The sequence below is a fragment of the Barbus barbus genome (assembly GCF_936440315.1).
Source record: "Barbus barbus genome assembly, chromosome: 1".
In the NCBI taxonomy this organism is placed as follows: Eukaryota; Metazoa; Chordata; class Actinopteri; order Cypriniformes; family Cyprinidae; genus Barbus; species Barbus barbus.
Window position 1 is genome coordinate 37,963,665 of NC_136729.1, and position 52,901 is coordinate 38,016,565.

General features: G+C 35.5%; 1 protein-coding gene and 1 pseudogene across 4 annotated transcripts; one reads left to right on the forward strand and one right to left on the reverse strand.

Moving 5' to 3' along the window:
• The first annotated feature begins 6,011 nt into the window (after nt 1-6,011).
• LOC306875534 (aspartyl/asparaginyl beta-hydroxylase-like) lies at nt 6,012-38,812 on the forward strand. 3 transcript variants are annotated; one of them, XM_079426179.1, is made up of 18 exons: nt 6,024-6,143; nt 11,397-11,546; nt 13,319-13,390; nt 13,905-13,997; nt 28,343-28,399; nt 32,947-32,982; nt 33,083-33,295; nt 34,166-34,251; nt 34,392-34,478; nt 34,604-34,754; nt 34,884-35,020; nt 35,106-35,204; nt 35,307-35,396; nt 35,492-35,629; nt 36,293-36,428; nt 36,754-36,845; nt 36,987-37,120; nt 37,395-38,812. In XM_079426179.1, the coding sequence occupies exons 1-18, from the start codon at nt 6,104-6,106 to the stop codon at nt 37,543-37,545; spliced, it is 1,962 nt and encodes a 653-aa protein (XP_079282305.1). In that variant the 5' UTR covers nt 6,024-6,103; the 3' UTR covers nt 37,546-38,812. The 3 variants fall into 3 exon arrangements, with proteins under 3 accessions (XP_079282306.1, XP_079282304.1, XP_079282305.1); XM_079426180.1 differs by lacking the exon at nt 13,905-13,997 and having other exon boundaries at nt 6,012-6,143; XM_079426178.1 differs by lacking the exons at nt 28,343-28,399; nt 32,947-32,982; nt 33,083-33,295; ... (9 more) ...; nt 36,987-37,120; nt 37,395-38,812 and adding exons at nt 9,048-9,115; nt 19,501-19,539; nt 22,146-25,493 and having other exon boundaries at nt 6,015-6,143.
• LOC306870299 (gamma-glutamyl hydrolase-like) lies at nt 38,561-41,696 on the reverse strand (annotated as a pseudogene). The gene is made up of 8 exons: nt 41,686-41,696; nt 41,196-41,246; nt 41,035-41,119; nt 40,566-40,704; nt 40,192-40,298; nt 39,080-39,168; nt 38,843-38,958; nt 38,561-38,687 (listed from the first exon to the last, which is right to left on the reverse strand). The product of its transcript is annotated as a gamma-glutamyl hydrolase-like (transcript).
• Between the last annotated feature and the right edge of the window lie 11,205 nt (nt 41,697-52,901).

Below are 52,901 nucleotides of genomic sequence, written 5' to 3' on the forward strand. Positions count from 1 at the left end.
TATTTATGTAAATATATTTTATACCAATATATTTTGCCCATACAATATATTTTTAAGAGCATTTAAAAATATATATTTTGACCTCTGTATATTTCAGTCCAAGAAAATGCATTTTCTTGCCCCAGAAATACATTTAGAAATACATTTTGGTATATGGTGGTTGAAACTAAATACAGTCAGGTCCATAAATATTGGGACATCGACACAATTCTAACATTTTTGGCTCTATACACCACCACAATTGATTTCAAATGAAACGGACAAGATGTGCTTTAACTGCAGACTGTCAGCTTTAATTTGAGGGTATTTACATCCAAATCAGGTGAACGGTGTAGGAATTACAACAGTTTGCATATGTCCCTCCGACTTGTTAAGGGACCAAAAGTAATGGGACAGAATAATAATCATAAATCAAACTTTCACTTTTTAATACTTGGTTGCAAATCCTTTGCAGTCAATTACAGCCTGAAGTCTGGAACGCATAGACATCACCAGACGCTGGGTTTCATCCCTGGTGATGCTCTGCCAGGCCTCTACTGCTACCGTCTTCAGTTCCTGCTTGTTCTTGGGGCATTTTCCCTTCAGTTTTGTCTTCAGCAAGTGAAATGCATGCTCAATCGGATTCAGGTCAGGTGATTAACTTGGCCATTGCATAACAGTCCACATCTTTCCCTTCAAAAACTCTTTGGTTGCTTTTGCAGTATGCTTTGGGTCATTGTCCATCTGCACTGTGAGGTGCCGTCCAGTGAGTTCTGAAGCATTTGGCTGAATATGAGCAGATAATATTGCCCGAAACACTTCAGAATTCATCCTGCTGCTTTTGTCAGCAGTCACATCATCAATAAATACAAGAGAACCAGTTCCACTGGCAGCCATACATGCCCACGCCATGACATTACCACCACCATGCTTCACTGATGAGGTGGTATGCTTAGGATCATGAGCAGTTCCTTTCCTTCTCCATACTCTTCTCTTCCCATCACTCTGGTACAAGTTGATCTTGGTCTCATCTGTCCATAGGATGTTGTTCCAGAACTAAGAAAAGGCTTTTTTAGATGTTGTTTGGCAAACTCTAATCTGGCCTTCCTGTTTTTGTGGCTCACCAATGGTTTACATCTTGTGGTGAACCCTCTGTATTCACTCTGGTGAAGTCTTCTCTTGATTGTTGACTTTGACACACATACACCTACCTCCTGGAGAGTGTTCTTGATCTGGCCAATTGTTGTGAAGGCTGTTTTCTTCACCAGGGAAATAATTCTTCGGTCATCCACCACAGTTGTTTTCCGTGGTCTTCCGGGTCTTTTGGTGTTGCTGAGCTCACCGGTGCGTTCCTTCTTTTTAAGAATGTTCCAAACAGTTGTTTTGGCCACGCCTAATGTTTTTGCTATCTCTCTGATGGGTTTGTTTTGTTTTTTCAGCCTAATGATGGCTTGCTTCACTGATAGTGACAGCTCTTTGGATCTCATCTTGACAGTTGACAGCAACAGATTCCAAATGCAAATAGCACAATTGAAATGAACTCTGGACCTTTTATCTGCTCAATGTAATTGGGATAATGAGGGAATAACACACACCTGGCCATGGAACAGCTGAGAAGCCAATCGTCCCATTACTTTTGGTCCCTTAACAAGTGGGAGGCACATATGCAAACTGTTATAATTCCTACACCGTTCACCTGATTTGGATGTAAATACCCTCAAATTAAAGCTGACAGTCTGCAGTTAAAGTACATCGTGTTCGTTTCATTTGAAACCCATTGTGGTGGTGTATAGAGCCAAAAATGTTAGAATTGTGTCGATGTCCCAATATTTATGGACCTGACTGTATATTTACTATTTCAAAAATATGTTTCATTGAGCTTCACTGTTTGCAACACATATTTAGCATATTTTTCCTATATATATATATATATATATATATATATATATATATATATATATATATATATATATATATATAATGTATTTTTTTGGCATATAGGCTTCCTCCTCTTCTTCCTCTTTCTCCTTCTCCTCTCCGTACTCCTCCTCCACCTCCTACTCCTCCTCCTTTTTGGTGTCCTCGACCTCTTCCTTCACGTCTCTCTGCATCCATTGTTTGAAATCTGAATGAGCTGACTTTGGAACTTTTATCTATCCATCGAAGCTTCTGATTGGTGTGGGATAAATTTGGACTCCTAGTGTTTCCACTTGGGTAATTGTGTACTAATTGAGCTCAAACTGTGCTGACTTGAGTGAACAATATTGAATGCTAGTGCTTCCTAAATGATCAGTGCAAGCACTGAGAAATGTAGGGATTTGTGTGTAGAGTTTTGCAGTAACAGTTCACCAAATCTGACTCGTGTCAAAGCAGGGGAATAGTGTTTATAGTTTAGGGAAATTGGTTATAGTTTTAACAAATGCTTTATGTTATGTTTTTAGTTCAAAAACCTGGTTATAGTGTTTTAGCAATCGAGAAAAACTGTAAGTTTTGAAGGCATAATATCACATGTAGCTACATGACAAATGAACATAAGCATAAGACACTGAAAATACAGCACTGACACCTATTGGGTGAAAGGCGTTTCCAGAACTGGCATTCATTAGGGGTCTTCAACCTTGCTCATGAAGAACAACCTTCTTGCAAACCTCAGACAAAAAAAAAAAAAAGGTTTTGGAGAATATATAATTGTTTTCTTTTGTTGTTGTTGTAAGTTAATAATACTGCTAAACTGTGCATAAATGTAAACCTCTGAGAAACCAAAGACGGTTGTCTGTACTGTTCGGTTGTAAGGCCAATTAATATAAAGATTTTTAGCCTATTCTTCGAATTATAATTTTAATGGTATTTTTGTTTCATATCCATCCACACTTACTAGACTGTCTCATTCAAGAGTTAATGCTGAGCAAGACTCTAGCCTTGAAGCCTCAGAAGGACTGGACTAGGAAAGATGCGTCCTCATAAGATGCAGCCTTCCGTTTGAGAAGCGCCCATAAAGTATTTTCATGATGATAAGAACACAATGTATCCGCCAATAAACGGAAGAAGAAGAAGAACACAATGTATAGTAGCTGGCGGTGTGTGCTTACGACACCAATCTGCTATTAGACCCCGAAGAAGAGGAAGAAAGCTATCTGCACAAGTCACAATTAGAAATGCAGAATAAGTAATGTAAGCGTAATAACATTTGTGAGGGTTCCTGCTCATGTGGGAGGGGAGGCCAATGAAGAGGTTGATAAGCTAGCTAAGCAAGCTCTTAAACACACAAAAATAGATATTCAAGTGACTCTTAGTAGAGATTAAAGGGGAAATGAAAGAATTCATAAACAATGAATGGCAAGAAGTCTAGAACTGTGATAGCAAGGGTAGTCATATGTATAATATTCAGCAGCAAGTAGGAAATTGAAAAGTGTTTTTAGGAATAGGAAAGAAGATACAATTATTTCTCGCATCCGAATAGGGCATTCAATTTAAATCAATCTCTTTTTAATATAGGAAAACACGAAACAGGTCAATGTATTTATTGTAATCAGGCTGAAACTATAGAGCATGTTTTAATAAATTGTAAAATAAAATAAGAAAAAGAAAGGTTTAAACTCAATAAGGAAGTAAGAAATATAGGTGTTGAATCATTTAATTTGACAAGCCTTTTGAAAAAGCATGCAGAACAAGGTTAAATCTATGGTGCTATTATAAAATATATTAAAGAAATAGGACTAATCAGGAGAATTTAGAATTATGATTTACTTTTTTTTTTTTTATTGTTAGTACTTATTAGTGCTTCACACTCCAGTTCAGTTGGTGGCGGTAAATGCACCAAAAGTTGGTTTGCCCTCCGCCATAAAACATCATTACAAGGAGAAGAAGAAGAAGAGAACGCACTTTTCAGGTGAAAATTGGGGAAGAATTATCAGCTCCTTATAACATTCTAAATGGAACTCCACAGGGTAGTGCAATTAGCCCATTATTGTTTAATTTAATGATCAATGATGTTTTTGATAAAGTTAATAAACCAGGAATAGGATTGGCTCTTTATGCAGATGATGGAGCATTATGGAAGAGAGGCCGTAATATTAAAAATGTGGTTAAAGGCATTCAGGAGTCAATTAAAGAAGTGGAAGAATGGTCATTGGATTGGGGTCTAAAGTTTTCAGTCTCAAAAACACAATATATGTTATTCACAAAGAACAAGAGGAATGAACATTTAGATCTGAAGTTGTATGATCAAACATTGGAAAGAGTACCTGTTTTAAAATATCTTGGATTATGGTTTGATGGAAAATTAACATGGAAATGTCATATCAGTAAAATTGAGTCAAAGTGTAAAAAGATCTTAAATTGCATGCGTACGGTTGCTAGTCACAATTGGGGAGCTAGCCGTAGTGCATTGTTGTGCATGTATCAAGCATTGATTCGTTCTTGCTTTGATTATGGATGTATTGTATATGGTTCGGCAACCAAGTCTTTACTGAAAAAATTAGATATAATTCAATCCAAAGCACTAAGAATATGTTGTGGAGCAGTTAAAACATCCCCTGTAGATGCAATTGGAGTAGAAATGGGAGAGATGCCTCTAGATATTAGAAGGGAAAAACTGGCAATTACGTACTGGGTAAATCTTCAACAATCAGCAAATAATCACCTTACTCGCAAAGTATTGGAGGAGTGCTGGGAATACTCATATGATGGAGGACACAGTTTTGGATGGAAGAGCAGAGTATGGGCTAAGGAATGTTGCATGGATAATAAGATCTTCTGTCCCAATATACCACTTACTGATACTCCACCATGGAAAGTCCCTGAACCGCTTGTAGATTTGAGCTTACTAGACAAGTCCAAAGAGGAGTACATTGGAAATGAAGTTAATGCTTTTTTAAAAAACACATTTTATTCAGTACTACAAATATTTACAGATGGTTCTAAGGAACCTATCAGTCAAAAGGTTGGATTAGGTGTATATATTCCACATTTTAAAAAACAGATTAGTTTGAGGTTGACTGATGAGATGTCCGTGTACACTGCAGAGTTAACAGCTATAATAATAGGACTACAGTGGGTCGAACAAGTCAGACCAAATAAAGTAGTAATATGTTCAGATTCTTCTTCAGCTTTAATTAGTATAGTACATGCAAGATCAGACAGAGAAGATTTGTTAATGGAAGTATATTTATCATTATACAGACTGAAAGAGGCTAGAATAGTGGTGTATTTCTGTTGGGTACCAGCACATGTTGGGGTATCTAGTAATGAAGTTGCTGATAAACTAGCAAAAAAAGCAAGAGGGAGGTGGATGTTAAAGTACCTATGGGGAAAAAGGAGGCAAAATCGATTTTAAAGAGAAAGTTAATGAATAAGTGGCAAAATAGATGGGACAGTAGTAGCACAGGGAGATGGTGTTATAGTATCACACAGACAGTAGAGAGGATAAATTGCCAGGGAAGAAATAGGAAAGAAGAAGTATTGCTGTCTAGGTTAAGACTGGGACATACAGGGTTAAACTCAACACTGGCAATTATGGGGTTACATGAAAATGGATTATGTGATGTATGTGGTGTATCTGAAAGTGTATGTCATGTATTATTTATTTGTAGTAAGTATAATAGATTTCGGGATGTATTAGTCAGTTATTTGAAGAATGGAGAGGATAGAATGAGGAATGAGGATATTTTAGGAAAAGGTTTAATGGACAGACAGATATATAGAGCACTAATTGCGTTTATATATGATTCAGGTTTGGGATTTAGAATATAGTATGCTTGAAACGTTGAACCCGCCATGGGGGATGAGTGTGGACGGAGGAGCTGAACACGCAGCGCCGGATGAAGCTCAATGAAACCTCTATTGCAGGTATGTTGAATAATGATGATGTATGTGGGATGATAGAGTAAGGTTCAATAAGGAAATATAGATAGATAGTCAATGGTCCATTTGTGAGAAGGAAAAGGAAACAGTTTTAAACTTCAGACTTATCACCCAAGGTTAAGTTGCCATCCAGCACAGTAGGTGGCGATAATGCTCCTTAGGAGTTAATCGCCATTAAACAAGAAGAAGAAGAAGAAATGCAGAAATTTTAGATTGCGAGATTAACATAACAAGCCTCTTCAAACTTTCTCCCTCTGTTATCATGAAGCGGAAGAAAACGGTTCGCAACCAGGCGAGAAAAGGTGGCGTTAATTAAGTTTTTTCATACAAGTAAATTGTTCTTTATGTGGGGCTCAATACATAGATTCAGATGCTTTTTATAACGCAATAATATTTAAATGTCGCAATTCAGGTGTTAGATTTGATCAAGCAATTTCAGTGTGTTATCCACGCAGTAATGAAAGAATGATTTTCATACAGAATGGGGTGGTGTCAGTACTTTTTCATTAACTATGTTTACATGCAACCAAAAAGTATTTTAGTGTCACATTGTTGACTCATTTGGACTGAAAATCCTTATTTTCATTGAGCTTGATTTGAATGAAATGTTGAGCAGATTGGAAGGAATGACGTAGGCATGAAATAATAATGATCAAGAGGGGAAAAAAGTAAGCAAAAATAAAAAAAGGGGGTGTTTAACAGTTCAAATATTTAGAAAAATAATGAACTTGTGCAGTTAATGAACCCCTAAACTGCCGGCATTTAAACAACATGCAGTTTGAGCCATCTAGCATTGTTTGAAGCATCTTAAATAGCTTCTGTGTGATGCCCCACCACTCTGCAAATTGTATATCTCCCTTATCTAACACACCTAATTCAGATCAACATCAGTATCATTAGGAGAGAGCTGAACATACCGAGCGTGTTAGGCAAAATAGACCTAAATGTAATAATACAAATAATGACAATAAAGTTGTTAGAAATTAAATATATAAACTACTATGGCATTAAGTTTTTAAGCTGTTTTCATTGATTTTCTCTAACCACACCTCCATAGTGAATCACTTGGAGGTTTCTGTCTTCCTTCTTCACAAGTCTCTCCCACTCAGAGGTCACTGAGCTGCAGTGATACAGATGTGCAGCAGTTAGTCCCAATGGACAAAATCAAGTTCCACTCTCCATTTTTTTTTCCTCATTCAAGAATAAATTTCACGTAATTGTACAGGGGTTGGGCAAATTAAAGTGAACACCTGATAAATAGGCAGTATGTCATTATTAAGGTGTTTTAGCATCGTTTGCATTTAATACAGCTTCTAACCTCTTTGAATAGATTCATACAACTTTTGAATAGTCTCCAGTTGAATGTCTATAAAACATCTGCCAGTGGCTTCAGGGAGAAACAAAACACAGTAACTCTGATAGCATCATAATACAAGAAATAAGGACACATCTAACAATAGCAACAAAAATGACAACATACTATAGTGCAATAGACAAATATATGCAGCATTATCTCATAGATTTAACCAGAGTAATAAGGCTGAGTAATGAAAGACTCATTAAAGGAAGGAAACTCTTATTTTCAAAAGCTTCCCCCAGTTGTTTGATACTATTTAAGTCAGGTAACCTAGCCAGGGCAGATGTTCATCTTGGTGCTCCAAATATCCAAGTTTATGATCATGATGACACCATCTTTTTCACATTTTGGCATTAGTGTTTGTGATTAAAGTTTTATCAGTTGCAGCTCTTTCATGGATGTTGGCTTTTTGAAGTTCTCTGTGGTCAGTTTTTGCAGAAACGGTCTTCAGTGTGAAAATTTGATGTCACTTTGCTGCAGTAGTTCTGTGTTATTTGGACACAGTTCTTAGTATTTGACTGTCTCTATCATTTAGCCTACTCTTCTTCTTTGCTGAAGAAGTCTTTTTACAACACCAAATGATTGAACTGTTAATGTTACAGACTGCTAAACGGGCTTCCATGATTTGCCATTTTCAGAAGTTTAAGTCACCCAGTTCACCCATGGCTTGTACTAAACACTTCTGAACACAACTTACACTACACTAATATACATCCTAGAGAATATAAACGGCAAAAAAAAAAAAATATAAATACTGGGTATTCACATTATTTTGTCTCAGTATTTAACTTTCATTTTGGGGTGAATTATCTCTTTAGGAATATACAGTATATCCCACATTTGCTGTATGAGGATATGCTTCAAATTGGTGTGTTGGTGCATACGTAAATAAACGTCAAGTTAAATCAAATTTATTTGATGCACAACATTGTTTCAAATCAGCTTTACAGAAAACCATAACCAACATGCTTATAATCTTTTAATATCTTCATGCCATATAGTCACAGTTAGATATACAACTTCTATATAGAGCTATGCAATAATATAGTTTACAATTTGTGATGTAAACAATCACACAGGTTATATTAGCTATATATTATATATAGCTTTGTTTATTAATTTGTTTTACTTTATAATTGAAAGTCATAACATAATATTTATACAAATTATGTAATAGTGTGTTGTTAGTCCCCTTGTGTGCAAGCTGAAGGCTACTGTGGCAAGCTACAAAAAACTCCTTGGGAGAAACCAGATAACACCGATTTGTCTTAAAATGACAGTTTTATATGGATAATGTTTTAATGTTTTTAAACTTAAACAAGTGAACCTTGAGTAACGTATTAAAATTATTTAAAAAATAATGTCATGATAGCTTTAAAAGTCAGGTTTAACAAATCTTATCTAAATTTTACAATATACAAGTAAATACACATTATTTTAAAGGTCTTCTCCCATCTTACCCTATATTATATTTACATGAACAGAATGTACTAGATTTAGTCTGGATGTATTTTGGTGCTGTCATGATCTTTTTTAAGCGTTTTATTACAAAGTGCAGTTTAGGTGTTAATTATTTTAACACTTTAAAAAAAATCTCATGAAAGTTGCAGCTTAGTCTGGTCTTTTTTCTTAGAAGAAACAGTAATGTAGGGTGGCGGGCTCAGTGAGGGTCAATTGTGTTAGTATGTGTGTGTTAGCTATAACTGTTGTCTCCATATGAGGTTCAAAAGAGGGTGTGTGTACAGCAGCTCTAAAAATACCCAGGAGACGCTGTGCATATATCGTGTTGCAGCTAAACCAGTGACATGTACTTCATGTGAGCAGAAAAAGCTTTGCTTTTCTTTTGCAGTTTAGTTTGCAAAAACTAGAAACCTCCAAGCATGGCTGAAACCAGTGTAGATGGAGCCAAAATGACAGGTATAGTCTGACATGTTTAGACGTGGGCTGTTTTTGCTGGTGCTTTTACTGGTGTGGTGTGAGCAAAATCTATATCCGTCAGATATAGTGTAACGTTTCACATGAGGTTGTTGACCTCAGTGCTGGTTTGAGCATGAAAGTCTAAAGTTAATCTTTTTGTGTGTTTGTGTATTGCATTTTTCATAAAGTGTGAGCTTGTTAAATTATGTCATGCCATTTGTAGTTCATTAATAACACGCCACTGTAGTTTTGGTTGTAACAACTTTTTGTAATAATATTTTCATTTAACAAATGTATGTTTGATAGATTGATATTTGGTTGTGTTTTGGACTGACTAATCACTGTGATACTAATTGTGGTCACACACACATGTAGGGTAAATGTATTAAGCTCACCAAAATCTACATTGAGACATTTTTAGTCCACAAGATATTGGTTTCAGTACAAAAAGTTATGTTAAAATAAAATATTAATCTCACACACACAAATATTGAATTTTATTTTAAATGACAAAAGCATTTTAATTAAGATATACATCATTAAATTCAAAAAGTCTGGCTGTGCTTAATGGGTATATATTTGTACCCTTTTAGCACACCACTGTTCCCATTAAGCTCACATGTTTTATTAAAAATTCTTGTTTATTTTAAGGAAAAATTGTAAAGAATCATTGTAAATATATATATTTTTGAAGGTACAAAGTCAATCACAAAAAAAGCAGCTAAAACACTATAATCAAGCAACAAGGGACTCAAGTCGATCAGTTATATATTCATAATGAAGTGTCTTTAAAGCATATATCAACATCTATACTAGTCCATGTTCAGCTAAGTAACATTCAAAAATCAAATAAAACAAACCAATAAAACATTTAATTGATGGGGATGAACAAAGAAACTAGCCTCATTGTGAAGGCTCTTATTACATGGATGTCAACTTATCTATAGTCTCTCATGACTGGAATACACTACATGATTTCTGCCCTGATTTCCCACAGATTTACAGTCTGGAGAAGTTAATGCTCATTGCCAAAGATCAGAGCCAGTCTGCAGATTTGAGTTGACAGAATCCATAGAAAACTGATTAACTTAACTTTAAGTGACAACCATCAGTTAATATTTAAAGTCTGTTTATGAAGTATTTACATAGACGTTCAATGTGGAAGAGCTTAAAGAGAGCACACTGAGCTTAATGGGAGCAGCAACAATTTGTAATACATTTCATGTAATATTTATTAAAATGACAGGATTTTTAATAAATAGTTTAGGTCATGTATTAAGTTCATACATATTTTAATATGTACAACTATTATTAACAATATCTGTAAAATTATACTTTTTCTTATTGATGATACTCTGAAGTTGTGTGATTTTCATAGTAGTGTACCCTTTAAGATCACCTTAAAATAATATGAAATCTTTCAAAATTACAGCACTGTAAAACCACAGACCAGCAATAAACAGTCAATTTATAATAATATGGATGTAAAAGTACAAGCCAGTAATGTCTGTGAAGTAATATGTTAGCGTAGCACACAATCTTATACAGCTAGTCAGATAACTAGACATGTATGATCACACGTCTGTATGTGCATGTAACATACAGACGACCTTGCCAGTCAAGTGTAATACAATCTGTTATATGATCGTGTTTTTTTAACCCTTTGTTATTTGCCTCTGTGAGTGAACCATTCCCTGTGGCTTTTTACATTCAACATTTGACCTCATTTCAGGACGTTGCAGGTACTTTTATAGAATAAGTGCACAATGCCAGAAGAGCTAGTATTACCGAACTGAAAACTCCATAATGCCAGTAGGGGTGACAAATGTAACAGGATGATATTAAATTGTTAGTTTTGTTATAGTTCACTTAAAAAATGAACAATGTCATGTACTTACCCTCATGTTGTTCCAAACCTATAAAACGAAAGGTGGTCCGATATAGGTTTTTTTGCAATGGCCGATGCAGATATGTTACAGAGATGGATGGATATATCTGCCCAGCTCTGTAACATATCAGCATCGCCTATTTTATTTTTCAAAAATAAAATGATTAAAAACATGAATAAAAAGCAAGTAAACACTGTAACAAACAGTGCACTTAATAAAATTCCCTTTGCATACTGAGAATCATATTTTCTCCAATAAAGACCTAATCTGTTTCTAATTCTACTTCTGTATTCAGTTTTTCGACATTTGGTTTGCATTTAACTTAGAATGATAGCTTCTGACAGAGACAGTAGTTTTGAGTATCTCATATCTGATTTTGTGTATCTTCTCAGACTCTCCAGGTGGAAATACAGCCATTAAGAGTGAAAAAAAGACACAGGACAACTCTTTCTTTAGCTGGCTGTTGGTACTGGCTTTGCTGGGAGCTTGGCTGTCTGTGGGTGTCTTGTGGTTTGACCTAGTTGACTACAACCGTGTGGTTGGTAAGTTAGATTTTTTTTTTAAATAGTCTTGCAGGAATGCAGACTGCTCAAATTTTGTGGTAAATTTTATTTAAATTTTTTGACTAAACAAATTATCTCCTAAATGATTCTTGCAGATATTTGGAGTGTTTGCGTCAACATTTTTTATAGTAATGTAAAAGTGTGTGGGTATGAGAGATCACCTGAAAACACACCTTCTGAAAAAATACTTTTAGAAAAATAATTTATTAATACTGTATTTTTTCTTCACTTTTTTTCTTGTATTATTTATATAATGAATAGTAAATTATATTGTTTAAATAAAGGGTTGCAGAACCGCCCTTGATTGAATACAATAACTGTGTAATGTTCTAGGACTTGGCATGTACTTCATAACTTTAAGTATCCTGTTCTTCCCTTCTTGGCATTGAGTGCACAAGTTCATAGCAAATTGTCACATCTCTCCTGTTTAAGTCCAGGAGGACAACCTCCTTAAATGCCCGCCTTTAGTGGTGCTCAACTTGTCTCTACAAAATCCCCCACCGGTGCTTAAGAGTGTTAGACCGCATGTCCCCCAAAGTGTTTTTTTTCCCCAAGGCTACTGTATTTCTTTTTTTTTCAGTTGTTTTCAATAAGAGTGGCACATTTTTTTTTTAAATGCCAGGAACGTGACAAGTAGGGGTGATGCGATATATATCGTCTGCGATAATATCGTAATTGTTGTTTTAACGGTGTGCAATTTGACAATATCGAGTATTCTGCAAAAACCAAACAAAACACCAACGGAGTGCACGCTTGCATTAGCCTACGTGGTGATGAAGCCGGTTAAACAGTGCACGTGCGCATTTAGAGTGTATTCTTTCAGTGCATGATTCGGTCTATTAAAATGCATTAAGAATGATCGCAAAAGTCAAGATATTGGGGCAGAAAATGTATATATTTACGCTTCATACAGTTAAAATCACACGAAGAGTGCTGTTTTTTTCTTCAAAAATAAACATGATTACAAATGTGATATTGATTTTATACAACAGTTCCATAAACAATAAGTTAATATTAAGAGACTTACGTTTTAGACACCATATTGCCTGTTTTTGCTCCATTTCGCCGACAAAAAATGATTTCTAACAGCTAGTTTTGCATTTCTGAGCAACATGCTTCGTTCCTGAATGAATCAACCGTTTAAATGATTCGGTTCAGTCGCAATGTTTTATATATAAGACCTTATTTTAACTGTAGCATGAACTGCAAAGTTTAACAAACTTTTCCATGTTTTGTCAGAATTAGACACTTCTGTTGATCACAGAGTGTGTAAATATTGATTATCTTGTTGCAGAGCTTGGTTGATAAAAACTTCTAATTAAATGGTAGGACCAGTAATCATAGACACACCAGGTTGGATAGGGAGGGTCATAAACCATAAATGAATCTAGTTATTCTAGCTGTCTTTCATAATATTGATCACAGCATGAGATAAATGTACAGTAAATGTAAATGTTTGCTGATTGATTTGTGAGGGACAAACAGAATAGACAGTTCACACCCATCAGGAATTAAGTTTTTATTGCCCAAACCAGAGATGTATACTGTTAAGTCATGATCCGTGTGAATGGGCCTTAACAACGTCATGGTTCAGATGTACAAGACCAACAAAAGCATAAACGGGTTCTGGGGCAAGAAATTATGTTTGAAAACGCATTTGGTTTACCGTGTTATTGTGTTGGACCCTCTTTACTCTACATCTTCACTTGCTCGTTTCACAAGTATTTTCTTTTATCCTTGCTCAATGAAAGGTGCTCTTGGAGGAGTATATGATGCTGATGGCGATGGAGACTTTGATGTAGAAGATGCCAAAGTTTTGTTGGGTGAGTGAGATCTACTTGTTTACTTGCTTTTTTCCGGCATGACTGACTGAGGTGACAACCCATTCAAAAGTGTCAACTCTTTCTATCTCTCTTTTTTTATCTCCCTTATTTATGTTCAGGCTTAAGATAAGTGGTCTAAAGTTTTTTTTGTCACTAAATTTAAATGTGAGGATGCCATGAACATGTTATACTGCTCCACTGTGTCTCAAATGCAGAAGTGTCTGCATTTGAGGTTTTCTGTCATGTGATGGTGTTAGCAAATACTTAGCATGAAACTATTTTGTTTTGTGTAAGTGAGGCTGGCATCTCATAGCTCATATTTTCCTTTATAAACTTTTGTTTTTGTATAGTTCAGAATTAGATTCAGGTAAGTGTAAAGAGTTTGGTGTATATACAGTGGTTATTAATAACTGCTGTAGTGTTGTCTGCTGATAGCGTTGATTTATCTTTCTATGTGTGTGCACATATGCCATTCTATTGATCAGTATCATTCATACAAATTTCTTTGCTTCAGAAAATGCTACTGTGGCTTCTAAGGGAAAAACCTTAAGAAAAAATATCACAACAGAGGGAGACAGTATCCAAGCAGGCCATTCCAAGCTTACATGTAAAGAATGTTTTGTGGCTATCATGGCCATCTGTGCCTATGCTTTGTGTTTGTCGATTGTGCTTGCTTGCACTGAGAAAGCTGCAAAAAGATGTAGCTTTTCTGTTACACTGGCATGTTGGAAGGCATCCATTGGTGTGTTGTTTGAGGTCTTTGAAGAAGCATTTTATTCTGACTTGGCTTTTGGCACCCTAACTTGACTGAAGTGGATTCATGAGAGTTTATGGTTAAAAATAAACTTTTCAAATTGACATTATTTGAAACTATTATACAAATAAATTAAATTTTAAAATATTGTGTAAATGTATTTTTTGAATAAATATAATTGTTTTTTGATTTATTAAAATGCATTTTTGTAAAAAGCAATTCAAATTATGTATCAATGTATTATTATTATTGTTACATTTAGCTACATTTTTTAAAACAAATTCATGAATTTGTTTTTAAATCTATTTGTCAATTTGAAAAGGTTTTTTTTATTATTTTTGAATTAATATAATGAAAATTTCTGTTATTGATAATTGACACTTTCATTTGAATTTATGTTTAAGTGGCACTGCATGTCCTCCATGTAATGGTTGTCTGATGCATCACTTTGTAGATCCCTGCATGGTGTCTGTGTTGCAAAATTTATACAGAGAAGGTCAGCTGTGTGTAATGCAATGTGCTTCAACAATATTAGCTGTCAAAACAGTAATGAAAATGTTTTAATTTGCACATACAGTACTTATCTTATACTTGTACACATAAAAAATCTTAATCTTTGCAGCCTACATACAACATTAAGTGTTTCCTTATAAGGACACACAAAGTTTTTCTCCAAACTGATTTTTAAATTAGTTTAAAACCTCTATGACAGACCATATCATGAGTTGCATTTTTGAGCCTTAATATATCCTTCTAAAGGCCACAAGCCAGCATAGTTCAACTTCCTAATTTCCCAAATTCTGTTCACAGTATTGTGTATTTTTCTTAACCCTCTGGCCCTCTTCGTTTAGGAGTCACACTTGCCTCCTTCGCGGTCCAAAGTGACCGAAGAGGGCCAGAGGGTTAAAAATGTTCTGATGGAAAATGGAATTAGAACCAGTGACCGTAACAAAAAAGGTCAAAAGTATGGATCAAATTTGTGGAATCCAAGCGTATTAGCGTTTTGTTATTGAGAATCATGAAAATCTGTATCGAAATTCAATACTGAAATAGTATTGGTATTAACTTTTTTTTTTTTTTTTTTTTTTTTTTTAAACCAAGTTATAAAAATTGTAGGGGGGATTTATATAAGTATGTCGGATGCTAATAATACGTAGAAATAGTAGGTTTAAACAAGTAAATGTGTTGTTAAATCGCATGTGGAAGTTGCTGCACTGAATTGACAATATCAACCGATAGTGGATTTTACCAATAACCGATTAATCAACCAATAGTTTTTAAAATAAAAGAATGAAAACAAACAATGCTCCAAGCAAAAACATTTATTGACAAAAAAAAAGAGGAAAAATATTGGACCATGAAAATATACTGTACTTTTTAAATTAAATAAATAATAATATATTAATTATACAGTGATCATTCATTTTAGTGCATTAATTAGTGATAACAAATAACAGCTTTAATATTTACCAACTTTAAAATGTAAACAACTTTTAACATTTTTTTAATGTATTGGTAAATGTTGAATTTAACAACTTAACGAGATTCTATACAGCATTTACTAACCTTAGTTTACGTTCCAAAATGACTCCTATTGTAAAGTGTGATATTTAAAGATGGCCATCTTTAACCATGATTGTTGGGATTTATATGAAATGGCAACAAAGGGCCATAGCATTGAAATTACATACAAACATATATTGTATGTATATTGTATATTCTTACACTTTTTTTGCTTCTATTTTAGAAGTCTTAATAATTAATCTAATCAAAATAAAAAAAATTATGTATCAGTGACGATAAAAAAAACTGAAATCAGATTAGTTTTATGTTTCTGTCGCTGAATGAACATATCAGTTTGCTTTCTCATGTCACTAGCTTTAAATATGCATAAAAGCAACCAGCTGGATATAAACTATTGCAAATAGAAGGTAACAATTGTGACGTTAAACATTATTTTTGTTACATTCTTTCAACCACTTGAGGTTCTGCTAATGTTAACGTCGTTTTAGCTTTGACTGTAAACATACTGTTGTTCTCCACTAGTGCAGCATCTGGTCAACTAATTAGATCAAAATCAAGATATTTCAAATTAGTGGGATGCACTGCATACCTGTTTTATGATTATGGCACACATTAGTTATGACAACCATAAGGAATGTTGCGACATTTAGTTCTGTCCAGAGCTGGGTAACTTTTTTGGTTGAAATCTTGCATTGATGACAGAAGAGTCAAATCACTCCATAAAGTCTTCCCCAGAACATCCCGAAGTATTTGTGTGCCGTCGGAGCTGGGTAGTATCTGATCACATGCAATCTGGATTACATAATCAGATTCCAAAAATTAAGTACTTGTAATTAGATGAATTTACATTTTAAAATCTCAGAATCAGACTACAGTTACTTTTTTAATAATTACATGATTAAATATTATTCAATATCAATAAATTATTCATAATTTATTGATTGTCCCTAATTCTTTTTCGTCTTTTAAATTTTCCCTTCTAAAATAGCCCACCGCTTGTATGCAGTCTGAAAGTCTTCTAGTTTTGCTGACATTCACGCAAAGACCAGTAACTAGTGAGATGGATATAAATATGCAGAAATTTGAGAGGCCACACAGCATTTGACCCCTGGATTTTTACAAAAAATCATTTCAGTTTTAAGAAGCGTTTTCATAGCATTTCAACATTACATCAACTACTGATGAACATGCAGAGGGTTATTTAATCATGCATTACTTTGCCTTTGGAAGGCTTTTGTCTTTCAAACACATTAAAATGCATTACATGTAAATAAGAAATAATGCAGGGATTCCCGAACTGTTTTCGTCACCCTAACCTCTTTCACCTAATATATTTACTTAAAGGGGTCAGCGGATGCAAAATTCACTTTTCAATTAGTTTGAACATAAATGTGTGTTGGAAGTGTGTACACAATCCCCCCGCTGTTCTGAGAGCCCTGTCAGAATGACGTCGTTCTGTACAAACCGCTCCCACGATAGTTGATTGACACTAGCGTCTTACCATAGACCCGCCCTGAGTGAGCTGAGAGCTGTCTGCCTCCAGTGCAGGGGAAGACAAGATGTCTCCGATTAAGCGATTGAGGTGTTTTGTTGTTGGATATAATAATGAATATAGCAGTTGTTGTTTTCTCCCGACATCTGAGCCACTGAAGGCAGAGGATTAACATTACTTTCGCTTTGAAGTGAATGCGCCGGTCCCAATCTACATAAATGCATCTATGTTCGCGCGAATCATTTGTGATCCAGCTTCATCTACAGAAGAAGTGAGTATAAGGGTTTTTATGAATCTTTGCAAATCGCCTTTCCTAATAATGTGTTAGTAAGCCAGTTCCATGGCTGAAGTTTAGTATGCTCCATAGATATATATACCTAGATGCCTCCTTATTGACTGTTTCTATGGGCCGTGATATGTAAGCCATCCGCCATTTTTGGAACGTTCTGTGAATCTTTGAGTGCTATGTGCGTCTATAACAGCAAGTTATACGCTTGTATATCTTTTGAATATTCATTGATTATTTTGGTGAATGTGAGATGGCTGACGTGTCAACGTATCTGGAGCGGTCGAATAAGGGAATCTACACATCTATGGTCTGCTCGTCACTCCACGGAAGAGAGGGGCGGAGTCAGCAGAGCTCACTAGGATTTAAAGAAACATGGACTAGATCAGTGTGCTGAAAACAGAGCTGATTTTGACAGGTTTAAAAAGGTGTTTTTTACACTACCATTGAGAAATTTGAACCAAAGTATGTTAGACTTTTCATTAAGACCCTAAAGAATCATATCAACTTGTGTAAAATGGGCATCCGATGACCCCTTTAAAGTACCCCTGAGATTTTAAAATATTTGAATAATTATCATATTTGCATGTTCACGGTTCCCTGACATTGGTTAAGGGTCACATGACATGCAGGTAAACAATATTTACATTTTTTATTTTGATTGTTACTTTATTATTTGCTTTTCATTAAACTCACAAACCCCCTGCAGTTTTTACGAATGTCAGTTTGAGGAAACCTTGGCATAATGTAATGTTTAATGTTCTTCATGTTGTCAGTAACAACAAATGGAACATTTTCTTTTTTTTGTATTTTTATATAGATATGGTACAAGATTATTATTTAAATCAATGTGATAAATGTGTTAGGTCAAAAGTAATCAAACAGTAGATTGATTATGTTACCTAAAATGTGTAATGTAATGGATTACATTACTAACTTCAATTTTTGTCATGTAATTTGGAATCAGTAATGGATTACAATTTGTAACTAATCTAACCAGCTCTGCGTGCGGTTAAGGTCAGGAATCTGTGGTGCCCAGTTCATGTGTAGAAATGATTCATTGTGCTCCCTGAACCACTCTTAAACAATTTGAGCTTGGCATTGTCGTCCTGTAATATGTGAGTGTTGTCATTGGATGGTCATTTAGTACTCAGCTGACTTAATTTTACTGCCAAATAACACTGCAGAGACTAGACCTGACCAATGCTTCATAATCAATTATTTAGACTCCCTAGAAAAATTAAGTCAAGCATTTTGGTGATCATGGTCATTCAGGGTTTTTTTTTTTTTTTTTGTCTGACTACAGTTCTTACATGACGTTTATAGTACACCAAAAGGTGACCCACCCTCTAGGTTTTAATAATGCATTGGGCAGTTTTTTTTACCAAATTTCAGTGATCTCACTAGTTGATACAGGCCAATATTTTGCCCTTTCTGAAAACCAATAACATCATAACACAGGAATACGTCTTCTGACAATATTAATTTTCTAAAAAAGTTCTAAAGGTTTCCTTTTTGTGTGTGTGTTTAATTGCTGCTGTGGACCACATTGTCTGGTGATGGTTAGTGTTTGTGTGTGGATTTGTGGGGTCTATTTATCATTCTTATCGTGTTCTTCCCTCCAGAAAATGCTATTTGGATACTAAGGTGGAAAAACATACTTAAGGAAAATTCTTAAGGAAATTTTTTTTTTTTCTCATCGTAGAATTCTTTTTTTAATATTTTCATTTGCGTTCTGAAGATAAATGGAATGTTATAAAGGTTGAATAAATGGTGACAATTTTCATTTTTGTGAACTCACCCTTTAAAAGGTTTTTTTTTTTTTTTTTTTTTTATTGAAAGAACTAATAATGGCATCTGATATGATTACTTGCTATATCTTACCGAATGCATTCTTTTTTTTTACGTTATGTTTTAGTATTCAGCTAAAGGTGATTGTGTTGAATGTTGGATTTTAGTAGAGCATGTGTTCTGTAACTTGGCAGTTGCAACAATTACACATCTTTCCAGGTCATTCATTCTTCTAAGTTCTGTTTGCCCCTCTTTCAATGCAGATGAGAGACCTAAAGAAGTTGGGCTTAAAAAAGACAGAGGTACTTAGCATGAGTTATGATACGAGTTAGTAGCATAATAAATTAGTTTCAGTAATGTTCAAAAAATAATTCTGTCATATACTCGCCCTCGTGTTGTTCCAAAACCTGCATGACATATTTTCTGCAGAACACATGATGCGTATGTTTCTGTGCATATATACATACAAATTATGTGTGTGTGTTTATAAGGGACATACACTATATTGCCAAAAGTATTGGGTCATCCCCTTCTAATGAACAGGTTTGACTACTTTAGTAATTTCCATGAATACAATGTTTAATGTTTAAGCATATAATGATATTCTAGGAAATTGCGTGCTACTAATTTTATAGCAACAGTTTGGACAGGACCCTTTTCTATTCTAACCAAGTCCTAATCCCATCTGAACTCCTCTAGTGTGACTTTAAATGCAGACCTTGAGCCAAAAACTCGTCACCAAATACCAATGACTTGTACATGCACTATATGGGCAAAAGTATTGTGACATCCCCTTCTTTAGAACAGAAAAAGGCGCTTCCAAAACTGTGGCAACCAAGATGAAAACATAGTTCATGTATTTAATAATTGTATTTCAATCTCTGTTGATACATTTTTGAAAGTGTCTAAAATGACTGTACCCATATGTACAAGTCATTGGCGTTTGGTGATGAGTTTTTGGCTCAAGGTAGGGGTGGGCGATATGGGAAAAATATCATATCACGATGTTTTTTAGAAATATCACGATTCACGATTTTATCACGATTCTTTGTCATGTTAGTTTTACTATTTTGGTTTTATAAGTTGTCTAAGCAATACAGCCAAACTAGAAAGACAAAGATGCATGGCAGATATTTAGGCCAAAGTGGGCGAAGATAAAACAAATCTTTGTCATTATTTTATCTTTCTTATTAAAAAATAAGAACAAAGATACACATTACAAATACACATAATATACAAATAAAACAAACAGTGCTTTATTTTCAGGTACAATAGGTGTATTTAGCAGGAGCATTCAATGAAATTGAATGAACTAATATAAAAATAAAACACTACATAGACTGATTCCTAAAGCAACTGTATTAAAGTGTTTCAGTCAAGAATAGTGATTGATTTTTCTCTTTGCGTTTTGTTGTTTTGTTAACGTTAAATGAATAGTTCCCCCAAAAATAAATATTCTGTCATCTGTCTGTCAATTCTGTCATAATGCTTTATTTTTTATACCATCATTTACTCAAAAGTTGTTTTAAACCTGAATGAGTTTCTTTCTTCTGCTGAACATAAATGCTATTTTGAAGAAGGTGGAAAACCAAACAGTTGCTGGTCCTCAGTGACTTCCATAGGATTTTTTCCTGATATCAAACATGTGGACCAGCAACTGTTTGGTTACCCTCATTCTTCAAAATATCTTCTTTTGTGTTCAGCACAAGAAATTAATAGAGGTTTGGGACAACATGTGAGTGAGTGAATAATGACAGGAATTAAATATTAGGGTGAACTATCCCTTTAATGACAGTCGACAGCATGTTTAGTGTCCTGTCTCTTTAAGACCTGCACGCATCTAATATACAGGAACGCATCCGTTTCTCTCTTAACTATTTACTTTCATTTTAGAGATAACCAACCGAGTCTGTATGTAAACCTTGTGTGTTTTGACAGTATTTGCGCAAAAGATAAGTTAGTTAAGTAATCAGGCGCTGTTAGACAGGCTTTTTAGTGCGCGTGCTTCAGGTGTATGCACTCAGAAAAAGCGCAAGTCAGACCAGCGCGCGAATGAAACATTTAACCAGCAAGGCTTGTGTGCAAATAATGTACTTTTGCGATCGCAAATAAGTGCAGTGTCCTGTCAGAGTAACTCTGCTGCTGTATGTAGTGTTGTACAGTATATAGAGACGGAGACCAGAACTGTATTTGACATAATGTGTGCTGTAGCACGATACTACGATATTTCTTCAAAAGCAGATCGTGGAGACATTTTTATCGTCCACGATCAAAAATCGTCATATCGCACACCCCTAGCTCAAGGTCTGCATTTAAAGTCACACCAGAGGAGTTCAGCTGGGATTAGGACTTGGCTTTATGCAGACCAGTCAAGTTGTTCCACACCGACTCAATCAATAATTTCTTTTTGAACCTTGCCTTATACACAGAGGCATTGTCAAGTTATAATAGAAAAGGGTCCTGTCCAAACTGTTGCTCTAAAATTAGAAGCACGCAATTCCCTAGAATATCACTATATGCTTAAACATTAAACATTGTACTCATGGAAATTACTAAAGTAGTCAAACCTGTTCAATAGAAGGGGGTGACCCAATGCTTTTTGCAATATAGTGTAAGTTGCAAAAAAATTTATTTTGAGTCTTTGTATTTCAAGCTATCACTTAATCAGTAAAACACTAAAGCTGTAAAATTGACAAAAACTGAACATCATCAAAAAGAAATCCTAATTATAAATGAAAGAACTGAATGTGGATTTTCCTTTCTCGTGAATTATAAACAGTAAAACATTCACATACAAGACAGTTATTCACACACTTAAGAGAGCTCAATCACATAATATGTGTGTTTGCATGGGACATGGGAATGAAGAGCCTTCTGAGATGTGAATCTTTGTCCCACTCATTCTCAGAACATCCCACCAGGGATATTGGGCGAAAGCTGAAAGCAGCTCTGAAGGAGCAGCTACAAATTATTCATGAGAAGATTGAAACCAAAAAGATTGCCAAACTAGCCCTTGCTGAGGTCCGTAGTGTTTTGGCTGAAGAGGAAGAGGAGAGACAAGCTGCTCTTGCTGCCAAAAAAGTCAAAGAAGAGGCAGAAGCTAAGCTTCAAGAGGAACGAATACAAAGAGAACAAGAGGAGAAACTAGCCAAGGAGAAAGCAGAGAGAAAAAGAGTGGAACAAGAAAAACTAGCCGCAGAAAAAGAAAAGATGGAGAACGAGAAAGCAGAAATTGAAAGACTGGCTAAAGAAAAAGCAGAAAAAGAAAGACTCACTAAAGAAAAACTGGAGAAAGAAAGACTGGCCAAAGAAAAGTCAGAAAAAGAAAAATTGGAGAAAGAGAAAGCAGAAAAAGAAAGACTGGAGAAAGAGAAAGCAGAGAAAGAAAGACTGGCTAAAGAAAAAGCAGAGAAAGAAAGACTGGGGAAAGAGAAAGCAGGAAAAGAAAGACTCTCTAAAGAAAAAGCAGAAAAAGAAAGACTGTCTAAAGAAAAAACTGAAAAAGAGAGACTTCCTAAAGAAAAGGCGGAAAAAGAAAGACTGGCTAAAGAAAAAGCAGAGAAAGAAAGACTGGCTAAAGAAAAAGCAGAGAAAGAAAGACTGGAGAAAGAGAAAGCAGAGAAAGAAAGACTGGCCAAAGAAAAAGCAGAGAAAGAAAGACTGGCTAAAGAAAAAGCAGAGAAAGAAAGACTGGCTAAAGAAAAAGCAGAGAAAGAGAAAGCAGAGAAAGAAAGACTGGCTAAAGAAAAAGCAGAGAAAGAAAGACTGGAGAAAGAGAGAGCAGAAAAGCAAAGACTTGAGAAAGAAAAAGCAGAGAAAGAAAGACTGGCTAAAGAAAAAGCAGAGAAAGAAAGACTGGCTAAAGAAAAAGCAGAGAAAGAAAGACTGGCTAAAGAAAAAGCAGAGAAAGAAAGACTGGCTAAAGAGAAAGCAGAGAAAGAAAGACTGGCTAAAGAAAAAGTAGAGAAAGAGAAAGCAGAGAAAGAAAGACTGGCTAAAGAAAAAGCAGAGAAAGAGAAAGCAGAGAAAGAAAGACTGGCTAAAGAAAAAGCAGAGAAAGAAAGACTGGAGAAAGAGAGAGCAGAAAAGCAAAGACTTGAGAAAGAAAAAGCAGAGAAAGAAAGACTGGCTAAAGAAAAAGCAGAGAAAGAAAGACTGGCCAAAGAAAAAGCAGAGAAAGAAAGACTGGCTAAAGAAAAAGCAGAGAAAGAAAGACTGGCCAAAGAAAAAGCAGAGAAAGAAAGACTGGCTAAAGAAAAAGCAGAGAAAGAAAGACTGGCTAAAGAAAAAGTAGAGAAAGAGAAAGCAGAGAAAGAAAGACTGGCTAAAGAAAAAGCGGAAAAAGCAAGACTGGAGAAAGAGAAAGCAGAAAAGCAAAGACTTGAGAAAGAGAAAGCAGAGAAAGAAAGACTGGCCAATGAAAAGGCAGAAAAAGAGAGACTCGCTAAAGAAAAAGAAAGACTGGAAAAAGAGAAATCAGAAAAAGAAAGACTGGCCAAAGAAAAGGCAGAGAAAGAGAGACTCGCTAAAGAAAAAATAGAAAAAGAAAGGCTTGAGAAAGAAAAGGCAAAAGAGGAAAGACTGGCTAAAGAAAAGGCAGAAAAACAAAGACTGGAGAAAGAGAAATCCGAGACAGAAGGGCTTAAAGCAAAAGAGAGTGCACCAAAGAGGCAAACAGAGAAAGATGTAAAGGAGGAAAAAGAAAATGTCAACAATTACAAACTAGAAAAAGAGGCTAAATTAAATAAAAAAGCTCATGGACAAAAAGTTGATAAATCAGGAAATGAAAAAGAATTTGCAGATGAAAAAAATACCAGAAACGAGAAAATATCTACTCGTGGTTTACTTAAATCTTCGAAAAAAAATACCAAGAAATAATAGTAAACTGCCATAACTGTGAGATATGATTGGAAATAAAAACTCCTAAAGGCGTTTACTAGGAACAGTGCTAGTAAACAACTAAAAGTAGCGTTAACTAACTTTGTTTTAGTGACAGTGACAGCTGTTCAAAATGCTAGCAAGCTACTTTTTTAACTAGTGGTGTAGTAAAACAAAACTCTACATTGCTGTTGGTCCCATGCAGCTGAGTGAAGGAGGTAATAACCCAACGGTCAACTCGATGTGTTGGGAGGTTTGACTCAGTCAGACTCAATGTTTCATGTAAATAAACACGGTTTCTTAGATCCAACAAGCCAGTGGTTTTCAACCCTGTTCCTGGAGCCCTCTCCAACCATTCACATTTTACATTTCTCCTTAATCAAACCCCCCTGATTCACGTCATCACCTCATTAGTAGACACCAAGATCTGAAATGGGACACATTCAAAATGTGCAGTCTTGGGGGACTCAAGGAAACCAAGTCGAACACCTCAGCAATAAGTGATTTAGCCTGCACAGGAGTCCAGACTAAATAAAAAAAATAGTGAGTTATATAAATTAGTGTGTTTTAATCATTTTACTCTGTGAATATTTATTAATATGCATTATACTCTGTTTTAATGCCAGATAAAAACTCTGCACTAGTTGCGGAATTAAATATCAATTGAAAGTTTTATATTTATAAAGTTTATACTCTTAGCGTCAATGTAGTTAGCAGCTTTTTGTTTGTAGCTTGCACTGTTGCTAACTACTTTTTTTAAGGATATCTTGACTGTACACTATTCAGGGCTACTTTACACATGGCATTAATCTGTTTTTGAGGATCAAATCACAATTCAAATCCAGGTGAAGTTAATGCACCCAAGATCTCTCAAACCACAAAAGTTTGGTAGTGGTCTGGTTTAGGGTAGACTTTTGACCCCTTTTAATGAACGTGTAAATGCATATTCATTTTCCTTGTATGTTTTCCTAACCAGTATAAAAAGCAGTGAGTCCCAGATGCCCACTCATTCTCATAAAGTACAATGATCTTGCAGACATCTTCAGTAAAGGAAAAAAACAACCCAATCATGATCTTCAAAAAATAAATTAAAATACTATACAGTTCAATTCAGCTGAAATGAACGGTAATGGCAGTAAAACACCAAGAACATTTTTTTTCATTTCTTTTTACACACATGATTACAGGGGAATTTTCAAGTGGTTCTTTACACAATTCGATAAGGATTCTTTGATGGCCAATGCCAGTATCTTAGAGAACAAGGTGGCTGGTGGCGAACTATACTATAATAACGTAAATAACTTTAATATAATTACTAGATAAGAGCTGTTAAGACGGTAAACTCATTAAGACCTGCTTCCAAAACTTATCAGCCAAACAAGCTAAAAAAACTAACAAAAACAAAAATGCCAAGAGAGTTACATATTGGCCTCTAATTTGACCACTACTTACGACCACAAAAACGCTTGGTTTTGATATGTAAACAAATCAATTGTCATGTTTGCATCACATAATCAGCTCAATATGCATGGTTTTGCTGATGTAGTAAACTTGCTCAGTAGCTCACCATTGCTCTTGCAGTGTGGAGCATGAGTCCCATGAAACGTGAGTCAAGACATCCAATAGAAAAGCTCAAAGACTTGCAAAGACTAGATGCAAGCTAAAAAGCCATGGTTGCTTCAACATTTACATTTAGTCATTTAGCAGACGCTTTTATCCAAATCGACTTACAAATGAGGACAATGGAAGCAATCAAAATCAACAAAAGAGCAATGATATGCAAGTGCCATAAGTCTCACTTAGCTTAACGCAGTACACAGCAAGTTTTTTTTTATGTATATAATAAAAAAAAACAGAATGGAAAAAGAATAGAGCAAGCTAGTGTTAGAGGCCTTTTTTGCTTTTGTTAATTGTATAATAAATAAAAAGAAAACGGAAAGATACAACAAGATTAGAAAAGCAAGGGTTAGGTTTTTTATTTTATTTTATTTTTTTATAAAAGAAAACAAGCAGTAAATGAATAGAGTGCAAGTCTAAAAAGGACAAGTGTTTTATCTCACATATACTTTTGTTAACACTGTCTGTTAGGTTTAAGGTAGAGTGTAATGTACCCCCCTGTAGTGTAGTGGTACGTTATTATATGTAACAGAGCATTACGCTGTCTGAACTGTCGCAATACGTACAACCAAGGTGTTAAAAAGAAAAAAAAAGTTGCCACGTTCATCTGGTTCAGAGATAATCAAACACTATCAAATACTGTCTGATTCTTAATAACATCCTATATTGTAGAAACATTTGAAAGAAGGGAAACCAGATTCTTGTTGTTTTTTTTAGCTGTTAAAATGTCAACACATTTTGAATTATCCATCTTTTTATGTGTTTCAGTTAATACAACCTCTCTTGTAGTACTTTACAATTTCGTGGTCTTTATTTATGTTTATCTTATCACACTGGTGACTGGAATGAAGGCATAAATGCAGTCAAGATAAATAATGTCCAGATACAAAATGAATATAAAACACATTAATGCCAGGTGTAAACTTGACTTGGGAGCCTCTGACATGATCGCATTTAAAAAAAAAAAAAGGGTTTTGTTAAGGTGCTGCTAACTCGAATACATTTAGTGACTTGAAATACAGTAATAATTTGAGGTTTTGAAATTGCAGTTGAATCTGAAATATAATTTTTCATAGTTTGTTTTTCATTTGCGACATGGCGTATGTCACGACACATGTGTAAAGATGTGTCTGATTTTGTTCATATAGTGAACTCTGACAGTGATTGTAGCTGTATACATGTGTGTGTGTGTGTATATATATATATATATATATATATATATATATATATATATATATATATATATATATATATATATATATATATATATATAATTTTAATTTAATTTTTTCTCAAATGAGCATATGACTGAGTGGTTTTAAACATTGTGTTCATGAATGTGTAAAACACTTTAGTTTCATTTGTGTTAAGTTGAGCACCACTGTGAGATGTTTGTTTGTTTGTTTTTATCATCTCTATTCACACTGACAACTGTTCTCACTTCTTGAAGAAAGTCTCTTGCTAGCACTTAATTACTATGACATTCAGTTTAGATACACTGAACAAATTGATCCAATTTAATTTGATTACTTGCAAAATGGCAGTGCAGACAGTTGGTCCTAAATGGTCATATTTGAAAAACAAATTATACTTGAATGCCGTGTGAACAAAGTCTGAAATGCTAAAAATATCAGATTATGACTGAGCAAGCATCAGTTCTGCTTTTTCTGAGCCAGTGAAAGAGCTAATGAGGGAAGATACACTACTTAAGTTCAGAAGTGAGGCTATGCAGCTAAAATGAGGATCAAGTTTTTAACATTTGCTTATATACTTCTTCAGCAGTTGTCTTTTGTTTTTTACTGATAGTTTTTATTAATGTGTTCACATTTGGGTTTATTTTGTTCAGTATAGTAAGACCTTGAACTTATCAGTTCTTTGATGGATAACCATTTATTTTTGTGTGAAACATTTTAAGGTTTAATTGTTAATCATGTAACAATAATGATATCGTAGAATGTTGTTAGTGTGTTGAAGTTGAAGTGTGTTATTTCTTTACCACTTGTGCTACCAAACAGACAAAAAGAATGTTTCTAGATAGATTTCTGAACATAAATAAACCTGCTAAGCAATTTTCCCATCTGGCATTACTCAATCTAGTCAGGTTACGTGTCTGTTTCAACAAACAGCTATGCTTTGATAATGTTGCAGAATGAATGGATTCAGGGAAAAAGACAAAAGACGTGTGTATTTAAAAGACAAAGTACTGAGTGAAGTCATTTTTGTTTGCTAATATATTCATTGACATGGTTTATCGAGTATGTTCATTGAAACTGAAGTGTGTGGTTAAATGTTCTAAAAAAATGTATCCGGGTAACTGCCTCAAATATATACCCTTTTTCTCCCTTATTTAAATTATACTTTGTCTGATTAATACATGGTTAGGTTTACTCATTTGTGTGCTTTGATAAGATGAGTTTATTTGTATTCTTAACAACCCAAGATGAATAGACTTTTTATATGAAGTAATGCTGTATGATAGCAATACTTGAACATTTTTTATGGTACATTTAGTAGAATTCCATTGCAGAAATAACTTTTGTCCTTGATAGAAGTTTTTTTTTTTTTTTCTCTTGCTGGGAATGTGTCTGATTTTACTCGACATTCATACAGGTCTGACTGAGAAGCCTGTTATGGTGGCATCACTCAAGAACCCCTTAGGAGAAAAAGGTAAGTAAATGATAGAAGCAATTCTTCATGCCATGACAGACTAGGGTTCCATGGTGCTGCCCAAGCCTCAAAATACCGGCAATGCCAGTATTTTCCAAACAATAGAACACCAGTTGAGGATCAGAACTCGTTCACACAGGACACAAGCAAACAATTAAAAATAGCACATTGTTTTACTGTTAGTAATCTAGAATTTCTAATTTATCTGAAATTCAAGAAACCATGCATGTTTCCTCAGAATTAATGTCAGATCTGCTAAACCAGTGGTTCTCAAACTTTTTACACCAAGTACCACCATTATGACCAACATTAAAATACAGTATAGCACTATGCACAGTTAAAAATAAAATAAAATCAGTTTTATTCCTAATAAGAATATTTATTATTGTCAGCCAATTAAAACATTTTAAATACACAGTTTGAACATTAACACTGCACCGTGCTTACTTCCAGGTAAATAAAAAACTTAATTATTAAATTAAAATATATTGTACCTAAAAGTTAAATAAAAACTGTACTTCATTGTTAAAAAACTGTACTTAAAGATTAAATGAAAATGTATCGTACTTACCTTTTAAGTACGGTAACTTTAGTTTTTATTTAACTTAAGTAGCTACAATTCATTTTCATTTTATCTTTAAATACAGTAGTTTTTATTTAACTTAATTTTATAATTTTATTTAATAATTAAAACACAGGCTGTATGTGTAGCTGCAAGTAACTACAGTCATGCCATGTGTCCACCAAAGCCAGCTGAAAATGCCCAGGTGTGAGTGCTTAAAAGGGGCAGCGTATTTTTGTTTTTGTTCTTCAGTTGAGATGCTGTAGTTGCTATGATATGGAATATCCGCTGAAGTAATATGGCAGATGCATCGCGAATGAAATGTTTCTCCAAGCATTATTTTTCATAACAATATTATGGTACTCTAATATCACGATGTTGAGCCGACATCGTGATCCCCCCCCCCCCCCCCCCCCCCCCCCCCCCCCACCAGCTCTTCTGCAATCCGCTGCATCCATGTTTGGAAAGGAAATTAAGTGTACTACAGAACCCCTAAAGGGAAATAGGCTACGAATTGGGAGGATAAAAAATATATATATTTCAATACTTTCTCTTGCAATTAAATCGTTGGGTAATTATATATAAATTGCGGGCATTAGGGAGCTGCTACTAATGCGCTACTAATTCGAATGCACACTCTCATTTCACTTTCACTTTCGAGATTCGCGATCACACGGACTCTATACTACGGATCCGCAGTACTTACCACACATTTTACAAGATTAGATATTTGTCAGTGGTGTTCAGTATCTGCAAATCATTCGCCATTGTCCCATCAGTCATCTCTCCTTACTCTGAGTAAGTGTTGTAAGTAACTTTCATGTGCTGTAATGTAAGGGGAAACCGCTAGCTAGCAGCTAATGTCCCTTTAGTGGCTCCGCAGAACACGTTATTTATTTTCCGTGTCTTTCTGCATATGGATTCACACTTCGGGCACACCCCTGCTGTAGACATCGTCCCCCTGATGTCACCGTCCATCACGATGTTTCACTGTAGACATCGTCCGATGGGGGGGAACGCTTTGGTGGACCTTTGGCGGCCTAATTTATATTTAATTCAGAGATTCCTCTGCATACCACTAGAGGAAGCTCACGGAACACACTTTGAGAACCACTGTAAACGATTAGAAAAAGTAGGTTTTGAAAATTTAAATGGCGGATTAATTGCATAGATAAACAAAAACTAGATATGTCCTTGTCATTTTTACACAGTGTACAATTGTCAATTTTTGTAAGAGTAGACCATACAGAGTTGACCACACTAGCCACTGAATTTTGATTGGCTGCTGCAGTCATATTAGAGGATATGTTAGGATGTCCTCAAAAGAAGATGAATGCCAATTTTCATATTCACAGTATGGTGGAACTTAAGTTGTAGCGCCTGTAACATCCTTAGAATACTTGGTAAGCTCTGCTTCTCTCCGTTCATGCCAGAGTAATGGTGCATTATGCCTTATTATAGTGCCATCTGTTTATTTGACATATGGTGTCTGTGCGCCTCAGTTGAAGTGCATATTTGGAACCATCCAAGTTTTGGGTCTGTAAGACATCTCTGATGTCCATTCACTTTTATGACAGAAAATGAAAAAAAACCAAGACAAAACTGCAAAAACAGGGTTCAGGCACACTAATGGAAGAAATGTCAACTGAAAATAATTTTGGTAAAGAAATTGATGCGACGTTGTTAGGGGAAGATTTTACTCTCTCAAATATTAAATTTCATGTCAGTCTGCCAAAGTACTTTCCAGAGATACAGCCTCAGATCATTTTTGACATCTTGTGATGAAAATAACATTATTTTGCACTAAGTGTAAATGGCAATTATATACTAGGGAAAATAGCATTATTTCTTAGCAAGAGATGCTATTTACACAAAGTGCAAATAGTGATGGATTGCTATGTTAAAATAGCAAGATTTTCTGCTATTTATACTAGTTACTGGAAATAGTGGCAATAATCTGCACCTCAGTATTGTACTTACATTATAAAACAGTATGCAATAATAACATTGAAAATATCATTTTAATTCAAATTATTAAATGAATGCCACAGTATTGGGACAATAAAGCCCTCCCTACACTTACACTAAACCTACCTGATACTTTATTTTCAACTTTTTTTATTATTATTTCCTTTATTTTTAATGGAAATAAATGCCTTTCTGATGTGATGAGATTTGAAAAGGGAGGAAAAAAAGTTCGGCAAAAGGCAAATTTGAACCCTGGTCAATCGCGTCAAAAGACTACAGTACACGCTTTACCATCTATGCCATTAGAGCTTACGTATGACACCCATCTTTTGTAGTATTGACTAGCCCAATTACACATTGGTGGGTGGAGTTAGTGTAAACGGCCTCTGCCAAACTTTTTTTTTTTTATACATTTTTCTGTCACATAAAATCTACAGTTTGATATTTGGCCCATAACCTAGGAGAAATAATTCTAAAAGGCAGACAGGCTGTGTTGGCGCCAATAGCCTCATGAGCAGCGTGCCGTTGTGCTTTGTGTCCCACGTTCGAGTCCCAGAAACTACATTTAGTCATGTCTAGAAACTAGACAAATACATTTTTAGGACAGAGGTTCTCACAATTGGGCCTTGAGGTCCCTGATCCTTCAGAGTTTAGCTTCAACCTTAACCAAATAAACCTGTAACCTTACTAGAAAGTCACAGGCAGGTCAGGTTGATCAAGTATGTATCAAAAATCTGCAGGAAAGTGGACCTTCGGGCCAGAGTTGAGAACCCTTAGGTTATCTAAAAATTTAAGTACTATTTAATGACCTAAAGCCTTTATGATCACAGATTATATTTGTAAATATGTTGCAGTTAACAATAAATTAATGATTTATATGTATTTTTTAACTAAAGCCAATCTATTGAACCATTTGCACCAATTTTAATCTGAGACCTTAAAGGATTTCTAATTTTCTGACGATATTAGTATTGTCTATTTTGTATATTGTGTTTGTGCTATTTTGCATATTGTCCATTTTGCATTTTTGTACATTATTTTTTTATTATCTCTGTCCTGTGCTGTCATTCTGTCGCACTGTGGAGCTACTGTCACTAAAACAAATTCCTCGTATGTGCAAACATACCTGGCAATAAAGTTAATTCTGATTCTGATTATGGCCTTCAACTCTGGGGCCTCATTTATAAAGTGTGCATACGCACAGATTTGATCTTAGAGTGTGTACGCTTAAATCCATTTGTAGAAAACTGCCTTTGACATGGAAAAGTGCATAGCGTCACGTCAGGGTCTGAGTAGACATGCACACTTTTTTTTTTTTGTCGGAGTACTGCAGCTAGCTGTTCTAAATTAAGGAATTTGGATGATGACTGGTGATCTTTTATATGTTAATGACTTTAATTAGGAGTCGTTTACAAGGCAGAAAGCTGAATCCATTGTTGTGCAGAAGTTCAAGATCATTTGCAATTCATAGATTTCACATCTGAAAGAGAGGCGTATGTGCGTTTTCTGTGCGTACGTTCATTCTATGAATCACATGTACACATTCGAGAAATGATCGTAAGATCACATTTAGGATGGGTTCTGCACAACATTTTATAAATGAGAGGCCCCTGCTGTTTCCTTTGGTAGAAATGGTTGATTTTTAAAAAAAAATATACAGTATATGTTGCTGTTAGACCCCTGGGCGGCCCATATCTTCACAAATAATAATTCTTCTGATAACCTTTTTTGTAAGTACCTCACTATTCCTAAATTTGTGTGACTGAAACAAACAGCCTAGGTTGAGTTTGAAAAAGTAGGTTAATGTAAATAAGACTATTTAATTCCTATTTATCTTTGACAAATCAAATAGGATGGAAAATACTGAAATAAAACTTAAAATGAAGACAGAAATTAGTTTTCATTTTGTTTCAGTCCCTTAAGGTTCCTGAGTATATAAATGTACATGAATATAATGCAGTATTTTACAAAATAATTTTTCTTTCTTTTAATTTTGTTGTCAATTGTGCCATTTCAGAATTACATGCAGAATATCTACCTGGTGAAAACAAAGGTAAGATAAATATTTTACTAAAATACTTATGTATGGTTTATGTAATGTGCACTTTTTGTATTATATTTATGTTAAAGTACACTATATGTGTCCTGTAAAGAATCCACATCACACTCTTCACGTGGGTCTACATCCGATGCTGAACCTTCATTAGAGTTCACAACAGAGGAATCAAGACCTGCAAACGAAATTTCACCAGAGTTGCCACCTGCAGCTCAACCTGTGCCTACATCAGTCTCCACACCTGAATCAATTACTGAGACAACAGAATTCACAGATGAACCCTCAGTAGAATCCAAAGAAGAAAAAGAAGGTATGTTGAGCTTGCTTGTAATGTTGTTCTGTTTAAACAAACAGAACAATGTTCTGATAGTACCACACAACCACAGTCAGCACACTTTTCGGGGGAAATCAACCTATTTTTGTCTCTGTTTAATTTTTTTATTTATTTAATTTTTTTTATTATTTAAATTGGTCTGCTTAACGGTACACGTATTCGTACCAAACCGTTTAGGTACGGCTCTTTCGGTTCGGTACGCATGTGTACCGAACGAATGCAGAATTCATTTTTATTTTTTTCAGGAATTTCAAATAATAAATGCCGTTTTGACAGTCTTTGATGTGGCATGACAGATCACTGTATAAACACAAACACTGACTCGAACAAATATTTTAACAAATATAAATATTATTTATGTTAATTTAAAAACTGCATTATGTGCAATTATTATTTTTGCATACAATTTTTTTTTAAAGTTGAGTGTTGATCATCAGTTTAAAAATAAATATTAATTAAATTTAAGTTTGGGTTAACTTGTTAGGCCTAATGTAACCTTATAATGTAAAAGGGCTCCCTATAGTTTTAAGCATAAGCTGAGGTAGATTTTTTTTATCACTAAATACATTGTTATAGTTAAACTTTTCTTAAAGAAAGAACAACTTCAGTAAACCACTGTTTATTTAAAAAAGTTTTTCCCCCTGCTGTACTGAAATCATACCGAATTGCGACGTTAAAACCGAGGTACGTACCAAACCATCATATTTGTGTACCGTTACACCCCTAAAATACATAAAAGATACTTGTTGTGAAAAACACTCTACTAATAGATATTATGCACTTCTTTAATTCATTAAGTTCTTCTAAGTTACTGTAAGACTAATGCTGTGGTGAATTCTTTTACAGCCAAAGAGAAGAAACCAAAACTTCTTAATAAATTTGACAAAACAATCAAATCTGAGATCAACGCTGCAGAGAAATTACGCAAGAAGGTAAGATTCTATACTGTAAAGAATAGTTTTTATGTTACTGGAAGAATAAAATGATTTATGTAAAATTTGGCAAATAGTATTTTTCAAAATTATAAACAAAAAAAGAAGAGGAAGTCGTCTTTTTTTTTTTTTTTTATCAGGGGAAAATTGAGGAATCTCTCCATGCCTTTGAAGCTCTTGTCCAGAAATTCCCACAAAGTCCGAGATGCCGATATGGCAAAGCCCAGGTAACACATAATCATTAAAGTTAACATTACTGTTTACATCACATAATGGTCACTCTCATTATTTTGCATCTGTAGACAATCCTTAACAAATGAGTTTTTTTCTGAGAAGTGTGATATGTGTCCAGGCAGAAGATGATTTGGCAGAGAAAATGCGCAGTAATGAGATGCTGCTGAAGGCAGTGAACTCATACAGAGAAGTAGCCGAGCTCCCAGATGTACCACCTGACCTCATCAAAGCCACATTAAAGAGACGTGCAGACAGACAACAGTTCTTAGGTATACAAGTAATGTAGCTATAGAATTATGGTGACTTCTCATTGACTGTTGTAAAATAACAATTGTTTGTTGTCCAAAACAATATGAGAACATTGTCAAAATATGATCCTTTGTCATGTTCCCGTTCAGGTCGTACAAAGGGATCTTTGGCTACTTTGGAGAAGCTAGTTCAGATTTTCCCTGAAGACATCAGGTTAAAAAATGACTTGGGAGTGGCACATCTGCTTCTGGGTGACAACAAGGGTGCAAAACAAATATATGAGGAGGTAAAACATCGCTATTATGTTGTTTTTATGTTTAGCAATGTGACGTGGATTACTAATTGTCCCCCTTTTTGAAATTCCTCTTCAGGTTTTAGCTCGTGCCCCACATGATGGATTTGCTAAAGTGCATTATGGGTTCATACTTAAATCCGAAAACAAGATTGCAGAGAGCATACCGTACCTCAGGGTAATTCTGATTTTATGAACAGAAATGTACAGCATATACTTCCACTCACACACACACACACACAAGTAATTAAATATTTTCTCCATGTCTGTGTGCGCTTAGGAGGGTTTGGAGTCTGGAGAGCCAGGAACTGATGACGGAAGGTTTTACTTTCATCTCGGGGATGCTTTACAGAGAACAGGAGACAAGAGAGTAAGATGAAAGTAAGAGTAAGATTATTAAAAGGAAGTTTACAGAGACAAAAAGTGAATTTGGTGTTTTTTTTTTTGGTTTTTTTGCATGTTTAGGCCTATGACTGGTATGAGGCTGGACATCGGCGAGGTCACTTTGCCTCTGTATGGCAGAGATCTCTGTATAATGTCCCAGGGCTTCGTGCTCAACCCTGGTGGATGGCTGAAGAGACTGGATATATAGCTTTAGTCAAGGTAAATTATCTTCTGCTCACCAAAGAAGCCTGAAAAAATCTATTCAGCTGTTTGCAATAATAATAATAAATGTTTTTTGTGCAGCAGATCAGAATATTAGAATGATTTCTGAAGGATCATGTGACTAAAGTAATGATTTTGCTTTGAAATCACAGGAATAAATTACATTTTAAAATATATTAAAAAAGAAAACAGTTATTTTAAATAGTAAAAAAAAAAATCTAATTTATTGTTAATGTACTGCTTTTTGCTGTACTTTGTATCAATTAAAAGCAGGCTTGGTGAGCAGAAGAGACTTCTTTAAAAAAAGCTTTTGACTAGTAGTGTATAATCACTATTTCGTATTAAATTAAGCCAAAAACATATTCATATTGATAAACACTGATTAAATTCACATAAACAGCATCTTCTCCTGAAATCCCCAATGGAGATCCATTACACAGTGTTTGGCATGCTTCTTGAGCGTGAAAGAGAGCGCTGTCCCCACCTACATTTCCTGCCGGTATTGAAAATCGAACCTGCAACCTTCGGGTTACTAGTCTGACTCCCTAACCATTAGGCACAACTGCCCCTATAATTATTAATCACTTTAACAGTGAAGGAAGTGCTCTTTGTATGCTTGTCTCTCTGCTTTGCTTTCATTGTGTTCATATGTCTTTACAGATGTTGGAACGTAACTGGTTGACCATTAGAAATGAAGCACTGTCAGTGTTAGACAGCAACAGTGGGCAGTTCTTGCCCGAAGATGAAAATCTGAGAGAGACCGGAAAGTGGGGCCAGTTTACACTGTGGCAGCAGGGTAAAATATATAATTAATGTATAATATAATTACATTTACCAACAAATTCCTTATATAATTGCACTTGATATAAATCCATCCACCCGTTTCCCAACAGCTTGTCCTATGTAGGGACAATAATAGGGAAAATAATTGTACATGTAATCCACATGGTTTTTCAGCTACAAGTTAAAACAGAGTTACTTCATTTAGCAACCTAGTGTGGATTTCTTTGAATTTGCTAGATTCTTGGGTGATGTTACTGTTTTTTTTGTTTTTTTATATATATAATACTGGGCACTTTTGGGGAAAACACAATGTGTATGCAAGTTTTACTCTTTCTCAGGTCAAAAGGTTGATTCTTCGTGTCGCTATGTCCCTAAAACCTGTGGTTTGCTGGAACGTTACCCAGAGACCACTGGCTGCAAAAGAGGCCAGGTCAGTCACCAGAAATCAATTACAGTTATACGCGACGCTTACCTAGCTGTACTTTTAATTTGACTTCATCATGTCTACTTTTTACAATGCGTATTTCTGTTTGTTAACTGTTGCCTATTCATTTAAATCTTCCTCTTTTAGATAAAATTTTCAGTAATGCAAGCTGGTACTCATGTATGGCCTCACACTGGTCCCACCAACTGTCGTTTACGAATGCATCTAGGCCTCGTCATCCCTTCTAAGGGATGCAGGATTCGTTGTACAAACCAAACCAGGTCAGTTAAATCATTAGAAACACAAGTTTACACACATTGATTTAAAACTGCAGTAACTACAAAGCTTTTCAAATGTTTCACTATTGACCGCTCCATTTCCACTCCAACTAGTTGGTTACAGGGTTTTAAATGAACACTTGACAAGCATCAAATGTAACCTTGGCTAGTTGGTTTATTTTTATTTATTTATTTATTTATTTATTTTTTGGAAATAATGTGTGGTATGGCTATTATTATTTAAAAATGTATTCAGTGAATGTTGATTGTCTTTCAGGGAGTGGGAAGAAGGAAAAGTGTTAATATTTGACGACTCGTTTGAGCATGAAGTCTGGCAGGAAGCAGAAAGCTACAGACTCATCTTCATTGTGGATGTCTGGCATCCAGAACTCACACAATTACAGAGGCAGACTCTGTCACCAATATAGACTTATATCACAATATAGAGTTTTGAAAAGGAGGTCAACCGCCAATCGGAGTGACAGATTTACTGTCCTTAGCCAATCACAGATTTCATAAATCACAAATATCTATTGTGCTGTCCTGTGAGTACTGATTACAAGGCAATGTGAATGTATAAGTCTTATGGAAAACAATCATACTGATAGTTGTAAATAATATAAGTGTGATTTTTGTAAAACATAAAGGATGGATTTAGAAGGTCAAGGGTTTTAAAAAGACAGTTCACTAATATTCTATATCTTAATTCTGGTACGAATACGATTTGTAATGTTTCAGAAGCATGTTTTTAGGGCTCAACAGTAAACAGTAAAATTAAAGATACAATAAGGATTAAAACATACATTTTGAGATTTATATCTTAGGTTAGATTGAAGGGTTACCTTTAGTAAAATAACAGTACAATGAGATGCATATTATGGGACCAATGAAGAGATCAGAATATGAGAATGAGTTGCATTTGCTCTTTCTTTCTGAAAAAAAGGAGACCTCAGTCACTTTTTATACAAATATGATTGAACATTGCACTGGGTGCTAGCTATAAGAGATGAGTGCACAGCCATGAAAAATCACGTTGTGCCTTTTCCAACCTTGGAAACTATTCTATTAAGGTCATGTGTACTTGGGAGACCTGTAAAGGACAAGTCCAGGTCATCAAACAAAAGAAATATGACTTTTGTTTTTTTGTGAAATGTGATATGTTTTCTTCAGATTCACTGCAAGCACACATTTTATTAACACTACAAATTCTACATGTTTGTTTACACAATTTCATCATGCGGAAATGTTTGTTCTTTGTATTGTTTGTGAAGTATTCAATTTTGATATGTCTGAAAAGAACAATAATAATAATAATTTATCTCAATTATAATTCAGTTTATTTCCTTTTAATGTCATGTGTACGTGAAGTCCCAAACTGGAAATTAAATAATAATAATTAAAAAGAAAAAAACACTAATAAAGACTTCAGTACATTTAAAGAATTCATCTAATCCAAAAAAAAAAAAAATGTTCAAATGCACTTTGAGGTCCAGTGTATTCAGGTTTGTAGTTATAGATCAAAGCTTTTTCCTCTTCCTCTGTACTAGGAAAGCTGTGAAAACTTTCCTCGCTGTAAAATCAACAAAATAAAGAGGAGAAAGGTTACTCTGTGAATGTCTAACTTCTTAATTTGTAAATTCATTGCATTAAAGGAATCAAATTTGATTAAGAGCTAATAAAAACACATTGTATGTTGCTCAGTAGTAGTAGTATTATTAACCATACCTTCATTCACAAAAAAGTAAGCCATGTAGAATGTGGTCTTAATGGCTGAAGGCGTGTGGGGAATATAGGGCTGGGTCCACTCAAAAGCATTTTTCTCTAGATAGCGAAATCATATGCTGTGGGTATGCATAAAAACAATATTGCTCAATAGAAAAGAGGCAAAAAGCACAGTCTATATTCTTATATATTCTACAGTCTGTCTGTACTCTATCAAGCCATCTGATTATCATCACTCACCTTCCATTGTGAACACAAACTCATTTTGTCCATCTGTGTTGGTACTCAAAACTTTGTAGAACTTTTTCAGTCTCACTTTTGGTAAAGTTCTAGATTTAAATGTTTGAAAATGCCTCATTTTACATGATGATGTGCGTTGGCGTGTATACTGCATTCTAAATAATGTCTGGTGATACTGTAAAGTGATGAACTATTACTAAATTCAGTGAATACATTCCAAACAATCAAATGTATTAGACACTGTTTTCTAAGATATGAAGGTGTATTCTTTTCCTGTTGTGTACAACTGGTTACCAGTAAAGCACACAATATTAAATTAAAAGTTTAATAAAAACGTAACTTGTTAATCATTTTAATTTTAAAAACATTAATTTAATCACTAGTTTATACATTTTATTATAAAGCAGAAATCAAGAGATTTATTTTTACGGAGTGTCTATTTACACTAAATGCAAATAGCCCGCCTTGTTGGCAGAGGCTATTTACACTAACTCCGCCCACCAACTCTATTGGGACAGTCAATACTGAAAAAAGACACTTGTTATATATCAGTTTCAGTGGCGTAGATGGTAAGGTGTGGGGTTTTTGACGTGGTCGACCCGAGTCCGAACCCACATTTTACCCAACTTTTTTTTTTCTTTTCAAATCTCATATCGCGTCGGAAAGGCATTTATTTTCAATAAAAATTAAGGAAATAAAAAGTTGAAAATAAAGTATCGGGCAGGGTTAGTGTAGGTGTAGTGAGGGCTTTATTGACCCAATAAAGTGGCATCCATTTAATAATTTGAATTAAAATTATCATTTACACTCAATACGTTATTAGTGCGTACATGTATTATAATGTCCTACAATACTGAGGTGCAGATAATTGCCACTATTTGCAGTAAGTAGTATAAATAGCAGAAAATCTTGCTATTTTAACAGTGTAAATAGCCGATGGCAATTTTTTAAAAAGGCAGCGGCTATTTGCACTGTGTAAATAGCGATAGCTGCTATCGCTATTTTACACTGTTACTACTAAGCATCTAGTAGTAACACAGTAGTAATGAAACCAACAATTGGTTTCAAGAAATAGTCTACCTGAATGGTGATAGTAATATTTGCTACTCTACCTCTGTAGTAAGACTCCACTGATGAGAGTTCTCTGTGAGTGGTTCTGTTTCCAGTGATTTCATAAGGTCTTCAGGGAAGTCTTTGAACAGTCTACTGTCTCTAACATCTAAACAGCATTGGATAAATTAAAAATATTTATACATCTATGATGACTATGACACTTGTTCTTAAAATATTTTCACCTATTTGAGAAACTTATACAAACTGCACTGCAGTGGCACCATGATAATTACATGTTATATCACAGAGTACCAAGCTAAGAGTCCATTTTTGTGAAATTCATGACTGGAAGTAGGCAGACAATGGTACTTGCATTAACCATTATGTAAATATGTTAAATTGTACAGTTAAATTGTATAAAACGTGGCTTTACCATCTGTGAAGTTCAGTGGCAAGGCAATACCACTAGTGTTGGTGTGGGACAACAGCAATTTCCCACTTGTTAGCAATGAGAGAAGTTCAAATCCTAAACAGGTTCCCCATACAGGGAAATAATCACCATTTGAATTGGCCTGTTAATACACAAACATATCTTTAAATTGGCAGGAAAATTAAATTACACCAACATATTGTATTGTATATCTTCATGAGTTTTTTTAAGTTTTGCAATCCCTCTTTTATAGCTCATAAACACAAATCACAAATTTGACTATAAACCCAAAGTCTGACCTCTGCAGCTCCAGTTAAAATTGTACTTTATTTCACAATTTCTACAATTTTAACTTGGTCCTATTTTACCTTACTATCAATGCTGCTCAAGTGCTGCTTAATGTTTAAAAAATGTACTTTGGATACATTGTTCTGCTGAATATTTGTACCAAATGGACCATTTGTACACAATCCTCAAGAGCAAGTCTGTAGAAAATGCCAGCTGCTTTGGAATAGCCAGGTGATTCTAAACTGACTCCACCTCCAGGAAAAAGGACTCTAAAGAGGGAGAAAAGGTGTCACAAATCCCTTATTGTAATCACTTCTATAATTATCTAAAAAAAACTTTGCTTACCCATTTATGGATTTGAAGACCCTTCTGTACTCATCATCAGACTTGTTTATCCTAAAGACATTTTTTTTTTTAAAACAAGTTGCAATTTTATGCACATTCACAGAAAAAGGCTTACTTCCGTGTTAAAATAAGGTGGATAGAGAGCAGAGGGCTCTGTATGCTGCTTTATTCATTCATTATTTGATCAAATCAGAGCTATGTAACCTTGTTTATAAACTTTTAAGACAAGTTGTAGTACATTTTCTTATATGAATGATATTTCCCAACTACAATAAACTGTTGTATCATAACAATACTATTGCAATAAATGTTACGTACAAAAAAAGTACTATTTATGAATGACAGTTATGTTTCACATTCCATGTTGCTTCGAGTTCCACTTTCACAAAATTGTAGGCGGTATGCAGTAAATACTGCGCAGTATATGCAGTCCGCTAGTAAGCCACTGCGAACTCAATGTTTGGTGCAACTGGACAAGGAGAAACAACACCAAGATGTCATCGTAGCAAGACAGGTTTGCTGGAGCTCTTAAAAACTTTGCTCAGATCCCGGTTTTTTTTTTTAAAAAACAGTTCATGTTCAGAACTAACTGGAAAGATACAGTTTATATTATGAGTTAAGTAGCCTCCTTTAATTATCTTTTTTTTCCTTTGCATTTTTTTTTACTATTTGCGTTTTACTGAAGACGCTTTTGCCTAGTCGCTAACAACATTAATCCACGTGCTGCTATAAGCTGATTTGCGAATATGGAGGATAAAGAAGAAACTCTCCTTGCTATGCACAGCTATGCAAGGAGAACTATAAACGCTGAATTGGATGCAGTTGTTGGACAGGCTGAGTTCACGCTTTTACCCGATACACCTGAACTGAACCCTGCGAAAAAAAAAAGTAAAACCGAGTTCCGTCAGTGATGCCATGCTAATGAGATTCATGCAGAGAATGGAGGCCATTCACAAATGAACTTTGCGCCAAATGGTACTTGAAAAAACGGTACTTGAAAACTCAAACTCTATTAAACACAATCAGCTCCCTCGAATTCCACGGTCATGAACAGGTGAAGCATTTGAATGATAAAACTGAGGAACTGGAAAAGAAAATCATAAGATTGGAGAAAGAAAATTGTAAGATTGGAGAAAGACAACGTCGAACTTCGTGATAAGTATAATGATCTGGATTCTGGATGCGTACAAGAGAAGATGGGATCTTCGCGTCGCTGGTATTCCGGAGAAAGCAGGAGAGAACGTAAAGCAAATGATCATCGGCCTCTTCAGCCAGGTCTCCCCGAGCATCGCTGAAGATCTGCCCCGTGGAGTTGACATTGCTCATATGGCTGGGACCTATTTCTGCTGCGGAAAGATCCTCTCGTTGCATAATTGTCTTATTTTCGTCACGGTCCCAGCAGGAAAGTTTGGAGAGATGCCAAAACGTCCGTCCTTCTCAGGGAAAAGAAGATCAAGAACTTCGAGGATCTTTCGCAGAAAGACAAGGATGCAAGATCTCTCCTGTGGCCGACGAGGGTGAGACGGGAAGGAAAGAGAGCTGGCTTTCACGCTGCATTTGTTGTGATTGAGGGTAAAAGAGTGACTGCTACAGACGTAGTCAACACTTAACATGTTGGCAATGCTTATTCAACAAGCAACTGTTTCTTCTAAATGATTAGCTTTTATATAAAAATCTCTAAAATATATATATAAATCTGATTTCTGTTTTCTTCAGGAATATCATTCGACTATTGACGATTACAAATGGTGGAAATCTCAGTGGGGTAACGATATTTGGATTTCACATGGCACCGGACACTCAGCTGGTGTAAGCATTTTGAGAAACAAATTTGCTGGGGATATATTAGGGTCAGAATCGGATAGCTTAAGTCATTTTCATTTATTAGTAATTTCACTTAACCAACAAACTGTAATTCTCGGAAATATATATGGGTACAATAATTCTTTGGATAATTAACTTTTTTTAAACAAATTAGATGAGAAGCTTACATATTGGTCTAATAAATGTCCTAATGCATTTTTCATTCTAGGAGGAGACTAATGTGTCATTTAATAATTCTTTGGACAGATATCCTCCAAAAAGGACCACTTGTTCTTGTCCTGCATTATTAGACCTAGACCAATTTGAATTGGTGGACATTTGGAGAGAGAGATTCCCTAACAATTTAGAGTTTACTTGGGCCAATAAAAGTGGTTCAAGACAATCTCGTATTGATTATTGGCTCATATCAAAATGTAGGTCAAATTTTGATCTGAATGTCGGCATTCAATGTATCCCGTTGACCGACCACAAAATTATCTTTATTAATACCCCTTTAATGGCAGATTATGTAGCAGGCCAATGCAGAGCTTCTTTGTGGAAATTTAACAGTTCACTGTTAGAATTACCAGATGTAAAGGATAGAATTAAAGAATGAATTGCTAGCTATTGGAAAGCAGCCACAATTCAAAATTCTTTTGGTACCAATTGGAAGCTTTTTAAGTTTGAGACAGGTGTTTATTTAAGAAAAGTTGGAACACTTTTAGCCAAAAAAAGAAGGGTTCTTGAAGACAACCCAATCATGAAATGATCTCAGTTTAATAAATTTGATTGCATGTCTCTAGAGGAAAAATCTGAAATTGCACATTTGCTAATGAAATTGGATGAATTGTACTTATCAAAGGCTAGGGGTGCTTATATAAAATCCAGGAAAAAATGGCTTGAAGAGGGAGAACTCAATTCCACATATTTTTTCTCAACAATTGAACAACTTTGTGTTGATGGCAAAATTGTTAAAGATCCAAAGGAAATAGCAAACTACAGTGCCAGTTTTTATAAGAATCTTTATAGTTCAAGGTATTCAGAGCAGACAACGTCCTCGTTTCTAGACTCGGTTAATTATGTTAAGGTTATATCTGAAAGTGATAGTTTTTTTTTGTGATAGCATTGTTACTCCTGAGGAAGTACAAAGAGCAATTAATAGTTTGAAAAACAATAAGTCCCCAGGGTGTGATGGACTTACAGCTGAGCTGTACAAATTATTTGCTGATGAACTTACTCCCTTTTTAACTCAAGTTTTTAGAGAAAATATTGAAAAAGAGGCTTTATCTCCTACATTGATGCAAGGTATCATAACTTTAATTCCTAAACCTAAGAAAGATCTTACCAATTTAGACAACAGGCGACCCATCACATTCCTTAACAATGACTATAAACTTTTTGCCATAATATTTGCTAAAAGACTTGTTTTTTTAGAAAGATTGTTTGGATACTGTTATAGATGAGACTCAGTCAGGATTTATGAGAGACCAACATAAAATGAATAAATTAGTTTTAGACATTGCATTATAGAGATTTGCTGGAACATAATATTTTTATTCTTTTCCTGGGTTTTTATAAAGATTTTGATTCAGTTGAACATAAATTTATATTTAAATCAGTGGAAAAATTAGTTTTTGGTGAATATTTTTGTAAGGCGGTAAAAACTCTATATTACAACTGTAGTAGCACAATTAAATTAAAATATGGTACTTCTCCTAGATTTTACTTGTCACGTGGTATTAGGCATTAGTCCATTTACCCCTTATTTATTTTTACAATTTTCCCAGATATTCACTTCTTATATTTCTAATAGTGGTCTTCATGGTATCTCTATTGCTGTCAAACAGATACTCATCAGTCAGCTGGCTGATGATACCACTCTTTTTTTGCAAGATGCTAATCAAGTTCCTTTAGCATTAAAGTATATCCAGCAATTCTCCAAAGCATCAGGCCTGTTCTTGAACCTCTCAAAGTGTGAACTGATGTCCATCAAAGAATGTAATTTGTCAGAATTGTTTAATATTAAGATCAAAGGTCAAATATCTTATTTATGTGTTATTATAACAAAAAATGAATTAGAAAGATGCTCCTTAAATTTTAATCCATTAATTGAGAGTACTCAGAAAAAAACTGAATATGTGGCTCCAACGTGATGATCTCTCATTGAAGGGCAGAATCGTACTAGCCAAAGCTGAAGGTTTGTCAAGGTTAATACATGCTGCTCTCTCTTTGAATGTTGACACTGCCATTCTTAAAAAAATTGATACAATGCTTCTCAACTTTGTTTGGAAGAATAAAACTCATTTTATTAGAAAATCTGTACTTATGAACACCATTGAGAAAGGGGGTTTAAACTTTCTTGATTTCACCACTTTAAACAACACCTTTAGAATAAATTGGATAGAAAACTATATCAATAAGCCCTCATCTATATGGAATCTGATCCCTAATGTTGTTTTTTCCAAACTAGGTGGTTTCAATTTCTTATTAATCTGTAACTATAACATCATGAAAATCCCTGTCAAATTATCTCTTTTTCATAGGCAGATGTTATTAGCGTGGTCCCTCATTTTTAAACACAATTTTACACCTCACTCATATCTAATCTGGTAAAGAATCTACTGTATAAACACAAATCTCTTTTTTTGGAAAATTGGTTTGAAAATGGAATTATTTTTGTGTCTCAACTTTTCAATCAAAATGGTTCAATCAGTAATTACTGTATAGTTTTTAGCTAAGCGTGGAATTCCCGTTAGTCCGAAAGAGTTTGTAATTGTTGCTGATGCAGTGCCACATGGGGTTCTCATGCTTTTTAGAGGTCTTTCTTTTCCAGTCTCATGTCACTCAGTGGCTCTTTGTAAAACATTTGTTGGAAAACAGTGCCTCTCGTCATCCAAGTAAAAAATCAATAAGAAAATAAGAGTTTTGTTTCAGATGGAGTCTATTTCTGTGCCTTATGTAATCTCTTATTGGAATGGTTTAAGTGATATTCCTTGGAAGAAAGTTTGGTCATTACTTCACAAATATTTAATTACTAACAAAATGAGAGAAATTGCATTTAAGTTGATTCATAGAATTTACCCGGATAAGTGCTCTCTTAAAAGACTTAAGAATGATATTAATACCAACTGTTCTTTCGGTTTAGAAAACAATGAAACTTCTTTACATTTATTCTGGAATTGCTCTTACACAACATCATTTTGGTGTGATATTCTTGACTTTATCAAATGTTATGTTAATCCTAATTTTGAGTTTACTAGTCATTTTTGGCTTTCATGAATGTGAAAAAAGAAATGATACTTTCCTTATTTTCCTGTTAGCTAAATATCATATTCATAATTAAAAGCAAACCTCTTTTTTTAAGATTCAAAATTGAACTGAAAATGTATTTTGATTCAATTGAGTTCTCTAAGAATTGAAAAGCAATGAGAACGGTGGCTTTGCTGAGAGACTTGGTGCTTCCTTTGGACTGAGAGACCCTGGATTCTTATGTTATTGTGAGTTAACAATGTTGACAATTGTTATTGTTCTTTTTCAAGTATTCAATAATACAAATAAAAAAGGTATCAATCTTCTTCTTCTTGGTTTTTAATGGTGGCTGAACCATTAACATTAACCAACGTAAATAGGTGCAAATAGGTTCCAGAGTGTGGAACAGAGTTTTATATTCTAGTCCAGGGTTCCTCAAATATTTCCCTGGAGGGCCAGTTTGCTGCAGAGTTTAGCTCCAACCCTGATCAAACTCACCTACCTGTGATTTTCTAATGATCTTGAAGACTCTGATTAGCATGCTCGGGTGTGTTTGATTAGGGTTAGAGCTAAACTTTGCAGGAGTGGGCCAGATTTGAGGATGCCTGTTCTAGTCTATGATCCCATCTCTCTAATAAAATCATAGAAGGCTTTACTATTTACTTCACTTGACCATTTTATCCTGAATTCCATTTTTTTCTTAATTCTTCTTTTTAACTCACAATTGCGAGTTTATATCACGCAATTCTGAGAAAAACAAAGTCAGCTGAAAATATTCAGAAGGAACAAATAAATTCCTTGAGAAATATAACTTCTGGCTCATGTCCACTGCAGTCATCATAGCCTTCACTTTCTTTCTGATTTGAGTTATCCTTTTCTACCTAGCTAGTTAAATATGTTTAACATGTGAATTCTTGCTAAATATGCAGATACATTACGGGCTGTTGGCATGAATTGTACTCGTGAAGGAGCGGTGTATATTCAAAATCACACCGCTCCACTCACATGAGTAACTGTTGCTGTCATGACAGATCTATTTCAGAACCAGCCGCTATCAAAATTATCTGGCTATGGGCGCGGGCCAGATATTATTGCTGGCGGGCCACTTTTGGCCCGCGGGCCGCCTGTTACCAACCACTGACATACATCTTTGTGTGTGTGTGTGCGTGTGTGTTGTGTTTTTTTCCCCTAATACAGCTGAGTGAGTGACTGCACACCATATTCCCCTGTTGCTGCTGTAACATTTATCTCTATTTTTCCTGTTTAGAAAAGTAGTGGAAATGCAAAAGTAGATATGTTTACAGTTGAAGCAAAGAGGAATGCAAAAATATGTTTGCTATGGTCTCTCATATATCTTGTTAATGCAAATGTTTACGGCTATACAGTTTTATGTGCAATATGCATCTGACACTTTACAATCTGTATATTTCACTATTATCCCCTCACATTTATGACATGCTTAGAACCTTAAGCAAGGTAAGAAATGCGGCCTCCTGCTGAAATGCTGACCCTGTTAAGCAGTGTTGGAAAAAATAGTGCTTTATATCCTAATATTTGCTCTGTTACCTATTGTTTCATTTTCAACTGTTGCTTGTTCTTGTTGGGCCATAGGACTCTCGTAGCCGCTCTTGCATACTGATGTAATTAATGTCATAGTCCTGTTGGAAGGTGAACCTTTGACCAAACCTGAGGTCCTGAGTGCTCAGTGTTAGGTTTTTTAAAGTGACAACATTAGGATAGTGTATGCAGAAGATGAGTGATGCCTTGTTTCCTCTACATATGACTCTTAAGGCCAATTCACACCGCACAGACAAACGCCAACAAACACATTTGTTGGGTTTTGTTGAACCAGTGTGTTACCCTTCTGTTGCCATTGGTTAGAGTTTGTTATCACCCTACTGAACATGTTCAGTCAGTGTTTGTTGGTGTCTGTTGGGGCAGTGTGAACATGACAGCTATTACTCATAAAATTCTAAATGCAACGGCCAACTTATTTGATGCCGTCTGTCTGTGCAGAGTGAATGAGGTTCAATATACCAGAGAATCTAGTTTCTCACAGACTAAGAGTGTTTTGCAAATTCCAAACAGGACTCCATGGGTCTTCCACTGAGGAAAGGCTTCCAACTGGTGATAGCCATAAGCAGGTTTCTTCCTTGTCCACTCTGAGAGTGACCATCAGGTTCTTGCTCACCTCTCTCACCAAGGTCCTTCTCCACAATTGCTCAGTTCTAGGAAGAGTCCTGATTGTTTCAGACTTCTTCCATTTAAGAATGATAGAGACCAGTGTTTTCTTGGGATATTTCAATGCAGTCTCATAATCCTATAGTAACACTCAGACCAATACTTCCATAATTAAAGTATAGCACTAATATAAGTCAAATATTCAATATTTCCAAACATACAGTATACACTCTTAAAAATATAAGTGCTTCACGATGCCATAGAAGAACCTTTTTGTCTAAATGGTTCCATAAAAAACTTTTAACATCTGAAGAACCTTTCTGTTTCACAAAAGGTTATTTGTGGTGAAAGAAGGTTCTTCAGATTATAAAAAGGTAAGGAAGAGATGGTTCTTTGAAGAACCTTTGATTGGATGGTTCTTTGTGGAACCAAAAATGGTTATTCTATGGCATTGCTTGAAGAACCTTTTGAGGCACCTTTATTTTTTAGAGTGTATCTCCCTCTCCTAAAACCATTCAGTGGTAGAATTCCTATACTTTGTGCTAATCTTTTGGTAATCATTCTTTCCATTATCTTTTTTTATGTGTGATGTGTTATTAGGCCTATAGTTCAATGGATTTGATGGGTCATTCCCTGATTTCCTGGTTCACAGCCTCTTTCTATCCAGTTGGTAACTTTCCTTCTTTACATACTTTATTATAAAAACCTAGAAGCTTCAACACCTACATTTTAAATAATATATATCAGATTTCATCTTTCGCATGAGATGTTGCCCTCTTGATTTCTTCCAAAGGTAATGGAGCTTTCAATGTGATGTTCATCTCATAAACTGATCTTGTTAATCCCCTTTTCTTTTTTACCCTATTGACTCTTGTTATAAGAAGCATGAATGTCAGTATGCACCTTCACCACCATTTCTGCTTTTTCTTCATCGGACACTGCTGCATTCTCCTGTATCATCAGAATGGGATATTCCCATTTGCTTCGGATTCTCGTCTCATGCTCCTAATCATTTCAATTCAATACAAAAGGGCTGCATTTTTGCACTCAGTTTTGCCTTTACTTTTCCAAGATGGCGCCGCTGATGGCAGCTATTGTGCATTGCTCTCCAGTGTTTGTACTGTTTTTGTTTGTTTTTCCTGTTATTTGTTTTTCAAATACGATCAGTTTTACCAGGGATGACCTGCTGAACATTCGGCAGAACACACCACAAAATCTTTTACCGGATTTTGATCTTTCGAACGTTTTGCTGGACATTGTAGTTGGTGGAGCCGTAGCTCTGGTCAAACGCTACAGGAGGCACAGGCGGGGGAAGCGAGCCGGATTTTGTTAAAGAAGTTGTGCTGTTCAGATCTAGAAATGCTCTTTGTTAAATGCAAGCTGTTCTATTCACCGTGGGAGTCCTGTTCGTTCATTCTCGTGAGTGTATACATTCCACCGCAAGCGCACGTGAGCACAGCTTTACAGAAACTCGCTGATCTGATCACAGAGAGTGAGCAACAACTCTCGGACCCTGTTTTAATCATTATCGGGGACTTTAATAAAGCAAATCTCTCCCATGAACTGCCAAAATACAGACCGCACATCACATGTCCCACCAGAGACAGTAATATATTGGATCACTGTTACACAGCAATAAAGGACGCATATCACTCGGTTCCACGGGCAGCTTTAGGACTCTCTGATCACTGTTTGGTTCATTTTATTCCAACCTACAGGCAGAAACCTGTAAGCATGTATTAAGATCTGTTAAAAGATGGACTAATGAAACAGAGCGGGATCTACAAGCCTGTTTCTCTCTCACTGATTGGACTGTTTTTGAAGCCGCTGCCATCGATCTGGACGAGCTCACAGAGACTGTAACTTCATATATTAGTTTCTGTGAGGATATGTGCATTCCTAACAGGACTCATCTAATCTACAACAATGACAAACCATGGTTCACTGCAAAATTCAGACAGCTCCGTCAGGCCAAAGAAGATGCTTACAGAAAGGGGGATAAAGTCTTGTACACACAGGCCAAATACACACTGGAAAAGGAGATCAGAGTGGCAAAGAGAAATTATTCTGACAAGCTAAGGAAAAAATTATCTTCCAGTGATCCTGCTTCAGTGTGGAAAGGAATGAAGGATATCACCAGTGACAAGTCACCATCCCCCAGCACTCTGTAGAATCAACAACTGGCAGACGATTTGAACGAGTTATTGTCGTTTTGAAAAATCACCCCACACCCGCCCTGAACACCTCTCCACACAACCATTAACACCTCCAGCAACCCTCCTCTCCCCCACACCTACAATTCAAATCAGCGAAGAAGATGTGTGCCAGGTCTTCGGGAAGAACAAAAGAAGGAAAGCACCAGGCCAGACGGTGTGTCCACACAGACCTTTGCTGACCAGCTGGCCCCCATCTTCACACAGATCTTCAACAGATCACTGGAGCTGTGTGAAGTCCCCTCATGCTTCAAGCGCTTCACCATAATCCCCGTCCCAAATAAACCCAAAATTACTTGACTTAATGACTACAGACCTGTGGCCCTAACGTCTGTAGCCATGAAATCATTTGAAAGACTGGATTTGGCTTATCTGAAAAACATCACTGGTCCCTTAATGAACCCCCTGCAGTTTGCCTACAGAGCAAACAGGTCTGTGGATGATGCAGTCAACATGGGACTGCACTTCATCCTGAAGCATCTGGACAGACCAGGGACTTATGTGAGGATCCTGTTTGTGGACTTCAGCTCCGCTTTTAACACCATCAACACGGAAACCCTTCAGAATAAACTAACCCAGCTCTCCGTCCCCACCTCCATCTGTCAGTGGATCAACAGCTTCCTGACAGACAGACAGCAGTTAGTAAAGCTTGGTAAATTCACATCCAGCACTCGTACCATCAGCACTGGTGCTCCTCAGGGCTGCGTACTCTCCCCACTGCTCTTCTCCCTCTACACCAACGACTGCACTTCTAAAGACCCCTCTGTCAAGCTCCTGAAGTTTGCAGACGACTGTTGCAATTTATTAGTTGCAATTAATTATCATTTAACAGTAAATATAAGAATTTGATAGCTTTAATGATTTGATTGTTGTTAACCTTCACAATATATTCAAACGAACTACATTTCCCATGAGCAGCTGCGTAGGAGACGAGGAAGCAGAGTATGCTGGGATCGTTGGCCTGCTGCGAGCCGTCTATGTTTTTGTTAATGCCTTTTGTCGCATTTTTTTTTTGTTTCTCATAAACTTTGTTCAGTAAAGTTCCAGCAAATCAGAAAGATTCCGTCTCATCTTTTGCTTCAAACTACATTAACGACACCACACTGATCAGCCTCATCCAGGATGGTGACGAGTCTGCTTACAGACAGGAGGTTAAGGAGCTGGCTGTCTGGTGCAGTCTTAACAACCTGGAGCTTAACACGCTCAAAACTGTGGAGATGATTGTGGACTTCAGGAGAAACCCCCCTGCACTCCCTGCTGAACTGCTGAGCGAATCATTGGTGCAACCCTTCCCACTCTCCATCTTCTGCCCTCGGTTGAGTGTGTGGCTACTCAGCCTATGCAGTGAGCTAAACAGTAAGAGAAGGTGGTTCCAGGAATAACAGGACACAGTTTTCTTCTTAGTGTCTTTACTGAAGACCTCTCTTTTTTGATTGTAAAACTGTGAACATACAAGCAAATGTAATTAAAAATACATTATTTAACGAACCAAGACTCATAGCTGTGAATTTAAATACTGGAAGTTACCAGAGTTCAAGATATAAGAATCACAACATTACATCTTTAAATGATACAGTTTGCCACCATGTGGTTGCAGAATATACTGCAGTTTTTCAGAGCACAGATTCACAGGCAATTCAAAATACTATTCAACATATCAGTAGGAATATAACAGCTCGACTCTTTTCCTCTAGATTTAGCAGAACATGAACTCAGCAAGCCTTAATCAAAGCTACACAGTAAACGAAAGCTACTAGTTTTACTTTTTACGACCTGTATGTACAACCTGACGACCTAAGTTGAGTAAAAGTAGTGTTCACATTGACTTATAAGATATTGTACAACCACATACTAAACAGAAGCTAGCAACATTAGCTTGACTTAGATAACAAACAACCTTTTGCTTGAAAGAGTTAAAATGACCTCTTAAGTACCAAAAAATTACTAAACATAAAGAAAAACAAAATTAGCAGCTAATAACTTACAGATTATGGTATGTCAAAGCTTCCCAAAGATAAGGGGACTGAGAAGAGGGAAGAATGTCAACACCTGACCTCCGGACATTTTCTCACACCGCGTGTAACTAACTTTTCCTGCAGCGTCAGCACATCACCACCGAGCGCCGAGAAGAACACGCGTTATAATCCATGAAGAAGAACCCAAAAGAAACACTAAAAGGGAATACTGACCCCAAGTGGGAAAATAAAGAAATGCACCAGCGAACTAATACAATACTATAGGACATAGAGGGACAGAATAC

Coding starts and splice junctions, on each gene's coding strand:
- LOC306875534 (XM_079426178.1), top strand. CDS start 9,079: ATGGCTGAAACCAGTGTAGATGGAGCCAAAATGACAG. Junction 11,547..13,318: donor TGACTACAACCGTGTGGTTG/GTAAGTTAGATT, acceptor GCTCAATGAAAG/GTGCTCTTGGAGGAGTATAT. Junction 13,391..13,904: donor AGATGCCAAAGTTTTGTTGG/GTGAGTGAGATC, acceptor TCTTTGCTTCAG/AAAATGCTACTGTGGCTTCT.